Source organism: Erithacus rubecula (assembly GCF_903797595.1).
Source record: "Erithacus rubecula genome assembly, chromosome: 3".
Taxonomy (NCBI): Eukaryota; Metazoa; Chordata; class Aves; order Passeriformes; family Muscicapidae; genus Erithacus; species Erithacus rubecula.
The window spans coordinates 86,966,518-87,038,606 of NC_136689.1; the positions used below are offsets into that span (position 1 = coordinate 86,966,518).

Sequence of the window (72,089 nt, forward strand, 5' to 3'; positions counted from 1 at the left end):
TTTAACTGGAAGAACCAAGCCTTATTTCTCAGCTCTTTCTCTTCTCAGAGACCATTGATGCTGAGTAAGAACACCTGATAAAATGCCCTGGAGAAGCATTACAACTCAACTGGCACTTACATAGCAGATAAGTCTCAGTGATATCAGAGTAATCTTTCCAGAAGGATGAACAGCTCTTGAACAATCTCTCCAGGGAACAGCATTAGACACAACAGACTTTCTCCATCACCAGACATGATGTGCAGTTCATATGCAACATACCTTGTGTAATGATACACAGGAGATAATGCACAGATTTTTTTTAATATGCTTTAGTATCAGCAAATAATATAAAATGATAATTTCTAATGGTTAAAAAACATATGATGGAATGTGTTTATAGAATGTAGGCTTCAGATGCTCACCTCATCATCACAGTCAAACAGCTGAAACACTTCAATCTTGTTTAGAGAAGTTCTATATGACTGGAATACCATTTTCTTATTTCCACCTTTTTCATTACTTAGTTTTTAACTGCACCAGAGAGCAATTCCTCCTGCTACATTGCCCAGCACAATGAAATTCTTGGGATTTTTACTCACCTAAATCTAAATGTAAAAATTAAACTTGAAAAGCTTTAAACAAAAATCAGTTTTTCCAGTTCCCAAGTCATGCATACTTGTTCACAGTGTTTACTGACCTTCACTCACTCCACAGGCTTCTAAACTTGGGTATCTGAACTGGCCATCCCTGCTTTCTCAGTAACCAGTGACAGGTTGCCCAGCAGATACAGAGGGGGGTTTGTTCTGTAAGTGTCTGCTTGGAGTAGGATGAATCATTAGATGATTGTGTTAACACAAACTTAGACTAAATGCCAAACTATATAATTTATATATTCACATTGAATTAATCTTTTTTCTGTGCTCTGCTCCTTGCACTATATTACCAAAAGCAAGCAAATACACACAATATACAGAGCAATTTCTTCCTTCCTGAGCATTGCTGGGTTTATGAGCAGCAATTAGTGACAATTCTTTGCTCTATCTGTATGAAAAGAGAAAAATTATACCATCTTTTTACAGGTGAAAAATCTCAGAAAAAAATAGTCTAAATGATCCAATAAGCTCTTTTGAGAGATTTAAATCAAACTTTTTATTTGGTTCCTTTTATTTTGGTGGTGTTTTTGTTCATTTGTTTGGAGGGTTGTTTGGTTTTGGCTTTTTCCTTCAGTGTTCAAAATCATCTAAGGTGAGAACAGACAGGTTTTCTTCTGTTTCCAGAAGTAACAATTCCACACTGACATGAATCTGGATTCAAAGTCCTTCATAGGTACCCATGGAGTGTGAGAAAAATGGGATTTTTGCTCAGCTGGAACTACTCTGCCTCTACCAATGACATTCTCATTCTCTGGCTGCAAGGCTATGCCCATTTTTCTCAGCATCCCCTGCCTTATTTGTTGCAATACATGAGGCACAGATGCTACAAGCTGCAGGCACACAAACCCAGTTCACCCTCAGAGGAGACAGCTCTGGCAGTCAGCAAGGACTGAGCCACACTGTCCTGTCCTGTCTCACCTCTTCTGTGCCTGTCATTAAAGTCTGCAGAATAATAATTTCAGAAAATAGACAAAATTAGGAGCACATGCATGTGTTTAGAGTCCAGAGTTTCAGGCACCTCTATTTTTGACTTTATAGTCTCAATGCTCTTTTCACACTGGTTTTAATTTTTTTTTTTTAATGAAACATCTGCTGTTTTAATCTGTATCAGCATTAATACTGAGGCCACAATTAGGATTTGGCCTTTTGGAATCACAGCATATATACAACCACATATACTCTCCAACCGAGCTAACAGCAGAAGTGCTGATGATGGCAAACTGAATATATTGATTAACCATTAATAAATGGATATGACACACAGTTTAACCAGTGGGTTTTAAGCCTTTTCAATGGTCATAGGAAAGGTGGAGGTTAGCAAATCTGGTTTCCATGAGAGGTTCTGGATATATAATATTCTAAAAATTGCTTTTTTTATTAATTTCTCCCCAGAATCATGTCTCTACTCTTTCTGTCTTCTTAGATGTCTGCCTTCTGCCTGTATATTCTCATCTGTAGCCTCCACTTCTGCTCATACAAAGGTCTCCAGAGTCCCTTCTTGTCTTTCTTTCTCCTCCTCCCTAGCCTTGCACTGCATAGTTGTTGTGGGGGGTGTTTGGAGTGATGCATTTGTCTTCCCAAGTCACTGTTAGGTGTGGTGGAGTTCTGCTTTCCTGGCTGAGCCCCTGCCTGCTGCAGGAAGTGGTGAATTAATTGTCGTGCTTTGCTTGCATGTGCTACTCTTCCTTTCCCTATTAAATCATCTTTATCTTGACCCACAAGTTTTCTGCCTTTTACCTTTCCAGCTCTCTCCCCAGTCCCAGTGGTAGGGGAATGAATGAGGGACTCTGTGGGGTTTAGTTGGTGTCTGCAGCTGAACCACAACAAAGATAACCTATCTCTGACTTCTTTAAAAGATGCCAGAATTCTGTAGCTGCATTTGATTCGATACATCTGAGGCTTTGAACTCTTCTGAAGAAGCATAACACAGATGAAAATGAAAAGCAAATTGATGTGAAAATTAAGAGTTAGTCAACATTTTTGTGTGATACGGTTAACGGTTAGTGAATCCAACAATTAAATATTTAACTGCCAGTCAGTAAATAAATACTACCAACCAGTCTTCAACAGACTATTTGAGTGTTTTAGAGCCCAAGATGTGTTGATTCAAGGCCTGCCAACCTGAGATTAACTGTTTACCTATTAGGAAGCTGGCAATTGATTTTTGAAATTACAATGAAACAGAAATGAGAAAGTAAATAATGCAGACACTGAGGAAATGGTTAGAGAAAACAGTTTCCACATAATACAAGTTGCTAGTGCTCTGACACTCAAGAAAAATATGAGAAGCTACCTGAAAGTCAGTGGACTCTTGCAAGTGTAAAACTGGTAAGAAGCCCCAAACAGGACCATCAGTTGTAGAAATTTCTAGAACAAAGTAAAGAAATTGACTAATTGAGTCTTAAAACATCAGATTAAATTAGGTCTTAATAAGCACAGTTATGCACATCAGAAAAGCATATCTAACTATAAACAGAGAGTTTCTATTTGTTCTTAGGCAATTGCTAGAAACACCTGAAGTCACGATCTCAAAAAATAGATCCTAAAGTTACTGTGCATATTTGTGCATGTGCTGTGCTCAATGAATATCATTAATATTGAGAATAACACTGAGAACAACAGTCATCATGTCATTATGACACTTTGTAAACACCTGTCAAACCCACATGCTGGATGCTGTGTGCAATTTCCAAAAGAGCAAACCAGAAAAACTAGAAAATTGCAAAGATGATCAAAGTATACACTTTTTCCTATCTAGGAAAGAGTACATAGCAGATTTTTCAGCTTGGAAAAGATGTAACTTTGTCTACACAATCACTGAGAGGATGGATAATGTGAATAAAAAGTATTCACCCACTATATCTCATTATGGAAGGACAAGGGGACATTCAGAGAAATTATCAGACAGCAAAAGGAATTTTTTTGTGTAAAATGTACATTTCAGCTGTGGAATTCATTCCTACAGTAAATAAAAAACTAAACGAGCTCAGAAATTATAACTATGGGTAACTTAATACATTTGGCCATCATAAATGGTGGTCTCTAAGCCATATCTGTCTGATTCCCAAAAGATGGACTGTTGGATTTGTTGGGTCCCTTCATTTTCCCCTACAATCCATTTTCATTCCTGATGTCAGAAGCAATCCTGACAATACAGCCCATACAGCCTGTAGAGAGTGGTGTTGCTGGTCCAATGCAGGTGATCCACAGGGAGGACCAGTAAAAGGCAAACAGTGCTGCCCTTCCCTCTGTGCTGCTTTCCCAGAGCCCATCACTGTTTTAGAGGACTCAACCCCTATTTAAACGACTTTATTTTTGCACAATCTCCACTCTTCTATTACAATTCCCTCTTAATGTTATTAAAAACTAAATTTATTTTGATACCAAGGCAATTCACTGTTAAGCCATGAGAATTCTGAGCCTTTTTCCTGTCTATGAATACTCTATACTGCACAGGTTGTCAGATTCTAGGGTATTCTGTAAGTTGTGAAATTGTTAATATGAATGGCCTGTGACAGCTGGACAGAGGAAATAAATCACATGCAAATATATGTTAATGTATTTGTAAATGTATGGTTACATATATATTCATACTATTTACCTGTCTTTAATTACAGACTTGAAAATAGTCATTATTTCCTGAAAAATAATTTAAAAAAAAATATTTACTGTTATAGGACAAAGGAATCAGAACAAAGAAATTAAAGCAAACTCTAGGCCTACAGGGAGAAAAAGCAGGGAAAAGCAAAACAAAACAGAAGGGGAACAAAGATTAACGCAAGCCAAAAGAAAAGAAAAAGAAGTAAGGAAAAAACTAACAGAGTAAGAAAATAAAGCAAATAAATTACAGAGACATTAAAAAGCAGAAAAGCGAGTAAGGAATATTTGTCAGGTTTTTGTTCTACTTTTACAATAATGGAAGCATATTAATTTGAAAGATTAAATGGTTTGGAATTGCTTTTTTTTTTTTTTTTTTATTTAGGTATTATGTTTATGATTTCTTTCTTTGAGCCACATAGAAATTGTGGAAATCAGAATCACAGAACAGTTTGTGTAAAAAGTGACCTTTAAAGGTCATCCAGTCCAATTCCCCTGCAACAAGCAGGGTCATCTTCAACTAAATCAGGTTGCTCAGCATCCCATCCAACCTGAACTTGAATGTTTCAGATGTGGGGCACCTACAAAATAGCAGCTCTCTGGAAAACAGAGAAATTTCCTTTAGCCCAAACACAGAGAGCTTTCCCTCACTTACCCCACCCACCCTCACACATCAACTTCTCTCATTAGGAAGGGAGATTTTCTGTTACATTCAAGTAATGTGCTAGAGCCTACTTCTTCACCATGGTGTGATAAAACAAATAACACTCTGCAGGTTCACTTCCCAAATTAGCTGGGAGCAGAGACAGTCCAGTGAAGGTGCAGCCTGAGACACAGAGCTTGGAACCACTTGTCACTTTATGACAATCCAATTTCTTCATATATTTTTTCCAAATGTAAAATGGAACTGGCTAGATGAGAAGTCTGTGCATGTTGAATACTCAGAGTGTATAGAAATGATGTCTTGAATAGGCTGAGTGAGAAGTATATTCCTTTTGATTGTTGCCTCTTTCTTTTTAATGTTCTCAGAAAACGGCTGTATCTTTCAGAGTCTCTCAAGGATTTTTAGATAAAAAGAGAGGTTTTATCTTTGCATGTCTATAAGCAGTGAAAAACTCCAGAGACTGAAACCTACAGGCAATTCAAATAAACTAAATCCGATCAAGGTAATATCAATGCCAGAATTAGAAGAAAACCCAGAGAGAATATCAATAACAACATTAAAACAGCAGGTTTCAACTGGAATCAATAGGCAGTATAAACAGAAAAAATTAAGTCACAAAGTGATAGTAGATAAAAGCTCCCCACTCATTAAAATTCTGTTTGTCTTTGTGTCTTTTTATCAATGTACCTATATATCTATGCAAGTGTATCAAAGTTTATAATGTAAAAGAATGATGAAATAATCTAATTAATTTCCGGTGTCATTTCACATATTTCTTTCAAGTTAAAACTGCAATATTAATAATGGTTTGCAATTTAATAAAATATCTCTATGTCCTATTAACTTCTATATCTGCTTGTTATAAAGCCCTTTTTTATCAAATAGCTAAACTTCAAAAGATTTCTGCTTTGATCTGAAATGAAAAAATGAGGTTCATTCCATTTGTACAGAATAACCTCACTATATTTTACAGAAAGACAGTTGTCTGTTACTGCCTTTCTGCTTCAAAATACATTGTAAGTTGGGCAAGCAAGAAGAAAAAGTATGGGAGAGAAGACTGAGCTTTATGAAGGCACATTATAATGTGGCTGGGGCTGTGTCAAAATTTATGATGGCTGCAGCAAGTGAGATATCCTTCCTACTTGAAAAACAATAAAAGTTTCAGGAATGAAATGTGTAGGTGTTTAAAGGTGGGTTTAATGCTCTGGGGGTTAGCTTTCATGGTTTATTTTTACTTTCAGAATTGAGATTTTAATAATATGTTAATCGCTTTTGATTTTCCAATAGCTTTTTCTTCCCCACAGGATAAAAAAGGATACTTGATAGATACAGTAAGGGGGAGATATTCTAAATTTAAGCTGTTTATGGAATTTATATCCCAAGTCAGCATTTCAGAAGATGCCAATCCAGATATCTAGAGAGCAAATTAACAATCTTTGCATGACTAAAGCACCGATTGATATTATCAAAATTTTGATCCAAAAAGGAACTCAGGATTGGGTCTAACTTAAACCATGTCTGACACTCACATGATTCCTGGATGACAAAGAAAAAAAGCCATACTTTATATATTGCTCAACCTGGAGCCTTTGTAAAGAAATACCACAGTAAACGTTACGACTTCAATCAGAACACCTTTCTGTCAGAACACCCTTTTTAGTGGGTCCTTTAAACGTCATTGGTGAGTGCATTGGAAGTTCAGGAAAAGGCAATAAGGCTGATCATGGCTATTTTGTAATATGGCAGGCAGTGTGAAAAGGGTTGGTGAGGACTACAGTGAAGGTGTTTCTTGCCACCTTATCATCCCCTAAGGGTCCTCATGCTGGAGCTCACAGGTAGCCTTCACTGACAAAGGGCAGAAGGGATCTGTGATACCCAGCTCAGGTCTGCAGTTGTGTCAGTAAAGGCAATTTATCCTCTAGTACCCATCTGTATCTCCCCCCCCATAGCTTCTATCCCCCTTATCCACAGCCACATGACCTCAGATCACCCTCATATATTTTCAGTATAATTAATCCACACTCTAATAGCCATACTCCCCTCCAGGAACTTCCCTGCAACAGCACTTCCTATTCTTTCACTGCCCTGTGCCTACCCCTGTCTGCACCACCAGCCCAGATGCACATGGAGTTATTTACACCAAGTACTGACTGCCTCTCAAGCCCCTGTCTGCTTCCAAAATACCTACTATAATACCAGATTTTCTAAAGGAAAAGTGGCTCAGTGAAATTTTCCCTGAGGAATGTGTGCAGGATTGGCTGTGAAGGAATTTGGCAATGAGGGAGACATGATGGCTGCTATATAAGAATCTAGAAAGTTTTCATTCCAGTTTTCATAAGCTTTTTATTCTTCATTCTCTGTTCAGTAGCAGCAGTGAACAAGAACATTGACATGGACCAACCCTCCATATCAACCCGTTAGCAATTCTTAGAAATTGCATGTCACAAGGGGGCTGGAATATACAATTGAATTTATGGCTTATTTAAACTTCTGGTTTTGTAGTTAACAGTGGTTTAAAGTTAATTGATATAGATTTATTAATTAACTGTCCAGAGGAAGTTTTATAGATGATGTTGTTGTTTTCCCTGGAAACAGTGCATTGTGTAAAAGACAAAAGATCAGCTACACAAATGTGATGCTGTTGTCAGTTTGTCTACTTGTTTTATCTCATATGAGAATAAGCATTAACTTTCTGAGTCAGATTTTCTCATTAATGTGATTCCCATTGTGAAAATACACAAGCTATCAACACTTCTACAACTCTCTTTGTTCATATCACAAACCTGGTCTTAAGAGTTCCAGCTCCACTTGTGAATGTTCTTACTGAGGCTTACTTGCCTGAAAACAGGAAAGGAGCTGCAAAATGGTCTGAGGTACCTATTTGATTTTGGGTGCTTTCCCCAGAGTGAAGATCCTCAGAACCTCTGCTACCTCCATCCTAACCTAAAGGCTGTATCTAAAGGCTGCACTGTCTAAATATCTATTTGCTTCTTTTGGCAGATCCAGGCTAACAAGTACTTTTGGAAAATGCCCTCTGAATCAAATCCTACACAAAACAAGTTGGAGGGAACTAAGACTTCTTTTACACAAAGAATAGTTTCCTTTGAAGTTTTACAGTCATTTAAGAGGAAAAACACCACCAAAAATACGCAACCTTGGATTTGATATCAGGAAAACTTCATTACGTTGAGAACAGTGAAACTGGGAGCCAGTTACCCAGAAAGACTTTGCAGTCTCCATCTTAGAAAGCTTCAAGACCCAACTGGATAAAGCCCTATGTATTCCTGTTTGATCCCATAGTTGAATTTGCTTTGAACAGTTGGACTAGGGACATCCTGAGGTCTTCCATTGCCTATGTTATCTTGTATTTCTATATATCATATGCATTGCTTCTTAATAATTGCTTGGTTATAGCTCTTACAGGATCCTCAAATATGCTTTGGATCAGGAAGCAGGAATCCAGCAAGGGACAAGTTTGGGGCCTGCTACCCCTTTGAGAATTCATTTGACTCTTAAAATTATCGTTTGAATATTAGCAACAGAAAATTTCTTAGAAATGGTGCAGTAATCTCTGCATGCAGTCCTTCTGCATGGACCACACAAACATGAATTGCCCTACTGATCATTATTGGACACCTTCTAACCACAGTCAGCCATGGTTAAAAAGTTTCTGATTATTTCCCACAATATAAAGCAAATTTTTGAACTTTTCTCTTGGTTCAGATAATATTTAACTCCACATGAAATGCTTACTCAGCTGCTAAATAAACTACTTTTCTGTGTGGGTAAACATAGCAGGATCTGACTCAGAGCAAATTATTTATTTAATACTCTAAGCCCTACTTTCTGTTCACAAATTTTTCCTTGAAAAAAAATGTACAGCAGTTAAGACAGAGCTACTGCCTCTTTTGTGGTGGTGTTTGAGTTCTTGTTGTCTCCCAGTTGGTTAATGATAAATGAACACCCCTGACAGATGGTGCTGCATGCAAGCCTCCTCATCAGTAGGGGCTGGGGCATTTCAAGGAAGGTTTGGCATTCACCTGGTTCCTATTATTATCATATGCAGCTGTTTGTAGTAGAGAGCAGATCTTTGTTTGCTAAAAAACAACCACATGGGAAGAAGACTGACACTTGCCAGGCTCTGCAAATGAAAACTGGGAACCTGGGTCAGAGAGGAGGGTTTTAAGGAGAATGTGCTTCCATTTTCCTCCATAATTTCTTAGTAAAAACACAGGATTCAAGAGCAGCAGGCCCAATTCAGTATCACAAGTTCACTTGAGGACTTCTTAAAAATATAATTCCTTGGTTTGTGAAACAGAGTCTCTATAGCAGCATAATGCTTAATTTTCTTTTGTCAAAGTCCTGATACATTTGAGTGTTTGATAGAAAAGTATAAGACTTGTTGGAAATGTAGTCCTGGCATTATAATAAGTAAATGAAATATAAATAAGTAATTTATTGCAGATCACGTGGTACAGTTCCACCATCCTAAATACAATATTTAAAATTTCATATTAACGTTATCTCTATGCTCATACCTTATTATTTATTAGATAAAAAAAAACAATCACCATCTATGCCATTAATGACAGAGATGCAGTGAAGGCAAATCACACTGGAAAAACAAGCAGAAATTCTCATATTTATCTTTTCATATATATTAATACTTCATTCCTTATTGATGTAATGGAACTAAACAACAAGCTCTCTGCAGAGAAGTTGCTCACCTCCTGACACTTTCATTAGTTCCTATCATATAAAAGGAAAACAAAATATACAGGTTTTTATGTGCCCTTAGTATCAGACAATATTGTCATTATTAAACAGAAGATGTATTAAAAGCCATAACTATGGATCTTGTGAGATTACCTTGTACACCACAGCTCAGCAACACATCCCAGTACAACCAGTTCTGTATAAAGCAATCCTCTGAGTCACAGAAATTGTGTTTCCTTCTCACCTTACTGTAGAGGTGTTAGACTACTATTAGATGGAAACTACTGATGTTTCCACCTTACTCCAGTAATGGCTCTACTGTAGCTGTGAAGCCCTAAAGATACAGAAATGAAATTTTTTGTGGAAGCATCCTAGGTAAATAAATAATGGTTCAAACCTTCATTTACACTTTCTTGCAGTAATAACTTCATGATCATTGTATATATATATAATCAATGTCATGGTCACTGGCACCAGATGACACTGTGTAGCTGTAAACTCATCTTTTTTCTTTGAACAGAATAATTGATCCTAAAACATTATAATTTTTTACTCTTATAGTTGGATATAGAGTTGAAGTCTGGTTTTGGACAGGACCTATTGAATACTTTGGGAACAGTGAAATTTAAATTGTAGTAACAGAGACAACTTTTTTTTTTTCATGCCTGCCTTTTTGGACTCTTCTCAAAGGACAGAAACATGATATATGCAACATGAGAATTTTTTTCTGAGAAAACTTGACCAGAAATATATGGGATCCCATATAAAACTTATATATCCATATATGAAACGTATGCAGATCATTGCTGTTACATGTAACTAGTCATGAGGACATGATGACTAACCAATGGGCATTAAGAGCTGCCTGGTACAGAGAGCTGGAATTCACTGGGAGTATTTTGCATGGCGTGCAATTGCCTGGAGGGACTGTGGAGTCAACCTCAGGCCAAATTATAAGCATTATTAGAGCTTAGTGTTTTTTCTGTAGTCTTGCAGTGCTCTTCTTTTTGTTTGTAAACTACATGAAGAAAATCTTCTTTGGCTTCCCACGATGCCAGATCACTTCATATCAAAATAGATAAATGCTAGCCAGAGCAGTTCATGTTTATACTACAGTTTTCTCTGAGGCAATATCTTTCCTCTAATTACAGCATAAGGACATCCCCACAATCAGAGCCCAGGGTTACAGTATGGTGACCATTCCTGTTAAGCCATCTGAGAGATGACTAATAACTCCAGTGAGATGAAAAGCAAGGCACAATGCTCTGGGAGTTAATCTTAAAAGATTTTTTTTTTTTTCAATCACTATTATTTTTCAGGCAGTTGGTGTTTTGAGTGTTTGATAATAATGAGAAGATCCAAGGGTCAACAACCTCTGCCAAGCACTGACTGACTCACAAGCCAGTTTTGTACTGGTGTCTTTCCACATTTTTCAGAGGAATTCTCAATACATGAATGTATGTCAACAGGGTCATTCTAAAAATCTATAAGAAGGAATAAGGTTGACTATTTATTTCCAGTCACCATAATAACTACAATAAGAAAGTTATTTAAAGTTGACTTAACATAGAATCTAAGGAAACAAATATTAATTTATACAATCAAACAGTTTTATATCTATTACTTGTATTCACTTTTGAGCAAGCTGGAAGCAAAATAAAGCAATTAAACTTCTAGGGACTATCATGATTTAAATGCCCTAGAATTTTAGCACACAATTCCTATTTTCTTGGTAACCATTGTTATAAAAGAAACAATCCATGCTAGAATTTATTGCTGTAATTTATATTAGGCAAGGATTTGTGATCCTTGAAATTCCCTGCTGTCTGATTTACAATATTCTTTTTCACTGTATCGTCCTTAATTTTATGTAATCAACATTTGCAAGGTTTCCTGTTATAGCTGCTGCCTTACCTAACTGAGGTTATTTATCTAGTCAGAATGTTTGCTCTTTGCAGTGTATTTTGTATATGCTAAGAGTCCCAATACTATATAATTACTTGTTTGCTTGCCTGCTCTTTTGATCAAGTCTCTGAGACATTATTGAGCTTTAGCAATCAATAGAATTTCAGGTGTCCAACAACCACTTAGAGATTTGTGAATATTGAGTGTTTGTGTATATATCCCAGATGCAAAGCAGCCAGCATGTTTATCTAATTCTTTATTTGATTTCAAAGACAGCTGTTGAAAACCTTTCATATACACAATTATCTTCTTTCATTTGAGCATGGCAGTAACTATGCAAATATCTCAATTTGTGTGGGTTTAATAACTGAGCCATTCTTTTCCACATGTACTTGTTTACTGCTTGCTCCAGATAGAAATGGGGTAGGTTTTAAAGTGTAGCTCTCCTTGCTCTGGATTTCTGTTTCATTTAAGGTGCTTTTTTATGTTTTGCTATTTTGAATCCACCTCGTTTTTCAAGCATAACATGTATTACGTGATGTGAGGATAAACTGCTTCAATAAATCCCATTATTCTGAAGAACAATAAAAATAACAAGTTGGTGACACTGAAACAGTGATAAATAACATTTCTTATTTCCTTACGCTTTTAGAATCTCATTCTTACACTTCTGAATCAACTCTAGCTCCCAGAGCTGTCAGACTAGGAGAGCACTACCTGTGTTGTTTTTGTCAAAGAAAATTATGTTATTGAACACTGTAATTTGTTAAATTCCAAATCTTATTTAGACAATTAGTTCAACCTGTGTTATCTCTGAACATGCAACTGAAAAAATAAATGAACGGTGCATACAAAACACACCCATGGCTCCCAAAACAAAGAGGACCTTATTCAGGGAGATGTTATTTGAAGATAAGAACAACACTCTGGCATCATGCCTCTCCCCACAATGCTATGAAACCAATCTTCTGTGACAGCTTTGATGGTTGAGGGTCCCTGAGTTCCTGGAGGTAAGTAGGCTGGAGGACAATATTTTTTCTTGCAGGTAGACAGAAAACCCCAACGACAACTTGTGAAATAAATACATTTTAAATGGTCCTCACAATGACTGCAGTCATCATGATTAGAGTCGTGAATCCACAATAAGCCTGATTTTGCCCATTTATACCTTATTAGAAGCTACAAACGAGCACTGAGCAACACAGTCAGCGAGTTCGGCCTAAGGTCAAGACAAACTCTTTAACCCAAGGTTCAAAAGTTCAGTTTTCTTTCACATTACAAGAAAAGGAAAGGAAAGGTGAAAACAAGTGAAAGATCAAGACAAAGAGAACAAGCAATCAATCCTCAGTTCCTTCTGCAAGATATATGTAATGGGCCATATTGAACATAAATATTTAACATTAATATTTTCATTGCCAAATAGACTCTAGCTGAACATGATGGGATAGAAAAAGTCAGGAGAAGATTTATAAGAACTTCTTTTACCTCAAACAAGTTAATGTTGGCTTACAGTAGGTGGCCTACTTCAAGGTGCATTTTCACAAGCCTATGCAGTAGAGAGAAATAGAGAGAGTGAAAACATCATCCTCCTGCTATACATAAAAACACTGCCATCAGCTTCATCAAAATGGGAGGCCATTGTGCTTTCCTCCATCCAGCCTGTTTGATTGCCTCACCATGACCCAGAGCGACCTTCTTTGCATCCTTCTTCTGTCCAATACTTCACCTTCCAGCTGAGATCCACCTGCTGGTGCTGCTCTCTGATTGCTGGTCAGCCACCACTCCTGGGCTGATCAAGGCCCTAAGAGTACTTGTGGGTCTTAGGCACTTGTAGGGCACTTGTAGGTCTTAGGCACATAGCCCTGTGTGGGGGCCCATACACACACAAAACGGGGCCCCATTTCGGTTCAGCCTGGGGCCACTGAGCTGTGCTCTAAGTCTGCCTGTCTCCAGGTCTGTCACAGCCATACCCAGCTATGCTGGACTGGGCTCTGGTCCATGGACTGACTTCCCAGCTTGACCTCAGACCTGCCACCTAGCTACAGGACCTGTCTGGTGGTCACCAGGCTGAGTAAGACCCTGGCTGCTACCACAAGACTGGATTTACATTCCTGAATTTGCCTCATCACCAAATAATGCCTGAACTCTCAACTGGCCCCCTTTCTATCCCTGGTCCCTGGAAATGGTTCAACAGAACACTGGCTGGCAAGCCCCGGCCCTGCTGCTGTGTGTTGCCCACCTGATGAACCAACTATCTGTGACTCAGGGTGGTGGACCCATTCCAAATATGGAATATATGTCTTAAGCATTCCTCAATCCCAAAAGTTCACAGAAGGGTCCTTTGCAGCCCAGTTGGCTACCAGCTTTTCAGGGAAGGGCACCAAGCAGACAGAGGCTGAAGAACTGGATGGTGTTTCTTCCAGAGGCAGCCAGCTCACACAGATGCAGAGGCCCAAGTACTGAGATGTCCTTCAGCTCGTGGACCTAATGAAAACTCAAAGAAAGGAGGGCAGACACATTAAAATTGGAGATGGGAACATAGCGGGTAAAACAAAAGGAAATTCTTCTCTGACATTTTACTCCTGCAGTCCATAAATCAGGTCTGGGACATTTCTGTGATTTTTGTCTTATAATATCACAAAAACATTGTAAAAGTATTTTGCATCCAACTGCACCTGCTTGTACAGTTTAAATTAAAACCAGAAACACTGCAATCCCCACTTCACAATGCCTTTCAGTGTTCAAGAATCTGAATTAAAGGCCTTCATTGTTTAGGAGGATTATTTCATTGCCTTCCCTGGCTTCAAAGAAATAAGAATCTTCACTCACTTTTCTATTGATCCCTGTTGATCAGATTAACTTTGTTTTGGATTCCTACAGAAACAAAAGACAAATAGAAATGTTGTGAACATTTAATGTGTGCAGTTTTGTTCAGTTCATGATTTGACTACCTATTACAAAGATAATTATTGGATAGACAGAGAAAGAATAAAGGAATTACTGTAAATTATGTTCAGTAAATACCAACAGTTTAAGCAATTACAAAATTATGGAATATTTCATAATGGCATGTAATTACAGTTAATTCCACAATTAAAATTATATCTTTTATTTAGCAGCACTTGTTCTTTCATAAATAATAATAATAATTAGGATTAGGAAAGGTCAGAGAATACTTCTGTTTCAACACTACAAAATGCATTTCAAGCCATTCCTGTTCTCCTCATGTACTTTACATTCTATGACTTTGGTCTTTGTTATTTTGTAATCTTAGATGGGCCAAGAGGCTCTCCTGGGACATCACAAGCCAAAAGAGCTGAACTGAGTTAGTCAGGCCATAGACAAAAGGTCTTTAGATAGGAAGCACCTTTACTTGTGTACTCAGAGGAATTATCCTCTAAAGTATAATACATGATAATAACTAGCAGCTCTACTTTGTTACAGTGCTGTCCTGAGCATCTACATGCAAACCTACTTGTACATCTGCTGGAGCAGACCATTAAATCCCCATCTGGGTTGAAAAGTCAGCTATCAGCTGCATGATGACTATTGCTCACTCCTTTCTCCCTCCTCTCCATTCTTTCCTGAAATGGCTTACTGATAAAGATGGCACAGTGCTTGTGAGATGTCTCTAGCTTGCTCTCATGATTTGTTTTCTGTATCAGGCAGCATCCTATTAGCAATCATGACTGTATAAAAGCTGTACTATAACCCCCTAAGAGAGAGATGCATCAGTTTGTTGCACAGTGCATTCTCATAAGAGTTCAAAGCTATGAAATAAATGTATCTGTAGTCGATACAAATGATACATTACAGCCTCATGCATTGTTGCCATGTTTTGTAGTCTGCCCTGGACAGTCCTTTAACCTGGGCAAAGATATTAACTCCACTCTTTTATTGCTATGTGCTCAACTGCTACAAAATCACAAAACAGTTTTTGTTCTATATGTTCTCTGGAGTTCATCTAGTTCTGCCCTCCTCTCAAAATGGGTCCAACTATGTCAGATTCCTCTAGGTCTTGTCCAGTTCAGTTTTGAATATCTTCAAGGATGGTGAGTCCAGAAATTGTCCAGGTTCTTACAGCTTCCTTTCACTTTATTTCCCAATCTCCCACCCCCCACTGCCACCACCCTGCTCTTTTTTCTTTTGGTATCTAAACATAATTTCCCATTATCTTCTGCTTCTCATCCGGCTACTCTAGGAAGAGTGTTTCCATTTAGATTATACTTCATCAAAAAAGTACATTAAGGCAGCTATAGGACCTGCCATTAGCCTGTTGTTCTTGGCTGAGCAACCACTATTCATCCAGCCTTTCCTCATCATGTGTTCTAGGCTTAGATTATCATGGTTGCCCTTTTACATTGACTGCAGCACGTCAATTTGTACTTTGCACTGGGAAACTAATGAAGAGTCCTTCATATGGAGTCTCACAAGTGCTAATTAAAGAAGAAAAAATGAATCATTTCAGTTGGAAAAGATTCTAAACATCATCATGTCCAGCCATTAGCACTGCCAAGTCCACCACTAAACCATATCCCTAAGGATCACATCTAGACATCTTTAAAACACCTCCTGGGACACTAACTCAATAACTTCCCAGGGCAGCCTGTGCCAATGCGCGACACTTTTTACACTCTTTTCAGTGAAGAAATTTCTCCTAATATGCCACCTACACCTTCCCTGGCACAACCTGAGACCTCTTCCTCATCCTATCCCTTGTTGCTTGGGAGAGGGCACTGACACTCACCCCACTACTTCCTTCTTACTGGCTACACTCAGACAATTACTGTGCTTTATGAAATTGGTCTCCTTCACTGCAAGTGCTGATTGCTGCTGGCTCATGTCCCCTCTGCTGTCCACTGGGGCCATCAGGTCCTCTTATATAAAGCTACCTCTTGACAAGTTGAAGCCAAGAATGGATGGGAGGAGGATGGTTTCCCAGACCAGGGCCAGGACTCTACATTGAGAGTGAACCTTGTGAGTGATTCCTGTTGGACCTTCTCCAGCCTACCTACACCCTTCTGAACAGCAGCTTGCCCTCCAGGGAAAGAGCCACTCAATGAGGTATGATCTGAAAAGCTGCTGAGGTGACACTCTGTCCTACCTCCTAGGTTAGTAAGAAACAGTGTGGATTCCCACATGAGCTGCTGAGGGGCCCCACTGGAAACTGTCCTCCAGCAAGACTTTGTTCATTTCTCAGGCTCAAGTCCTGAACTGGAGAGCCATCCTCACCATGTCTTCATCTACCTCTCCTTGCCCTTGGCTGCGTCCTCACATGTCCCACGAATTTGCCAATCTGGCTAAAGTTATCCTTTTGGTAGTGTTAACAGTTTTTATTTTCTTTTTCACATGTATTACCTCATTTCTGTTCCTGCAAAGTAAATCTAAACAGCAATGAAAGAATAAACAAACAAAAAAAAAGTGTTCAAAATTGTATGTCTTAATTAACATTCTTACTATTGGGGAAACTGTGCAAGTGCTACATGCATGGAAGCATGAAGTCCAGTTAAACACACACTAATACTCTTTCCTAACACTGAACAGTCAGAAGACAAGCTGTAAAGTTATTTTATATTGGCTCTAGCTGGAGGTCAGATTGCATCCACAGGCCACCACTTTTTCCATTAAAAGTTCCTATTAACAAACAAGTGTTAGGAATGCAAAAGCAAACAAATCCAGAAATATTTTTAACTCTTGCATATATACATGCTCTTCCAAGTGTAAGTTTTAGTGGAGTGAAAAGGATAACATAATTAGTCACACAATTTTAGTTACACGAGGAGTCACCTGAATTCCTAATTGCTTAAACTTATCATTTTTAAGCAGGATTAGTACATCAGTGGAAAATTAATTTTTTATTTATTAATAATTGCATAGGCTTTAGGGTCTCAGATGGAGTGGGCATTCTATGAACATGCAGGAAGTCAATCCCTTCTCTGAAGTTTTCTTCAACTACAAAGTATAGATAAACATGAAGAATATAAGGATGCTGTTTTAAGTAAAAAAAAAAACTGAAAGAGCAGAATGGTTTTACTGTGGGATCAAACATGGAGCTGACAAGACTGAGCCATGAAAGACGGACAAATACAAGCATGGAACATAGAAACAAAAGAAAAATTGTAGCAATTAATGGGAAAAGATAAGAAACAAGATAAAAATACCTAAAAAAAAAGATGAAAAATAAAGTATACTGAGTTCAGATAGGAAGGCTGGTACCCTAAAGAAAGTAACTAGTAGGATCCAACTTTCATATGTCAGCACATTGACATTATTAGCAGCTTTGTTGCTCCATGAAGACACAGGAGTCCAACAGCCTTCTCAACATGGAGTTTTTCTTCCCCCAAGAAGGCCTTTTCTGCTGTTTCTGTGTCCTACCAAATGAGAATAATTTGGCTGTTCTGTTCTCAGGATTCCAGGGGCTGTTCTTCAGTCACAAAACCTCACAGCAAAAGCAAACAAGTAAAAAAAATACAGTGAAATTGAAATGTCAAAGGTTCTTGACCACAGCTTCTTTTCCATCAATTACTCCAGTTTCTGTTAGAGAAGTCCTTTTTAATGTCTGTAGAGTTTATCCTAGTTTAAAGGAGTGTATAAACTTGCAACAATGTAAAAAATTCACAGCAAATCTCTGTGTAGGTGAAAATCTGTTTTATTAACACTGAAGTTGGCTCAGTTATGGAGCAGCGCTGCATTATGGGGAAACTTCCCAACAGGTCCCAAGATGGACTCATGAAGTGGGGATTAGTCAGAGCACCAATCAATACCCCAAGAGATTATTTTATTTGAAATAAATGAACTGGTATTTATCACTCTGTGAAACAGCAAATAGTTTAGACCAAGTAAATAATGTGAAGTAGAAGGAAATTGCAGAGAGCAGGCTTTGTAAGGATTGCAAGATTATTGTGAGTTACGCTGGCAGCATCTACTACATCAATGCAAGTGCACCAAGACTGCTTCCACGAAGCATTAGAATTATTAAGCTTAGAATACAAATGTTTATGGCAACACTGTTCTGGGTTAGTGCAATTACAGCAGCAATGCCAGCACAGTATGAGCTACTGCAAATGCTTGTTGGCCTGAGACAAGGTGAGAGAGAGATCAAAACCCTCTGTGAACTACTGAATGACCCTGTTGTTGCCTAACTCTGTGACCCTCATGGAAAAGCTGAGGAGATAAATAAAAGGTGAAACATAAAATGGGCATTTCCTTGTCCATTATCTGTCCAGCTCTGAAGGATATGATCTATTACTTTCCTGGCCTTCAAAGCATCTGCTTGCATTAGTGTCTGTCTTAGAGTATCCTGTGATATTAAAAAAGCATCCAGGTGTTAAATATTTGAACTTATAGACATAGGTGAGCACAATGAAAATACTTCAGGTTCCACTATCTACACCCAAGCTAATAGATATTTTACTGCACTGGTAGTCCCTTTAACTTGAGGGTACAGAGTTTACTGAATTTGTAGTTCCTTGCATGTTTTCTCTTTGCATGTAGAAATCAACCCCAAAAGGCTTCCAGCTGCTGAACTGAGGCTCTTAATTTGGGCCTGTTGTGTTTATGAATGCTCATAATTCCTCACTGTTCTTAATAATGTATGTAAGTCTCTGAACATCATGACTTAGTCTTCTAAAATTTATCTTGTCTGTGACCAATGCAAAACATATGAGGAAACAGTAGAATACACATAGTGCATTAAATGTCTTGTAAATTGAAGCAGTATAGTTATACATGAAAAATTAACAGTGGGTGTGATATTATCATTATTATTTGAATGTTCTCAAGCCCAGGCGAAAACCCCCAAAATTGCCACCTTTGAAAGGGAACTACTATGCATAAGTAAAATGAAACATATGGGATGGGGAACAGCAGTTTTGAGGAGAAAAACCTGCAGTGAATCAATAAAACACTTACTGCTAGTTTCTGGAGTACAATGGTGCAGCTCATGATTGCACACCAAATTCTAAACATTGCAATGTTTACCACAAGATTCCAATCCTAATTTATTTTTTGTTTGTTTGTTTTCTGTTTCATACAGTATCTAGACCAATAATTCAGCAGAGGACATGATTAGCTTTGTTGTTAAAAAAGTCATATTATTAGTCCGCTAATCAATAATTGCTTAAGAATTGCATATGAAGGATTTTCTTAGAATAAGATGTTTAATGGATGTATTTTCACTTCATTAGTATTATTTTATTAAACCCACTTTCTTTCTGCTCTCACTGTTATCCTGTTGCAATACTTTCAATGGACCAGTGCTGTTTGATACAGGTCAAGCTCAAACTGTCCTGCCATTCAAATATGATCTGAAGTTTTTAGAAAGAAACAATACAAAAGATATGGGCCCCACAGAATTTAGGATATTAATGTAGAGAAAAGGAGAAAAAAGGGAAAGGTAATTACATTTTAGTAAGCCTAAAGTAAAGTAAAAAAACATAGGTAAGTGTAAAATTGCATAAAAATATACAGTCTTATTTGAGTGCAAATCTGTTCCCAGCAAAAATCTTGCCTGGGTCAACATTGGTCATTAAAACTCTAAGCATCAGTTTACACCTGTGCTTAAAATGCAATCCAAACAATCTTATTGAAAAGTGTTATTGGATAAAACAAAGAGTCATCATTAAAATGCAGCACACATCAATGGATACATAAATCAATTATAATAGCAAAAAGAGTGACTATACTTCTAAGGAAAAAGAAACCAAAGACAGAAAATACACCAACTGCTACTAATGCTGCAGTGTTAGAAGAAAGCTACAGAAGAGATAGAATGACATTGTAAATTACTCTGTTTATAGAATATTAAAAAGAATCTGAAAAGCTTTGGTGAGGAATTTTAATTCAATAAGTTATAGAATAAGATTTATTTAACAGTTTGTCCTACCATAACTACATGATTGAAATTAAACAGCTGTAGTTTATCAGTAAAAGTACAGTGAAAATACACAGATGCTCCAAAGAGGGTAAGAATAAAAGCACACAGACAAATATGATCTGATAACATGTATTTGTTTATTAAAAATAATGGAATAAATATTACATTATGTAGCTGTGCTGTGGCAACTGCACTTGTAACATTAGGAAAAACATAGGTCCTCAAGAATTAAAATGCCAGGACTGCAGATCTATAACTCTCATAATATCTTAAAGTCATTATAAACATTTCAGTGAGGGTGCCAGTTGATTCTAATAATAGTGTGTGCAAATGACACATTGTAAAGGAGACCAACATATTTATGTGACTATAAACAGTGGGATGTTGCTATAATTTTGCTCTAAGATCTGAAAATGACCACAATCTGAGCTTTGACTGTATTAGACATTTTTAATACAACCATGAGGTTCGAGGTTTTCTGAAGTCAATACCCATTCTCACTGTAACAGACCCAAGGCTACTCTTGGGTTCAGGACTCGGCACATTTACCTGAAAGTGCAAAGCAAACATCAAACTCAAGCATTTCTGGCACCCTGAAATTGGAGTTGAGGTGTTGCTGAGCTGGTAAACCCCACTGCTGCCACAGCCAGCAGCTAGTGCAACCCGTACATAAAATGTACTTCACCAGACCCCCAAAACTCAGGGGAAAAATCAGGATCCCTGCCCTTGAACAGAGGAGACAGGGCACGGCAGAGGCTGAGGCTCGTTCTCGGCACTCCTTTCCTGCCTGATGCTCCGCACATCCCCAGACCACAGTGCCTTGACTCCCCCACCAGCCCGAGAGGAGCCTTCTTGAACAGCTGGGGAGGAAGTTTCTCTCCTCGCAAGCTGCGGCTGACTGAGGGTTTGAGCAGGTATGCCGGCAGGCAGCTCTGGAAAACCTGGAAAGCATCCCCGTTTTCAGAGGCCGGCGAAAAGAAGGGCGCAGAGCGGGCTGAGGGGGTGCGCAGGGTCCCTCTCTGCCCTCGCCACCTCCGCCCGGCGAGCAGGGCTGCCTCCCGCCTGGTCACTCGCGGCGGAGGGGACCGAGAGAGAATTCCCTGCCGAGAGACAGGTACGATGTTTTGATCCGTGGGTATTTGTGCAGCTCTGCTCCACGGGCTGATGGTTGGTGCGGTCCTTCGCTGCAGGGCTGCACGGGTGGGAGCCTCAGTGCCACCCATTAGGGACTGCCAACCTCGGCTCTTGTCTCGAAATGGTGCCTCAACATTGCTCGAGCTAAGTTTTAAGCTTGCACCTACTTTTACCCTCCCTGCTCTCACGGTGTTTGAGCATACACACGCTCCCTTTCCCTCTTGCTGGCGTTTCTCAAGCAGAAATGCTTGGGTAGGTTCTGACTTACCAAAGGAGGGTAAGGGACAAACACCTCTTGCATGTTTGGCATGCCCAGGCCACCTTCCCCACCTCCAGAGATATCTTTTATCCTCCGTTCTCTAATCTAGCGGAGATGCGGCTTCCTGCCTGGTGTCAGAGCATCACTGCTGGGCAGCAAGGGAAGGAGAGGTCGGCCCGACCCCTTGCTGCTCCTCGCACTCAGGTTCAGGCCCTGCTGATGCCTCGTGTTCGGGGAAGGGGGAAGGACCGAAAGTTCTCGGTCCAAGCGACGCGTAGCGCCCAGTGACACTTTCGAGTGGACCCACTGTCAAACCGTAGAAATGATTCCCAGCGCAGAAGTGAAAAACCAAAAATTTTTGACCTAGTTTCTCTGCATGAGGTAGCTCAAATACATTAAGGACAGCTTCTCATTACTGAATAAGTAAGAATTTTTTTTTTTGGTTCTTTTTTTTTTTTTTTTTTTTTTTTTTTTCCTGAGTCGGCTAATGCCCGATTTGTGGTGCTTTCAGACAGGTCTTGCGACAAGTGTTGCAGTTCATCACTGTATGCACTGTGTTTTGGAAACAAACAACGCAAGTAGTTGGAAAACTTGGGAACCGAGGAGAAAGGTCACAGGGTGGCCAGATTTTGTTGCCACGGCTGAAGAAGCATAAATAATCAAAGCACTATGATTACTTGCACTGACCATAAGACTAGGGAGAAATGGAGACAGAGGGGGAAAAATGGATGACGACTGTTTTGTAGCTCTGACATCTTCCTGTTCCTGGCCAGGACCTCTTCCCTACGCGGCTCTGAGGGGAAGGGGCAGTAGCCTTGGGAGCAGCTCCGATCCCGGCGGCTGCCCGGGGATGCGCAGGGCGCGGAGCGTCGCGCAGCCCCTCCACCGACTGCAGCCGGGCGGCCTCGCCGCCCCTCGCCGAAAAACGCCGGCTTCTCGCCTGGAAATTCACCCTGCAATGACATCCGTGTGCTGCCTGTCCCGCGGCCGCCCGGCCCCCGCCGCCTGCGGGAGCCGCGTTAATTACTCCAGTGGCGGCGGCGGGATGCGGCAGGATCCGCGCCGGGAGCCGAAGGGAGCCCTGGTCTTAGCTCGGCGTGCCCACCGACGGCTGGCGGAAGCAAAGAGTTAAAATATAAAACCATAAAATATTGTGGGGCTGCTGTGGTTTTTTTCTTCTTCTTTTTTTTTTTTTTTTTTTTTTTTTAATATTAATGTTCTTATAACGGAAGTTCTTATCAGTGGGTTGCACTGTACTTGGCAAACAAGCCTTTTTACCTTTTAAACAAATAATTCATTAGGTAATTAAATTCAAGTGAGATTACTCTAATTAAATATACACTGCTGTTGAATCATAATTTCTATGTGGCCTAGTTAAAGATGAACGATCTCTTATTCCTGCCAAAAAAAAAAAAAAAAAAAAAAAAAAAAAGCTTTAAAAAAATTCCCTGGTGACTGGAATAATAGATTTATACACTACCGTACAGAGGTCATTTCAAGAAAGAAGAGACACCAAACACAACATAAAGGGACTTTTCATGTCTGGAGATACTAGAATTTCAGGTTTTATTGCTGCAAGTTCTATTAAAAGACTTTGTGGAACCTAGGAGGAAATCAAAATTATCTTTCAAAAGGTGATAAGTTATATAAATATGTGCACAAACAGAAATGTGTCTCTGAAGGTATTAGTTCTGCATAATTTCCGATGAGTAGCTACTAGGCCTCAAAGGAAATAGTGCATCTTGAAATGCTCCGAAGGCTTACATTGGCCAAAATAAGGCAGGACTTTAGCAAAATTAGAAGCAACTTTGTAGCCAACGATGTGCTATGTGTCCTGGTTCCTTTTAATAGCATTAGGCGTTCAAGCCATAAAGACTAATCTGGAGAGTAGAAGTTCCTGCTCTCTGCTTTGATCTCCTTCCTCTTGGCTGTTTAAAGCTGACAGTTTGGCTGAATGGCATTCACTGCTTTCATTTGTAAGACATGAGTTTCCTAGTGTTCCAGAGCTAGCAGCTACACCTGTACTGTAGGAATTTACATTGCATTGCTCCAGGATGGCATTGATTTGGGACGGGTGAAATACAAACACAAACTAATTAAAAACTGCATAATGCAGCCCTACAGGAACAAGACAGAAAAAAACCCCAAATAAATACAACTGCAGCTGGCATGGCAATTGTGCCTCTGCCCCCAAGCAACAGTCTGGTGACATAAAATTATAAACCTTAAAAAACTCACATAATTGCTGTTGATCATTTTGGAGACAAAATGGAAATTATTTTGTTAATTAAGTTCAGACCCATAAAATATTCATAGATAGGTAGATAGACGGACAGAAAGAGAAACAGAAAGAGAGAGAGGCAGGTGATACATTCCATAGATTTTAATCCTTGTTCATATAGGCCTGTGTGCACAGCTCTAGTAATTCATTTGCAAAGGTGCAAAGGAGGAGAACATCTATGAATTCACGCTGCTATCACAAATAAATGGAAGTTCACCTGAGGTGAACTGATAAAGGATTAATAAAAAGCCACCACCAGAATATTGGGGGCCAGCGGGGAATCAATTTCTCTTAGTTTACTATTTTAAAAAGTTGTATTTTTCATTTTGAAAGTGCATGTGCTCTCTCTCTCTGAATGCAACAATCTTTATAAACACCTTACAGCAGCTGCCTTCAGTACAGTCAGTCAAATGCTCCAGCTGCTCAGGCTTGGTTTCCTTCCTGTACTGCCCATACACACTGAAGATGTGTACATATTCACACTTAGGGAATAGATCAGGTATCCCTGATTCCAAATTTGTGTTTATTCAGACAAACCAAACCATTCATTTGCACAGTCAGAGGTCTAAGGGCTTCTGTTACTGTGAATTAAATTAGCAAAAATAGAGTGAGGTTTTTTTTTAAATTTCCTTCCTTCCTTCCTTCCTTCCTTCCTTCCTTCCTTCCTTCCTTCCTTCCTTCCTTCCTTCCTTCCTTCCTTCCTTCCTTCCTTCCTTCCTTCCTTCCTTCCTTCCTTCCTTCCTTCCTTCCTTCCTCCTTCCTTCCTCCTTCCTGCCTTCCTCCTTCCTTCCTTCCTTCCTTCCTTCCTTCCTTCCTTCCTTCTTCCTTCCTTCCTCCTTCCTTCCTTCCTTCCTTCCTCCTTCCTTCCTTCCTTTCCTTCCTGCTTGCCTTCCTTCCTTCCTTCCTCTTCCTTCCTTCCTTCCTTCCTTCCTTCCTTCCTTCCTTCCTTTCCTTCCTTCCTCCTTCTCCTTCCTTCCTTCCTTCCTTCCTATCCTTCCTTCCTTCCTTCCTTCCTTCCTTCCTTCCTTCCTTCCTTCCTCCCCTTCTTCCTTCCTTCCTTCCTTCCTTCCTTCTTCCTTCCTTCCTTCCTTCCTTCCTTCCTTCCTTCCTCCTTCCTTCCTTCCTTCCTTCTCTTCCTTCCTTCCTTCCTTCCTTCCTTCCTTCCCTTCCTTCCTTCCTTCCTTCCCTTCCTTCCTTCCTTCCTTCCTTCCTTCCTTCCTTCCTTCCTTCCTTCTTCCTTCCTTCCTTCCTTCCTTCCTTCCTTCCTCTTCCTTCCTTCCTCCTTCCTCCTTCCTTCCTTCCTTCCTTCCTTCCTTCCTTCCTTCCTCCTTCCTTCCTTCCTTCCTTCCTTCCTTCCTTCCTTCCTTCCTTCCTTCCTTCCTTCCTTCCTTCCTTCCTTCCTTCCTTCCTCAATTCCATCCTTCCTTGCCTTCTTCCTCCTGTCCTTTCCACTTCCTTCCTCCTTTTCCTTCCCTCCTTCCCTCCTCCTTGTCCCTCCGCCTCCTCCTCCTTCCTGCCTGCCCTTCCTTCCCTCCTTCCCATCCTGTCCCTCCTTCCCTCCTTCCCTCCTTCCCTCCCTCCCTCCCTCCCTCCCTCCTTCCCTCCCTCCCTCCCTCCCTCCTTCCCTCCTTCCCTCCTTCCTTCCCTTCCTTCCCTTCCTTCCTTCCCTTCCTCTTCCTTCCCTTCCTGGATCCTCTTCCTTCCTTCCTTCCTTCCTTCCTTCCTTCCTTCCTTCCTTCCTGCCCCAATTACCGTCTTTTTAACAGAAATGTTCCTCTGGTTGGGTGTGAAGGGGAGGAGAGGGGAGTCTGGCGCTCCAGAGCTTCATCACCTCTCCGCCTATAATTGTTTGTCACACGCCCTGTTGTCACAAAGTGGGGTTGTTTCCCAGACCCTGCTGGAAAAAAAAGGTACAAAGTAATAATGAGTGTTTAACAAGGCTCATAAATCAGGCTGATGAGAAGCGCTCAGGACGGTCACACGGCGGCGACAGGGCCTGGCAGCGGGCGACCAGCGAGAGAAGATCCCTGCCACGGTCCTGCCGAGCCACCCCCGCGCTGCCGGCACCCCCAAAAAAGTAAAAGCCCTCAAATAAAACAGGGTCCCATGCTAAATCAGACGCAATACACTTAATGAAAACTCAGTCAACTGATCCAAACAGTCGGCAGTCGGTGCATAATTAGAGTCTAGGAGAGCTATATTAAATTAATGGATTCTATCCTGCACAGATGTATCATTAAAATATATATAATTGATACTTAACGTGGTAGAGTTATTTTAAACTTATACATTAATAAAAACACTGCTAGGAAAAAAAAAAATACAGTGAAACTACCTGCTGAGAACAGTCAGAAAATTAGCACCATACGAATAATCTATTTTTTTTTCTTTTGCACACCTCCTTCCCCCCTCCCCTCGCACATTCTTTCCACAGGAATGAAAATTGAAACAGACTATTAACTGAAGAGATCATCTTAAATTTCTTCGTCTATTACCGGTGAGAGCTGAAAATGAAAAGAGGATTTGCAAAATAAATCGTTACCAGGATGTTTCAGAGCAGTTACAGAATTAAATGAAAACTTTTCTCCCCAAGCCACAAACAAGGCGCTTTAGAGCCTAAACCTTCCTTTCTTTTGGTAGATCTGATTATCAACGCCGCATAAATCCCGAGTTTTACCAACGAGGCCATATGCTCGTGTATCTGCCCGCAGAGACGGCGCCCAAACGCGTATATCACTGTGGAAATTACACGGGTGAACCGTAGACTAGTAAGTATCTGAACTCCACTCTCAGATTGTGCTCTGCTTAGTATCCTATTCTCCCCATAGTTAGGTGTCTCCTTTCAACATCCCTGTCATCTCCATTTGAAGATATTTTCAGCGGTTTATCACTGCCATCTCCAGCCCTGCGCATTTGCAGCAGGTTATCACAATTGCCAGTCCCCCCTGGCTGATGGGTTGCGCTGATTACCATCACTGCCCTCAGATATTTGGTGCGGATTCCCAGCACTGCAATATCCACTCTTAGGACATCTGGAGCAGATCAAAATCACTGACTTCATTTTTCAGTAGAGTCAGTGTAAAAGCTTCACACAGCCTCTTCGCAAACGTACCCTGCAGTCATTTCCCGCAGAATCAACCTTCAGTTAAAATTCGGCCAAGCAGCGACCCCTATGTCTGGATTTGCATTTCTTATCGGACCCCTATCTAAACTGATTTGTTAATAATAAAGAGAAAATCTCTTGGCACTGGATGCATCGCCTTAAGAAACTGGAAGGATCACACTGTCTTAGCAAACTCCTTCTCAAGAAAGGCTCCTTAAGAAGTTTATCTGCCCAATGATCTTTGAATTAGATGAGCGTGGCCATTTAGGTCGATTTACTTTAAACAGTATACAATTTATTTTAAGCGATTACCTTAGGTATAATCACATTATGCTCAGCGCTGTTAGGTATTTCTTTCTCCCCTGATTTCTGATGTGCATCCGCTCTCCGACGGGAAGGTGACTGCTTTTCACTCTGAGCCCCAATCCTTTTTTGCTACGTGACTGTTTATCGTCTTTTAAAACGCTGTTCGACTAATGAGTTGGCACTGCACTCCTTTTTGTTAGGTCTTGCATAAAGTTATGGAGGCGTTCAAGCAACTACAATACAGTTCTCAGGGGGAAAAGGGCGGGGGGGGGGGGAAGTAAAAGGAATAGGGTTTTTTCGAATTATGATTTAATTTTTTAAATCGGTATTTTATTCCACCTATTAACAATTTGAAGCTTATTTAGGAGTAGGAGGAGTTAATCACACCAACCTTTTGGATTGTTTAGGTCGTGTGTTTCGGGAAAGATTTTTCCTAGTGCTTCGGGCAGCTGCTGCTGATGTTTGTAATTTTCCGTACAGTATCGTTCTTTTCGCACTTTTGTTATTAAGCTCCTGCTATAGGTCTTGTATGGGAGGAAATAAACCCAGAATCTCCCAGACCTTCACTAAACTGATTTTCAAGCTAAGTAGCTTAGTGTAGCAGCTCTGGTCCCAGCTTACTTACACAAGAGGGAAAAAATTAAAAAGGGCTTTGAAAGGTTGCCTACTAAAGTGACTTAATAAACCGTCAGGGAAAAAAATGGGCAATGTCCTGTGCAAGAGCAGGAATCGCGTGGGGATTGGCATTTTCTGATCAGAATTGTGCATAATTAATGGCGTTTGCAGGACCCTGTTCATCCTTGCGCAAGGAACTTTGCAGATGAGGAACAAAGCTTTCCTACCAGTCTTTTAACTTTTCCCCCTCATAGGTGTTTTTTTCCTTCCTATTTTCCTTTCCTTCCAATTTACGTTTGTTGTTTTGTTTTGTTTTTCTTTTCTTGTCTTCCTCCTTTTTTTTTTTATTTATTTTTTTTTTTCCTTTCCGAAATCACAGTTACAGGTAACCTGCACTATGCATTTCTTTGCTCTATTTTTACTCAAGGTGAGGAGTGGCAAAGTTCGCCCCGAAAAGATTCTGGGCTGATAGAAAAGCAAATGAGAGTTTTTTCCTTTTTCTTTCCCTTTTTTTTTTTTTTTTCTCCCCTGAACCGATCCGAGAAGGATGAGAGCGGGTGGGGGAGGGGATGACTCACATTTCTTAAGCCTCCAAGTGGAAACCTTTTCTGGATACACATTCCACACAGATCTAAAGAGCTAAGAAGATTTCGGCAGCGTCGGTGCCTTATCCCACCTTTATTTACCTGAAGCCCTTGTAATGTGACACTTCCATTCGCAAAATAAGGCTGCAAATTTCAAGTCCCACTCCGCTCTGTTACGGCGCTGCATTTTTTGTCTGAGGGTCGCTCTCCTGCATTGAGGGTGAGATTTTGGAGCAGTGCGGGGGAGGTACCGTTCTCCCTGTTAGACATAGGAAGGGAAAAGTTCGCTATTTCCAGCTGATGGGGAAGGAAGTTTAATCAGCACCGTGAGACGGAGCGGCTCCCTGGAGCACGGGGAGGAAAGGGCTGGCCGGGGCTGGAGACACCCCGCGGGGGGCGTTGGCAGGAGGGGAGGCATATCCCGGCGGGATCCGGGCTGCCGGGATCAGCCCGGCGCTGCCGCTGCGAGAGGGGCGCGGAGCCCCGCGGCGGGCTCGGGAAAAGGAGGGAGACACCCGTCGTCCCCTCACTCCTTCTCCTTCCCTTCCCCCTCTCCCCTGCCAAGCACTCGCATCCCGAAAAGCCGCGGGCCTTTGCGCCTGCGGCCGCTCCGCGCCGCGCCGTCCCTTAAGGAAGAGCTCGGCCGCCCTTCCAGCACAAAGACGGAGCTGCTGGGCTGCGGGGCCGGCGGCGGCGAGGGCTGGGCTGGGCCGGGGCTGGCCGCTCCGCGGGGCCGCTCCGCCGGGCCGGCCGAAGGGACGGCAGCGCCCGGGCCGGCCCTGCGGACCCTCCCCGCAGCCCAGGAGCGGCATCGTGGGGCACAGCGGCCCCCGGCAGTCCCACCGGGGCTCGGAAGGTCGGGGCGAGAAACGCCCAGACCCTCGGCCCGCCGCCCCCGCGCTCCTCGTTTCCCACAGCGGGGGAGCTGGGAGGGCCCCGGCAGCCGTAGGAAAGGGAAAGTTTGCGGCGTCGCCCCGGCGGTGCGATGCTCTCTCGGTCCCAACGCGGTTCGGGCGAGCCCAGCCACGTCGGGTTACTGGACAACACCGCAGGCAGGGCACAGCGGGGACAGCCCACCTCCCTTAAGGCGGCTGGGTCCCCCGCAGAGGAGTCCTTTGTCTCCCGCTGCACCTTCCACCCTCTCCAAGGGGAGAAGGAGAAGAGAGGAAAAGAATCCCTTCCTCTAATCATTGTTGTTAATGATCATAATGGCAAGAGCTCATTTTGGTCCTTTAGTGTGTGTGTCCCCTGTGTCTTGCCCCCCCTCCCACCCCGTCCCTCTCCTTCTGTTTCCTCCCCGATGTGTTTCCTTCGGTCCCCATTGAAACGGGAGGATGGAAGTTTTGACAATCTACAAGACACTCGGTTTCTCCCTGACCCCCACCCGCGCTCGGGGGAGAGGGCTGGGGGTCCTCCGTGGCCCCCGGCATACACGTCGAGGTTGTTGATTTACGGGATTATTTATTTCCAGTATTCTGAGAAATGTCGCAATGCCTATGATAATTGTCCCTGGGTGTCAATCCGTCGGCAGGGCATGAAGAGGAGAAAGGGCGGCGGGGAGGCTCGCATCGCTGCGGGGTCTTTTTTTGGTTTTTTTCCTCCTTTTTTTTTTTTTTTTTTTTTTTTTTTTAAACTAAAGATTCTGCTGGGAAGTACTGCTAGGAGCCTTTTGACTTTCAGCAAAGTTGCGCATATGTGTATGAGTGGCATTTGTGGGTTGTTGTAGAGAGATCGCGTTTATTTATTTATTTACTTATCTGCCTTTTTTTTTTTTTTTTTTTTTTTTTTTTTTTTTTTTTTGTAGTGGTAAATTGTTGCAAGTCGTCTGGCTGCAAAGACCCCTTTTCCTTTCACGGCCACTCTCGTTTGTTCGTGAGTCCAACGACGACAAGGGGGACTCAATGTTAAAGGTGGAAAAAAAAACCAGCAACACAGTTGTTTTTGTTAAAAGGGGACACACTAAGGCTGCGAAACAGCAAAACCCCAATGTTGGACAGCTGTAAAATCGTGTAGACAGGTTGTCATACAGCAGTGGGGGCTTTTCTGAAAGGAGCCCATTGCTAAACATTAAATACACTCGGAGCGGAGCAGAGCAGCTGCGCGGACACACGCACACACACACGCACCGCTCGGAGCGGCCCGGGCTGGGCTGCGCACCACGTGCTGCGCCGAGGGGGGCGCGGGGCGGGCGGGGGGCGCGGGGCGGCGCTTCCAGCTCAAGTGGGTGCCAATCAAAACATCAACTTCAAATTGTATCTGAAAGATCAGCCTAGGACCTAAGGGCAGACACATCAGTTGGAGCTCAATTGTTGATCAGATCACATCTAAGGGATTTAGGAGCACAGAAGAGCCGAGATTTGAGGAAAGACACCCCACTGAATCCTGCCACACTCCTCCTCCTCCATATCTAGGGTGCAATATATATCTGACAGAAAGAAATAAGAACGAAAAAAGAAAATTATCGGCTCGATTTCTTTTCCCTCGCCCTGCCTGACTCCACTAAAGAGGGGGAAGGAAAGAGACAGAGAAAGAGATCCAGAGAAGCCCGGGTTTGTTCTGCTCCCCTCCCCGGCTCTTCAGCAGGCTCCCTCCTCCCCCTTTTTTTTTTTTTTTTTTTTTTTTGGTATAATTCCCCCCCCCCCCTTCCCCCCTCCTTTTTTTTTTTTTTTTTTTTATATCTCTGCTGCTTCTGCTGCCGCCGCCAGTGCTGCTGCCGCCGCCTCTGTGCCCGCGCCCCGGAGATGTCCTTCCCCCAGCTGGGCTACCCGCAGTATCTCAGCGCCAGCCAGGCGGTGTACGGGAGCGACCGGCCCGGGGTGCTGGCCGCCGCCGCCGCAGCCGCCGCCGCCGCCGCTGCCGCCTCGGGCCGGCCCGCGGGCGCCGAGCTGGGCAGCGGCTCGGCCGCTGTCACCTCGGTGCTGGGCATGTACGCCAGCCCCTACAGCGCCCCCAACTACAGCGCCTTCCTGCCCTACACCGCCGACCTCGGCCTCTTCTCCCAAATGGTGAGTGAGCCCCGCGCTGCCCGCCCGGGCCGGCCGAGCGCGGCCGGGGGATCCGCGGGATCCGGGGGATCCTCGGGAGCCGGGGGCGGGCGGAGGCTGCGAGCCCCGCGCGGGGGGCGGCGGAGCGGCTGCGGGGGCGGCTCACGCCCGCCGTGGAGGGGGAAGCGTGGCTGTCGACGGGTCTGAGGGGGAGAGAGGCGCTGGGGGTCGCGGGTTCCGTCTGCACGCGAAGCTCCCCATCCTCCTCGTCGTTCCAGCCGGGCAAAACTCCACCGAGTTTTTCTTGGCGATGGAACCGCCAAGCAGGGCTCCTGCCTCCGTATTGTCGGCTTTCCCTAGCAACTCGGCTATTTTTTGTTTTCTTTTCTTTCTTTGTTGTTATTGGTGTTGTTGACGGGTGATATTGTCGGTCCTGCTGCTTCACTGGGCATTCCAGCGCGCTCCTCCTTCCGCTTGATACTTTTCTTTGCCGCTGAGCGATAAACAGGTTCCGTCCGAAAGGCCAAAGTGTCGGTACCTGGGGTTCCCGTTAATTTCAAGGCATTTTCCTTAAGCCTTGAAAATGTCCCGTTCTGCTCCTTGAACTTTTCGTACTCTGATTATGGCGGGTATCATAGATGGGATTTGCATGAAGCGAAAGAGGGCATCTACATCCCATTATAGTCATCGGGGCAGAAACGCATATCGGCGCTAATTCTCAGATAAATTGTCGCCATCCAGACTGTCCTCGGCATTATTTTCACATTTTCTTAAGAATGTAATAGTTAGAAAGCGAAACACTTTTTTTTTTTTTTTTTTTTTTTTTTTTTTTTTAACTAAATATTTTTATATCCGGTGCCGTTGAAACGTTTTCGTTGCTGGTTCACCAAAATTCTCGGCGGCGCTACGCGTAGGTTCCACTTCATTTTCTAAATATCCCTCTTTTCTCTCCCCGACACATAAAAGTGTGAATATTTCTAACTGAGTTCATGCAATAGATAACTTGTTGGGGTTTTAAATGCATATATGTAGGCAAATAGGAAAATACGCTGCTGAACAAGGGTCAGCGTCTGAAAACAGATAATTTCGTACTGCAAACATTTTCTATAGTCACAAGCGTGCATTTCCTACTTTTTTTTTTTTTTTTTTAACCTTGATTTTGGAAATGCAGTGAAAGTTGAGACAGAAGCAATGAGTGATTCACAAGTGGCTTCTTCAAAACAATTCCCAACAGAGTTTAAACAAAAAATATCATTTCAGCAACAATAACAAAAGACAGCAGAATAAAGGGAGTGCAGAAAGCCTACTCTGTAACACATTACAAAAATTACATCTGGCTACCCTTTGTGTATAAGTGTTGTCTCTGAAATTAAAATGCATGATCCTTCTTAACTGTTTGACAAAGTTAAATTAGTTTATTCGCAAACATTATTGAGAAGGTCCATTTCTAAGGCTGACAAAATTTTGACATAGTAATATGAAAAATGTATTTCTGGACTAGGCAAAACAAAAAAAAAATCCAACAAAACAAAATAACAACAGAAAAAGTTCGAGATCGTAATGGAAGTAATATAGAAAGAAAACTGTTTGAAATGTTAGCTATTTTGGAACAGTTCCCGTTTCTGCTCGCAAAGTATCCTGGTATTTTATTACAGTGATTAACCATGATGGTGATATTTTGAAATAAATTCTAAATTTCTTAACACTTGTAAATCAAGAACTAAAATATAGGTTAATATCTGGACAATTTGAGGTAATAATGAGGCCTAATGAGGTTGCTAGAAAGATAAAATGTTATTTACCAAAACACCTGATGGGATAATTTGACTTGCTGTGTTTTACTACTGATGATAAAAAGAATATTGATTGCAAATAAATCACCGTCTCTAAACGCTTGTAAACAACTTGTGTTTGCTCTGGTCAGATCAAAGTAAAACTTATGAGATAAAGTGTCTACATATCCATATTCTACGATTCGTGGATCAGTTTTCCTTCCAGAGTTTAAAGGCTCTTGTAACAGTCAGAAGTTAATATTTTACTCCAGAATCCCGGTGTTTGATTTGGGGAGCGGGGATGGTGATGTTGGCCTGTGCGTGGAAAATCTTTCACATTATAAGTCTTTTCAGACTGAAGCTGTGCATTCATGTCCTCAGTCTCGTCTCACTAGGAGCAAAAATAAAGAATGCTCTGCATGCATTTCTAACGTCCTCCTGGATACTTTGCAGATAAATGCGGCGCTGTGCGCGGGCATTAGTTTGGAACTGCGATGTAGTACCTGTTCTATGTGCCTGATAATTTCAAGGGCACAGTAAATTTTCTCGCCGAGGCAAAGGCGAAGTTGCTGCATTTCCATCGCTTGGTTTGGTTTGGGGAGAAAGTATTCATGATGTCTGGCAGAGCCCCGCTTAGAACCTCTCTTTCCTTTTCCTTCAAGAAGGGAGAATCATTCGGGAACACCTCTCTGTATGACCTAAATGTGAAGAGCCTGCTGCGTGCAGGGCCGAATTTGGCTGTGAAGACCCTTTTGCACAGTTGAAAGGCGTACTCCGGCTCCCGGAGTAGCCTATTCAGGTCTGTTAGAGACGCTAACGAGATAATTGATGTGCTTTTTCCTCTCCGCTTGTCTGAATGTGTTGCAGGGCTCCCAGTACGAGCTGAAAGATAATCCGGGTGTCCACCCTGCTACCTTTGCTGCTCACACTGCTCCCGGCTATTATCCTTACGGACAGTTCCAATACGGGGACCCGGGGCGGCCCAAAAATGCCACTCGGGAGAGCACCAGCACCCTCAAGGCCTGGCTCAACGAGCACCGCAAGAACCCCTACCCCACCAAGGGCGAGAAGATCATGCTGGCCATCATCACCAAGATGACCCTCACCCAGGTCTCCACCTGGTTCGCCAACGCCCGCCGGCGGCTCAAGAAGGAGAACAAGGTGACCTGGGGCTCCAGGAGTAAGGACCAAGAAGATGCAAACCTCTTCGGGAGTGACAATGAGGGGGACCCCGAGAAGAATGAAGATGATGAGGAAATTGATCTGGAGAGCATAGATATAGATAAAATCGATGAGAATGATGGGGAGCAGAGCAACGAGGAAGAGGAGGAGAAACCCGAGCTCCTAAGACAAAGCAGTGAGGAGGAGCACTTGGAAAAGGAGAAGGATTTGGCACTGTCAGGGTCTGAAGGGCTGAAACCCAAAGACGCGCTGGCCATGGTGAAGGAGGTCTCCGACAATAGCACGAGAATCATCAGTCCTGGGGGACCGAACAATTTACAGATGCCGTCTCACAGCAAACCCAAGATTTGGTCTTTGGCAGAGACGGCAACCAGTCCTGATGGTGCCCTGAAATCTTCTCCTCCTCCGCCCCCTCCCCCCCAGGTTAACCACACTTCTCCTCAGATTCAGCACCCTGCTTTTCTCCCTAGCCATGGACTCTACACATGCCAGATTGGCAAATTTCACAACTGGACAAATGGGGCTTTCCTCACTCAGAGTTCGCTTCTAAATGTGAGGTCCTTTTTGGGAGTAAATCACCACCATGCTGCTCACCACAACCACCACCTCCAGGCCCAGCAACCGTCTTCTGTTTTAACAGCAACCCTGGGAGCTCTAAGCAGCGAAAAACCTTCAGAGAGGACCAGTCCCAAACACATAGGTAATTAATGCATCAGGCTTCCACCTCTCCCTCCACCCCCAACACAAGCACGTGAACTTCTCCTTGAGGAATGGTGTCACACTGGTGTAACTGATTGCTTTTAATGGAGCTACAGTTTACTCTAGCGTTGATTTCCGGCCCCCCACCCAGCGTGTTGGTCACATACATTAAACACATTTTATGTGGCCTATTGCATTCTCACCCTATACGCTCATCAGGTAAGATGAAAATTCAGGAACAGCGCAGTGAAACATATAGGTTTGAGCTTTCCTTCCCTCTCTCATGACCCTCATCTCCCAATAATTTCAAAGACAGTAACAAGTCTGTCAAGAAAAGCTTGCAGACTACTTAAATACTGAAAGCAGGGTGTAGCACTGTACACACATACATGTACCTGTACACGTAACAGAAGTGTGAGAGGGAAGTGCAAGTGTCCAGATTCTTACAGTTGTCATTCTAAAATGGTTCTTTTTTTTTTTTTTTTTTTTTTTTTTTGTCTCCTTCTAGAAAGAGAAAATGTACCAAGAACTGACTCCCCGCCCCAGCCGCTAAAATCACCCTTCCAGCCTGTCCGTGACAAGTGAGTTTGTTTGTTTGTTTTCACTGCAGGAATGTTACTTATGTGAAACAGTGTTTGAATAATAAAGACTAATTATAACACCTAATCATCACCATAATAATACATACAGACAATGAGGACAACACAGGAATTGCTCTAATCTTTTCAAACTTAAATTGCAATTGTACATAGCCAGACTGCAACTCTTCTAAAAGTTAACAGATCTCAAAGATCTTGTGTTAGTTATACCAGAGACAATGATTTTTGTGAGATTATCTATTACTAAGATGCTATAGCAATAGACAGGCAATTAAAAAAATTATTTTTTTTCCTGAAAGATTGTTACGTCTTTTTTTTTTCTTCCTCCCTTCCTCCCCTGCAGCTCTTTGGCTCAGCAAGAGGGAACACCGAGAATTTTAACAGCTCTCCCTTCTGCTTGATTAAATAATTTGGTGAAAAAAATATTACAGAGACTGGTATTAAGGACAGAGAGAGTGAAAAAAAAGGAAACGGTATAAACGACTCTCATCAATCTCTTTTTGCAATAAGGTGGTGCAAATCCATAAAAGCATTACACAAATCTGTAGATGGATCCCCTTCCTCATTGTACCATTTCAGATCGTGTTATTCTAACCATTCTTGGATTATTTGTTTGGTAAATGTTTCCCATGTGTTTGTGGTTTTCTTTTTTTCTGTATATAGAGTGATTTCAGATTGTAAATAACACGTCAGCAAAACTTGTCTAAATCATATATTTTTGTCTAATAAACTAAATGAAATTATGAGCTCTCAGGTATGTATTCTGTTGCTACAGCTCTTATACATATATTACAAATCTATTCAAACATTTATAATTTGTTTTTAAATTGTCTCCTTTCAAGTCTCCTTCTTTGGGTAACTGAAACTTAAAGTAGCAAATCCAAGGTATTTTGCTGAAAACAAGCTGCAAGCTTCCATTTTCATACAAGCAAATTTACAAAGTTGAGTGAAGCTGGCTCTTGCCTTAGTAGAATTAAAGTTATTTTTTAAATTGTGGCGATTTAGATGTGTTCCGTAGTACCCATTTTCCAGACATAAATGGACCTGACTTCCACTTAGGCTACAAAATAGTTTCTTAAAACTGAAAGGGACAAGTTTTCTCACAATTCCCTAGTTCAATAACTTTGCTGTCCAAACTGATTGCTAAATTGGATCAAGAGCTTTAGTGCTTTGGTATATATTCCTGCCCAAGAAGAAGAAGAGAAAAAAAAATCATAATTTAAGAAAAAGAATTATTTGTAGCAATATGCGCTTTGAATAAACACAGAGGAAATATGACGGTTAAAGATATTTTCCTGTGAGATTAAATGCATCTTAGTAGAGGAAAAAAAAAAAAAAAAAAAAAAAAAAAAGCAGCTCTTTCACATCTTAGAAATCGTAGAAGAAAGTTTTGCGATTCCGATTCTCTGGTTGAAAACAGACAGAGAGACAGGATCTATCATTTTATAAAGGCATTAATCTTCCAAAGACGGTCCGTTAAAATGTGTAATATTTTGAGTGCTTATTTCTTTTTTTTCTCCTAAATGAGAACACTAAATGAGCATTGAGGTGCTAATAAGATACCAGATGGTTGTTGATGGTGGAAAATGGAAAGAAGCAGCTGGGAAAGTCATTAAGAAATAATGCGGTGACGCCCTATCCAAACTAAACCAACCTCAAACCAGGACTTGTCGGAAACAAGATGAGATTTTCAAATAAAATATTAATAAAATTCTTGTCAGAGATCAGAATATTGATCTTGATTTAGCTGCAAAATCATCTCAATCAAAGAGCAGCCTCGGTAACCTATGGCTTAGAGATCTGTTGGCAAAGCGGTGGAGGCAGAGGGCTCCCATATTTTGCGTTTTTCTGATGGAGCAGAGAAACAGGTCAGGCAAAATAGGTTTGGTGTGGAATATATGAAGGAGAGTCTCTGAAAATAGGTTCATTTTGACATCCTACACCTCCTAATTAGTTTGTATTTTGGCTTATAGTTGTTTCCGTGTATTTTTTTTTCTTTTCTCAAATCAGTCTCGCGTCTGTAATTGTTGGTAACTGTTCCAACAAAAGAGAACGTTGAACTTTTTACCAATCTAGTCTAATTTAGCCTTCAGGGAGAGGGAAGACGTATTTAAACATAAAAATAATAATAATAAAAAAGAAATAAAAAAGACTTTCAAGCCTGTAGAGCTTAACGGTGCGTCAGGTCAGTGCCGGTGTAAACCTAATGCATTTGCTGCCTCTTTCATAACATCTGAGATGAAAATCGCCTCAGTCCCTCACGGGCTGCCTCGATTCCCAAATTCCTCTCGGGACATGCGGCGGTCCTCGAGCAGCCCGGCCGTCCGGGGGACAGATCGTTTGGCTGTCACGGACCGGCTCCGCTCCCCCAAGGTGCAGACGGCATCCATCCGGCGCGCCGGGATGCTCTGCCAGGCGGGGCGAGCGCGGCGCTGCCGGACTGTCCTGGGGGAGCGGAGCGGGACTCCTGTGCGGCACAGGAACCGCAGCAGGGGCTGGAGCTGCGGGGAGCGCAGCAGAGTGAGCGTGTGCGCGTCCCGCCTGGGAGCCGGCACCCCGCTCCCCCAGCGCCGTCGGGCCGAGCGGAGCCCGGCGGTTCCGAGCGGAACCGAGCGGAGCCCAGCGGAGCCCGGCGGTTCCGAGCAGAGCCCAGCGGAACCGAGCGGTTCGGAGCGCAGCCGCGGGCCGCGCTTTGGGCGGGCTCGCAGCGCCCTCTGTGGGCGGCGGGCGGCGCCGGCCCCGCGCCCGGCCCGCGGCCCCGCTCGGCTGGGGCGGAGAGCCGCAGGCTGCCCGCCCTTCATACGGACAGAAAGCATCCTCCGGAGCGCGCTTACAACTCTGATATCCTCCGGAGAGTGATAATTCTCACTAGTTATCTAGTTGGCAGTTCTCCTCCTTTGCAAGCCTCGGCATTTGTAGAGCTGACTCTGTTGCACAACTCGATTTTTTTTTTTTTTTTTCTCATCTGAATTTCCCACCTCTTCCCCCCCCGGTAACGCTAACATTTGTGACACTTCCCTCCCCAACCAGCTGAGGGTGTTACCGGGAGCGGGGACGATGAATGAAGCCCCGCCGGGTCATCACCGTTCCGTCTTTCCCACCGCGCCCGGAGCGTTTGCGGGGTGGGATGAAGCACCCGGCTCCTGTTCCCCCTGCGGCTGGCGAAGGCGGGGGCGGCCCGGGAGCTTCGTGCCGGCTGCGGAGGAGCGCGCCCAGAGCTGCGGGCTGCCTGCTCGGACTTTTGGAGCGCGCCACTCCCAAAGTTTTTGGACAGGAGGGCAAGTGGTTTCCCTTTAAAAAAGGGAAAATCGAAAAATCCTGAAGCCAGCTGAGAAAAGCCGTGCTGTTTAAGTCAGAAAAGCTCCGGCGTGGCTGCGTGCCTCAGTGCCCAGCACTCCCCGAAAGTCGCTGCCTCAGCCTATTCTGCACCTGGGGGAGCAGGGAGATTCGCCTTTCCCTCCCCGGCAAGCCACAGTGAGGTGGCCCTTCCTCCCGCAGGAAGTTTTAGAGAGGGAGGACGGGTGGTCACTGCGCTGCCCCGGAGCCCTCGGGGGCTGCCCGGGCGCGGTGCGGGGCCCGGGCCGGGCTGGATTCCCCCGCACCGCCCCCAGCGCTCCCCGCCGCCGGCAGCCCCCGCGCCGGCTCCGGGAGGGAGCGGGAGCTTCATCATCCCGAGGTTTCGCTTGTCACGTGAACCGTGCCAGGAATGATCGTTTACGTCACCCTGGAAGGAAAATAATTTGTAGTTTTTCTGTCATATTTTCATTAAGATCCACCCCAGCAGATGTATACCAGAAAATACTAGAGTGCAGGGAGAATAATAAAGAAGCTTAAGCTAAACGATTTGTCGTAATTGGGAATGCTTCGAGCTGATAAGAGTAAATTGGAAAATACTAGCTTCCTACTTTTTTTTTTTTTTTTTTTTTTTTTTAATGATGACGGTACCCGAACCTGATAAATAAAGTCAATAAGAAAATTTGCATTGAATCGAACAGGAACTACAAGGAGTAATACTTCTTTCAGCACGACAACCGAGTGCCAAGATACATTTTCGTGCTACTTAAAAGGCTGCCAGGAAATACTTTTTATACGTTTGCATAATCCGCCATCCTTCCCCAGTAAAAAATGTCTTGTTTTTGTTATTATTTACTTAGCATTAAGAGAAGAATGGCAGAAATCTGTGAAGAAAGAACACGGAAAAGTTGATATAATCTCGAGTTCAGCAAACTCAGAAATTCGCAGTTGCCAGAACAGATTAAAAGCAAACGGCAGCTTTACGGGGATTTGGCTTTGTCACAGAGACGTAGTTATGAAACACACTGATTGGTATGCATGCCTCATTTTTTATTCTTTTTCTGTTTTATTCTGAAAAAAAAAAGTCTATTTTTATCTAGGTTAAAAAAAAAAAAAAAAAAAAAAAAAGCGCAGAGAAAGGGAAGAAAGGGAAGAAGAAAATTAGTAGGGTGTGTGTACTCAAACTGGCTCGTTCCTATGATTGTTATCGTTCCCGGCTCCTGTCACCCCTTCTTTCTGCTTTGGTTGAGTTTTTGCTGCACTGTCTCTGAATCTGGAGCGGCCCCGAAGAGCCCGGCGGAGCTGGGGGCTGCGGGCGCGGTGCGGGCTGGGGCTGCCCCCGCCCGCCGGCACCCGCGGGGCTCCTTCGATCTCCCGCTAACTTTCATGGTATGACCATGTTTTCCCCAGCCTTTTTTTTTCTTTAACTTTTTTTTTTTTTTTTTTTTTTTTTTTTTTTTTTTTTTTTTTTTTTTTTTTTCCATGGGCACCGATCAATTATTCACAAGCACATTTATCTCCCCTGCAATATGGAGAATTCATATTCATATCTCTGTTTTAGTGGCCTGACACAGATTAATGTAATACGCGCCGCGGCTCCGAGCGCCAGCCCCGCTCTATGAATCATGCACTATAAAGTTTCAATCGTCCTTGTAGATGAGACTATTACAAAGAGCGCGCAGCGGCGGGGGCGGGGAGGCGGGGGCCGGCAGCAGCGGTGGCTCCGTGCCTCGGCCGGCCATCGGCCACTGTTAAACAGGCTCGTATTGAAACCACCCCGCTGGCCACCGCGGCACCCGGCAGCAGCTCTGCCCGGCGGGGCTCCCGCTGACGCGGGTCTCCGTCGGCCGGCCGGCCCCGGGAAGGGGCTGCGGGGCCCTGCCTCGTCCCCATCTCCACCAGCCCACCAGGCAGGGGCGGGAAGAGCCGCCTGGCCCCGGAGGAGAGGCGGCGCCGGTGCCCGCCCTCAAGGATGGGCACCCCGGGGCGGGAATGGGGGCAGGCTGCCCGGGGTGCACCCTGAGCTGAGCGCTGTGGCTGGGGAGAGAAGGGGATAAAGGGAGTCTCCATCATCACCTGGGTACTACCAATGCTGCTGCGATAGGTTTATTTGTGTTTGTTTGTTTTGTTTTTATATTTTTTAAATCCCCCAATGTCCTTAAAAGATGTAAAGAATAGCCAGGGCTGACAGAGGCACACAAGCAGCACAGGGAAAGTGCTAGTGAGTTGCCCTGTGAAAGAGAGCATCAAACATGGGCTTCAGCACACACCCTCCATCCCCAGATCGCTGCCTCATTCCTGGGGTGAGGCTGCCCTGCCACCTCTGGCACCCAAGCCCTGCATGCAGGTCTGCAGGTGGGTAGAGGGCAGCCACCCACGGGCCCCAAAATGCAGCTGCCAGCCACGGATCAGGGAACCACGGCTGGAAAAGCTGTGGCAGGTCCTCTCTGGCCTGTGGGGCAGTGCCATGCATGACCACAGGTCCTCCTCTGCCAGGAAGGGCCATGGTGATGGCCGAGCCCACCACTGGCTCTGTGGGGGCTGTGGTGAGGAGAGACGTGGGGCCCAATTCCAGGCTTCAAGTCGCTGGGTTTCAGCAGTAAAACTTACCTGGGCCCAACAAATCAAGTAAAATGCTGGAACATGTAATAAACATGGCCAGCGTGGCGTGTTTTCCAGTGAAAAGTTACAGGAATGGCTCCTGGCGAGGTTGGTGTTCCCCATTGTGCGGTGCCCCCATGCAGTGCCATTCATAGCTTGCCCATAAAACCAGCCATGTGGACAGGAATCGCTGGGTACCAGGAGACTGAAAACCCCATAGAAATAGGTATTCAAAATTTAAGACTTCGAAAATATGAGCTCTTAAAACTAAACAATGTACTTCTGTAAGGAATTAATTTACTTGAGCCCCGTCACCACTATTAATATTAGTTTTGGCTTCTTTTTTTGCATGTGTGAAGAGAATACGTGCATGGGTGTTTTAGAAAAAAAGTGAAAAACATGCATCTTTTATCTGTTTTTGCTTACTTTAAATAGCATTATAGACATCCTTCATGTCTGATAGCCAAACTTATTTTCTAACACGTTCCTTGGGAGTTAAGCTGATGCAGAAATGCAAGCACGAGGGGCACACCAAATCCTGGTACTGCTTCTCCTGAGAGAACAGAAAGCGCCGGCGTAAATTCTGTGCAGAATTAAAGGCGAGTTTAAAAAGTAACATTTATTTTTATTCCAGATTTATGGCTGACCCGTAGATAATTAAAGGTTTTATTTTGAGCTGTTGGCCCCACACAATACATTGTCCTTTGTTGCTGCACAAGGAGCGCTTTCCCTGTGCTGCCTACGGTTCCAAAACAATGAAGCAATCCATTTATTTTGTTGGTCAATTGTAGCACAAAGTGAGGTGGTCAGTGTGGAAAGTTTATCACTGTCTTGTCCCTTTGGAGGAGGCAGAGCATTCACACACCCTCTGCCCCAGTACACAAATGTCAGTCTTTTTGCAGGCTGCTGTTTTCCTTTTGAAGATGCCGATGGTGTCTCTGATCCACTAATCCATTTATCCAGTTTCATGAGTGCATTGGCTGAATACACTCACAATAGCCTTGCCCAGCTGGAAACAAGAAGTCAGTGAGTGCAGCCGGCACACCCACCAGTGCCTGACACCACTCTCAGATGAGGCTTGAGTGCTTGTCTCAAAAAAACTCCAACCCAAAACAACCCCCTCAGAGCCCCCAACATGCCGCGATGTGCCCATCACCGTGATCCTCCCCTCCCTGAGAACAGAAGTATTTTTAGAACCATCTATAGCTTGCTACATGGCTGTATTATTTTCATGGTATTTGGCCGTGTCAATGAGGGCTGGAGTAAGCTTGAGGGGAAAAAATGCCTCTGGGACTCTGCAAACAAGTGCACATTAAAGAAACTGGTCAGTTGCTGCCAAGGGGGAGGAGGCAGAGGAGAGGCAGTGGGCAATGGGCTTCCATTTGTGTTTGGTGTCATGCCGTTGCTTGCCAGCTTTTTATTGCATTTTAAATGTATGTTTAATTACCAGTGTTATTGGTAATAACAGAATGTTTGAAAATATTAAATACATTTGTGAGCTTGTGTGAAAAAGAAGTTAAAAGGTGTTCGGTGCACAGAATGTTAAAGAGATCTCACAATGAAGTGATTAACATTTTTATGAATAAAATTAATCACGCATTAACTCTGCAGCTCAATACATCTGAATGCCAAATGTTGCACAGCAGCCCTTTCCCCTAAACCCAAGAATTTTGGATGAAGTATTGACCCACATCAAACACTCCTCTATTAGTAATGGAGGTATAGTTATAAGAAGATATTTTAATAATGTACATTTACATTTGAGGCAAACAAATAAAAGGGAGAAAATAAATTCGGGGTGCTTTGTTAGGATTTGTGACGACTGTAGGCACATAAATCCACCAGGAAGCAGTTTGTGGGGGCAACTGCTTGCAGAAAAAAGAAGTTTATGTGGCACTCACGGAGGCAAACAGCAAAGTCATCATAGCAAACAAATTCCAGTAGATTGCACTCAGCTCTCCTTGGCTCTTTTTAGCACGTTCATTGTTCTTGGCAAAGCTTATTAGGTTTTAAGGTGGGAGCCTACCATTATTAAAATCTCCACAGTGTCAGATAATAAAATGTGATCTCTCTCTCTTCCGCCGTGTGTGTGTATATGTGCGCGCGCGCGTGCGTGTGTGTGTTTTCTAATCTCTTGCCACTGTGGTTTTGGGATTATTCCAGCAGCCTGTACAAAGGGAAGCAAAGGCATCTGAAGTGTCACTCTACAGCTGTGGCAAAGTAACAGAATTTCCATTTTGTTGATGCTCCCAGCACATGTGTGCAGCAGAAGGTGATATCAAAGGAGCCGTTCTTCCTCAGTTCTGCACATTATTTTTCACTGCTGTGGCGAATCTCTCTGAGCTCCGTGAACCAATAAAACAACGGTCCCTGTTTGAGTTGATATATTAATATTTACTGAGGATTTGCAAGGTCGGGGCTAAATGTCAGCAGATTGCTGGGGCAGTACTGTGGGGAATAATTAAACAAATCTCACAGCAGTTCAGCCTCCTAACATCTTTATTAATCTTTTTTTTTTTTTTTTCTCTCCTGAAACAGTACACTGAAATATTGCTTTTTCAACCTTACTGAACAATTGGGAGAAGTTTAATAATAAAATCCTGGATTGAAAGTATTTGTTTTTGACAGTTTCTTGGCCCACTCTCCTGCAGATGTTAGTTAGTTGTGAAGGCTATGATGTGTGAATTATCACCAAGCTGCTGGGGTTCTCACCTGCCTCTCCATCAAATTCATCTTGACCAGTCTGCCAAGCACAATGATATTGCTGCTATAAATGGAGACCCAAATTGGCTTCATTAAGTAGTGGGTCCACTTCTCTAAGGGAAAAAACTGGAGAACCCCAATTCAGTATGCATATCTCCCTTAACGTGATTATAGCATGCACTCTAGTACAACTTAAACAATTCTCTTTAATAAGCTTCATAATTAGTGTTGGGATGCCTCATTACAAGTCATTGCCTGTAGCAGTCCTAGGCCAAACAGCCCTTCTCAATCTGATTTTTTTTTTTTTTTTTTTATCGGCAGCAGGAGCTGTCTAGAGCTTTTTGTTTGTATAGTGGGGAATTGCATTAAGACCCCAGTGTAAAAATACCACAAGGAAATTAATTGCTTCTGTGCAGATTCACCACAGATGTGTCCTGTTATGGGGAATGGTATATTTCTGACATTGCTATACTGCAGTGTGCTGGGGAAAAACGTCTGGAAAAGCTACAAAAGCAAACATATTAGCATCCATATAGATTCCTTATGTTGTAACTGAAAACAAGGAGATTTTTAAAGTGTGTCAAGGCCTTCAAGCCTTTTTTTTTTTTAATTGGTTTTTTTTTTTCCCAATTTTTCTTTTTTTTTAATACTCAAAACCCACTAATAAAATACACATGGCCACATATTCCATTTGGTACTGGCTGATAAATGTGCTACTTAAAATAACACACAGGAGGAGTGCGGTGACTCAACGCAATAAGAAGGCTGACATACAAAGCCGCCCTCAAGGTCAGTGGTTTGTTATCTATCAGTGTTGGTCAGGTTGTGAATCACAACTGCAAGTTTCAGCAAGTTAAGGGGAGGAGGAGCATTCAGAGTGCTTGCCCTGTGGAAAAGAAAAGCTGAGCTGGTGGTTTGTTAGCTGCCTCTGAACATCACCCTACAGCTTCTGGGTAATGCCCATTCCCTTGTCACTAAAGCAAAGCCAGAGAGTGCCTTGATCCAGATATAGGAGTGCTTTGATTTACTTGTTATAATTCAGGTGGAAGGGTTTAGGGTTAGCAAGTCCACCTCTGCAGAGCCTTGTTGCACTGCCCTCTCATTATTTATATTGATTTCTTTCATCTCAGTCCTTGTATACTTAGGTTTTGACTTTGGGCTGATCCCTCTTATACAATTCTAATTTTTCTTGTGACATCACTATTGATAATTGAATAGTAACAATTCGCCTCACAACAGTTACAGGAATGAAGACCCATTTAGAATAGCATAATGTGTGAGCTGTGGTATTAGAAAGAGCTGTTTGCAATATTCACATGTGGCTGTGAAGGGGACTCCTCCATCTATTCACTTTGGATGCTGCAAAATTGGAAAAACAAAGAAAACAATAATTTTACACAAATTCAGGATTTTGACTATCTGATAATTATACAGCAGCAGAAAGAATAAAAATAATTATTGTAGTTATGTTTCTCGTTTATAATTAATTTGAAAAAAATCATGGGCAAGTGGAATTTCTGTATCCAGGACCATTGAATTTACATACAGGCTCTGATGAGCTTGATTTCAAGAAAATCCTTACATTAATTAGAAGCAATGGTGGAACCTTATAAAGTAATTTAAACAGTTCAGATTGATGTTAGCTTTACCATACTGCACATCATGGGATATTTTATCAGACATTTCTTTTACCAGAGCAAAGGACAAGATAAACTGCAAAGATGTCAAAGACTTGCTTTTAATTTTTTTTTTTTTTTAATACTCATACATCAGCCTTTAGTTCTACTATGATAGTAATGTTTTGCTCAAATATATGCATTGTATTTCTTTTTTCAGTCTATCAAAGAGCAAACGGCTCAGACTCACAATCCCAGGGGAAGTGATTATTGTTTTTCTGTGCTTTGCAATAGCACTACCTGGAATCCTTTTAAAAATGGCTCTGTATAGCATTGGAGAAAGCCACTGCCCTGGAACAGGTGAAACTGTACTAGGTGAGATCTGCAGAGAATGTAATGAAGAAACACCACCTCTATGAAACCAGCAGAGGATGGAGATGCAGAGGTAAAGAGCTTTCCCCAGGTTATGCTTTGTTTATGGCAGAAATGGGAACCTGAGCCTCTGAATTAGGATTTTCCCTTGACAGAGACTCAGGTGTAACGGGATGTTTCAAAGATTCAGAGTGACAGCAGGTGAGTGGTAGAGCCAGAATTGGTGTAGTTAAACTGCATCCACATATTCATAATGTATTCACCACAGTGTCATCAGCTCCTGTGATGTCACTGGAAGCATTCTGGCTGTCATGTCTGGATTTACACACTGAAATCCATACTTAGTTATGTAGTGAAAACAATCTGGTGTTTACAGACTATGCTTATTCTTACCAGAATCATCAGAGCAGCTTGCCCTAGGAAGTGTTACAATTGTAAGAAATGCCTTAAGATCAAGGGCTTTTTGATTGTTTGTTTGTTTTTGAACTCATAAGCATATTTTAAAATTACTCAATATATTTCAGTGGTTAAGAAATCATTGAGGGACCTAATCTTGATCTCTTCAGCTTTACATGTCTTGTACAGTTTTTATGTCTTGTATACGTAGAAAAACAATGGCGAAATCCTTGGGAAAATTTATAAACAAGTCGTTTTATGAACAAATTTCTAAAAACATCAGGCAAATCCCTGAAGTTTTTTTTACAAAAGGATAAATAATTTACAACTTAACATGAAAAACTATATATAAAATAAGCAAATTATTTTTTAAAAAGGAAATTCAGTTTTGAAACCTTGACAAAAATTGTTTTGCAAAATGAGATTATGATAAACATATCCATATATGTAGCTCTCCTACAGACAGAGAGGAAAAGGTAAAGTTTCTTCACCTGACACAGGTTTAGGTTGTTTGAGGGAGCAAGAGATTTATGAGGATGGATACATCAAAAATATCTCACTGCTGCTCTGAATTTCAGCAACTCAGAATGCGTTTGAGAATATGAATTATCAAATACTGATAAATGTAACAGAGCATAAAGTTTTTAGTAGAAGGAGTTTTTAAGAATGTATGAAAACAAAATAGTGTGCCATTTGTCATTCATACAATGAAGAGAGCAGTGGTGGTGATGGTGCCTCTGGTAAAATTAAAATACATAGTAGTGTGCTAAATTAAGAGATTATCATCTTCTGAGGGGAATGGGATATGGAGGTGTACAACATGTGTGTCTCCTGTGGGTTACTTTCCAGAACCTTAAGAAGATTTTGATGCTTTAATTCAGCATCTCCCTTTGGAGAAGAATAATTTGAAGAACATATTAATTCCTTCTCAAGTAACGTTTTCTCTGTTGTGATCTAACTTTACAAGAAGTGAAAACAATTGAGCAGAGGAGGAAGTAGAAACCAAATAATGTCACCAACTACTTTTTGAAAAATTTATATATCTTTCTATTATTGCATATGTTTGCATGTGTATGTTAGAATTATTCCCCAAGGCCTAGCTCATGAGGCCCACTCTGTGTATCCAAGTGAATACATGTGGACAAGAGGTAAGAGGAGATGATTTATTGTGAGCACAGGAAATTTGTATACTGCTGGTAAACTGTGGCAAATCCATCAGGAAGGTAATGACATCTCTTCTTGCACTTAAGTTTGTGTGGGTACTATCTGGGTATGAGGATCCTCTCAAAAGGAGCTTGTAAAATGTTTGCTGTTTGGAATGCTCTGACACATGGCTTTCTTAGGCAAGACAAGCCCTACAGATTGCCTAGGTCCTCCCTTACCAGTTTATGCAAGTTATTTGGAGGATCAGAGAAGCATAGCAGAAGTGCTGTACTCCCCAACTACAATTGTCCCTCTTGGTTGCTTTTCCATCACAAGGGTTGTGTGCATGTTCTCGGTCTCATTAGGATGTTGGGTTTGCCTTTTTTCTCCCTCCCTCCCTCCAAGAATAATTGAGCTTATGGTACTTGAGTCTATCAACATTTGTTTGATTGCCTCTTTTAAGCTCTGAGAGATTAATTCAAGTTTGTAATATCTCTGTGGAAAGCACTCTTTGGTAGTACTCAATATCCATGACCACAGTGCAGGCCTTTTGGGTCTTGAGTACAATCACCTAGGTGAAAGGGTTTTCACATGCATCTCTTTTGAGTGGCTCTTACCTTTGGAGCCATAATCTGTGCAGTTTCTCCTGACAACAAGCACTTATGGCTCTCAGCTCATTGACTGTGGATGTGGCTTCAGTCAGTTGTTCCTGGAATGGAACAGGCGTGGCTGAAGGCCATTTCTGTAAATGTTCATCGTCCACCTTCATCACCTACTCCCAGGGCCTTTTCCTGGCTTTGAGACTTTTATCTTTTTTCTCTCTTTTCTTGTTCTCCCTTTCTGTATATTTGTCCTCCCTTTTCTGATATTCTCCTGTGTCTCCTCTTTGTTCTCTTAGCAGCTAGGAGTCTCCCTTGGTTCCTGTAAGAGCCAGCTGCTATCTGTTTGCTGGCAGTTCTCTAGACCAGACTCCATGTCTTTCTGGCGCTACTCTCCCTTCCTTCTTCAACCTGAAAACATTCTTCTCCTCTATTACTTGAAAAAAAAAATAAAATTGAACCTCCTATAAAGCTACAAGGAAAAAAATAATTCCATCCTGAATACCAGCCTCTATCATTCAACATCAGAAAACATACCCCTGAACTTACTACCTGGCATATATGGATGTAATTTTCCTGAACTTTTGGAAGAAGGTGAGCAATGGGGTACTTCTCCCAAGACATCACCATAAACATCACAGTCCATCATCCTGGACAGTCTTCTGCTATTCTTGATCCAAGAATACTACTGTTTTGTCTGACAGAAGCCGTTCTTTACATTAGTTTCAAAGCATGGCAAAAAAATGCTGAGGTTGCATCTCCTAGTCAGAAGTAGCACATTATCTCATATCCCTGATCCCAGGGAGAATATCTTCTGCACTTGGCAGTCATGCTTTTCAAACCTTTCATTGGAATGAGAGTGGAGACTCCCAGGTCTTCTGTAAGAGACCATTAGTCCATACCTGAATGTGCAGGGGCTCCCATCTCCTGGGATCCAAGCATATGCATGCTGATCTCAAAAGAAAGACAAAGAAAACAGCAGTAGAACTAAGGGCAATCCCAAAGGACCTTAAGTCCAGAGAACAAACACATGTTTGAAAGAACAAAAATATTTAATTGTTGTCAAATGTATAAACCTGATGTGCAATTCTAACCAGATCTGGCTTTGGGCTGTTTGCCCAGTTATTCATAAGAAAGTGTCCAGAATGGATAAGATTGTGCGATTCTCCTGGGACAGTGCTTTTGATCTGGTTATTTTTTGTTGTGTTTGATAATACACAGTTCTCTGCCAGAGGGAATTCTGGGCTTACATCCATGTTCATCCTCATGTTCAGACAGCACTGATAGAACTAGTTATGTATGTATGTTGTGTGTAAATCGAGTCCCTCTGAGCCATGGTGAAATTGTGTGAAGTCTGGTCTAAAAGTGATCTACTTCACTCTGCCTCCTTTTCTGCAGAATGAATGCTGTCCTGTTATTTTCTACTGTAAATCTCCCTTGGGCATTTGATCATCTTCTTTCCTAGAAATGTTGAGTAATTTCCTTGGAAAGTTCTGAAGTGAAGCTTGTGGATTAGGGAATCAGCAAAAGACAATTTTTTCTCCTCATCAGCAGTAGGGAGAATAGTTTGCCTGTGTCTGAAACATGTTTTTCAAATGACTGTAGGTGCGGCAGAACTATATCCTACACAGTGTGAGAGTAACCAATGGCTTGTGTGGAGTACTCACACATATGTGATGGAAGAATAATTTGTAGATGCATATTGGAGAGGGTTGCCAGCCTGGAAGCGTGGTGCTGGGAAGTGAGTACCTTTGGGGTAATTCTCAGTGATTTCCAAAAAATCTAAAGTTTGCCTTGCTAGGTTGGCAGATCCTTCAAAGCAAATGGGAGGAAGAGGTCACTCATAGGCTTATACACATGGCAGATATTTTGCTGTCTTTCTCTCTGAAAGTATCCTTTAGGGGTACATTCCTAAAGTATCCTTTAAAATATACTTTAGGGGCATCCTTTTCTCCTCCATATTTTGAGTTGCTAGTTTGGAGATCTATCTTCCCATTTTCTATTCCCAGAATAGAAGAAGGTACACAGCAGTCTTGTGATGGACCTCCTTATACGCATCCTCCTTCCAGTCAGAGTTTCTGCCTTTGGCTTGTCAGGCTTCACAAATTTTCTTCTTCCACCTGTCAATGTTTTCCTCTCTGCATTAAGTTAACTTGGTCCAAATTGTCAGTGTAAAATTAGAGTTGCTACATCTGACTTTCCCAGACTATGCTCTAATAAACTAATTCTCTCCAGATTCTCTCCTGATTTGATGATTTCTCAGCTTGGGTGTCATACATACAAATGAGAGGCATATGTGTGCCATGTTTTTTTGAGGACAGGCATTCTGAGTGCAGAAAGTTGGAACAGGGTTATGGCATGAAGATCTCATGATCTGATTCTACAAAGTCTTGTGAGAGTGGATAGACGTGTTTCAGGAGAGATGCTACAGAACACTGATATTGAGGCTGTATGGGGGGTATATCCTGAGGTATTGGATATTTGCATTGTTCTGTCCCACCCGTTTCCCTGTTCACACAACAACATGCCTACTGTACACCAGAGAACAGTTGAAAAGTGCATGGAAGTAGTAGGGGAATTTGGTCAGGAAATTTGACTTCGGAGCTGCCAAGAGAATGACATTTGAATAGGGCAGTGCAGACATGGGTTTCCAGGTTTACATGTTTCCATGTACTAAGAATAATTAATATTTTGGCTAAAAATGAAAACATAGAACTTCAGAGACTATCCGTGCAAGTTTTGGAAAGTTATGTGTTCAAGACCATTTCGCCTCATGAGAGATACCATTTAACAGATTCCATAATCTCAAGTGTCATTCATTCAGGAACAAATAGAGTTCATGGAAATAGCAAACTCTATTTTGGTTCACAGAATTCCATAAGTACACCCAGATTTATTGCAGCACCTGAAAGACATTCAGGGGTAATCTAATGTGCAAGAATTAATGTTTTATCCATTTTGTTTGCTGTGCCATCTTTATGCACTCAAATAACGTGCAAAATACAGGAAGCATCACTGACTGCCAGGTGTCTTTATAGGAGTTCAAATAAAAAAGTTGATCTCAGTTTGTTCTCAGGAGCATACCTTGTTGTTCTAATTTGCTTTATAGTAACAATCTTAGGTAACTGTTATTTTTTAAAACGGAAAGGTGAGAATTTTTAGGTGACTAATGAGGATGTGTATGGGATAAATAGGACATTTTCCCTACAGCTGAGGGTTGATATGTATTTTCCCTCTCTAGAAATCATGATTTGAATTGGTTTTGGACAACAGCTATCACCAGTCACATCCATATATTTAAGGCTACAGGCGCAGCTTGTAAGAACTGCTTAATTATGTGATATATTAATGTTCTATTGATTATGTTATTGCCTGTAAATCCTGTTGCTTAATAAAGCTGCAGTCATTTTGCAATAAATTTGTGTTTGCAGTCAATTAATGGCTTTCTGGGGGCAATGGACAAAGTAATAGGTGTGTGTATTGGTGTTGTGTGGAAAGCATGGTACTGTGGCTTCCAGTATAAAACTAGGAAATACAAATGCATGGATTGAGTAAAAGAGAGGGAAAAAAAATGAGCTTCTGTTCAGTACAATGATTCACAGTTTTCTTTTAGGTTCAACAGAAAAAGCAGCATTGTGCAAAGCATCTGCACATGAATACAGGGCAGGATAATATTTGATTTAAAAATACAAGTAAACGATAACTGCCAATATTGAGACCATGTGAAGGCAAAGGAACAAAGCATACTTTCATTGCTAATCATGTTAACATCAAAGTTTGAAGAGTACATTCGCCTATTCAGAGGAAATGCCATCACACTTCTGACGATCACATCTGCCACTAATATCATCCGGCATGTGGTCAGGTCTCTGTTCTGACTTTTATCTCTCTACCAAAATTTCATGTCTTGATTTTAACATCTGATGCTAAATTCAGGTCACTACAAAATAAGTACAACTTTTGGTTTTTTTCCACTTTCATGATATTTTCAAAAGGTACATCTAAAAATAAGTATATATATGAACTATATGTCAATTAAAATTTTTTTTACAAAGCATTTCCAGCACCTAGGAGATTTTGAGGAAGAAGGAAGAGGAGAAGGGGAAAGGTGAGGTTGTTGTTTGTTTAGTTTTGCTTAATTTGCCTTAGAAAAGTTTGTTAGACTTGTAAGAAGTATACAGAGGTCTGATTTATCTCTAAAATGCTCTTATTCCTGAAAACATTGAAGTTTCCACTCTGTATAACTGGAGAAAGACCCTCACACTTCATACACGTTTAATCCATAGGATCTCAAGCTCTACTTCTCAAGTTTGTGAAAGCCTGAATTTTTACTTTCCCTGAAGTTTTATGCTCACAACATATATCTGGCTAAATATATGCTTATGGCAACATCACATAAATGTTTATGGCATATTTGATAAATATTACTTTTTACCTATGTTCCTGATGTTAAAGTTTTCTTGCTTTTGTTGATGGAATAAATACAATCCTCTTCCTCTTACCTTCAGGATGCTTAAATAAAGAGAAAATGCTTCTACATATATATTTCAGTATCCCTTTAAAGACATTTTGAATTCTGAAATCTGTTACAAATGGAGCTGCACAGCAGCTACTTAATTTAGGAGGAAGTGTGTTCTCTCGTTTTAAAATTGTGGTGGGACTATTCAGAGATTTCTGAGCACGTAAAACAAAGATGTTTGTAGATTTTTCTTTGCTTGCCAATATTGAACTCGTTTTTAGACTGGAAAGCAATAAATTCTCATTCCAAAGCTGAAGCAACTAAGTGCTGCTAATGAAGTGGAAGAGTAAGGAATACTGTATTTCTATATACAGTAAAGAAATCCTTCCAGATACCCCAGAGTGATATCAAGCATATGGCTCATTTCATCCTGCAACAGGTTCCTTAGGTGGAATCTAACAACCCTGTGATGCTTTTCAAAGCAGGGAAGGAAGTAATCTAGCATATGAGTCAACATCTCAAGAGTGAGAATGGATGAAAATCAGCAAATGCTCTGCATAATTTAGTTTTAATAATGACACACGTTTTGGCAGGTTTACCTCACAGTCGCTGTAGAATCAGCTGAAAAAATTATAAACAGCTGGGAGCAAAAACTCAGGTAGTAAAAAGATGCATCATAACATTTAGGTCCTTGATGATTCTTGAATTAAATTTTGTCTTCTTGTCAGTTGTTTTACCATGTGTTTTTTGAGCAATTTCTTACGTTCACCCCCCAGTTCTATGCATTTGCACAAACACTCACAAAAAATCCTGAGGCTCACAGAAGATTAAAGCTTCTAGTAAAGGCTATTTTTTAGTCCCTCAGATAAAATTTGTTATGAAAAATGGACCAAGATAATTTTTTCAGGATTTTTTTTTTAATTTTTAAAATAATTTCTTCTCAAGTATATAAAATACAAAATGTACAAAGATTTATCAGTTATTTTTTTCATCTGCATTACATAACAGTGCACAGCTCACACACACATACAGACACCTTTTTTATATAACAAAAACCAGTGAATATAAAAATTTAATCTAAGCAACACTAGTTTCTATCTGCAACACATTCAGTGGTGTTACACACCTGACGTGTAACTAATTTCATGTAGACAGTAAATACCTTTTTTTTTCTAGTAACACAGAAAAGCTACTTCTTGATATGAGCTTATCCAGGATGGTTTTAGTAAAAAAGTACATTTTAATTTTGTCAAAAAACAAGATGCAGTGCTATTGACAACCACCTGACTGCACTAACTAAAAGGTCAGATAATAGAATGACAGTTTCTTTAGCCAAATCCCTGTATTTAACATCTATGACTGTAAGTAAAACTACTATAATAACTTTGATATTATAGTTCTGTTATTGCTAGTATGACAAATTTATCATCAAAGTTTCATTGTGGGTTAATGTGAAAGTGGTTTTTCAATCTTTTGCTTCTTAGCAGGGATGGAAATGACAATGTTACACTCCTCTACATAATTTAAAACACAATTCTGTGCATCTTTACTGAAGTTCAGCTCTAGGTACATAACAGGTTTTAAGTGGTTAAGTAAACAGCATGGCATATTAATCTAAATTTTTTTTCATTTGTTGCATTTTATTAGGATTAACTTCTATTATTACCTTTAACTGAATGTGAAACAGACTATTCAGTTTTCATGAAAGAGCTATTCAACATTCCTTTAAGGAAGTAATACCACTGATCTAAATTACTTCAGATACCAGACCACATTTTTGAGAATATTGATTTTAATAATACTATTAGTTAAATAGAGTATACCATAAGATTTGAAAAATGTCTTACAGTTTTGGTCCTGTGTAATGTTAAAGGTTTTATAAATTGCTTCTCAAGAAAGGACAGAAGTCATGAGTGATCACTATTTGTCTTATCAAGAAAAAGCATGTAAAGTAGACAGTAAAAAAAAATTAAATGGTGATAAAAATTGAAAGTAGAATTATTGAAAATATGATTGTAAAATAAATTTTACTTTAATGTTATATTTTCACCCTTGCACAGAGATCTTGGAATACACATGGACCAAGTGCTCTTACTGAATAATTCTAAATGTTAATAAGAAACTTACCTTTACTGACATTTTCTGTTTTCTCTTTGCAACTCATCAAGTGTGAGAGAATAATAAATAAGAAATGTGTGTGCAGGCTTTCCCACTGAACCGGGATGGAAGTTTCCTTGGCTTATGGAGGGGTTTTCAGGCATTCCTGGAGAAGCTCCTTAATGGGTGGCTTTGATGGAAGACTTTAAGTGCTGGAGTCAGGAATTAGAGGTGTGTATCTCTCAACAGCCCCTTGTCACCAGCCACCTGACAGACCATACTGGGTAACCCGTTGTGCCTTTAAAGCAATCCACCCACAGGAATAATCCCTCCAGTTGCTGTGTGTCATATCTGTGATCACTGAGGTGCCTTGGAGCACTCAGGGGTGTAAGGAACAAAAGAAGATTTGTTGCCAGCTCTGATTTGAGCATGAAGGACTTTACATCGACCTTCTGATGAAAAAGGATTTCCCCAGAGCCCAGTACAGCTTGGGAAAGATTGTCAAAAGACAGCCCCCTTAACGAAATCTTTCCACAAAGACTTGATGAGAAGAGCCCAGACCAACCACACCCTTGGGAATCTGCAGCAGACAATCCACTCCTTGCTGGAAAAGTGATTCCAGCACCTTTGCTTGCCAAGGCTTGACAAGCTGAAGGGAGAAAACATGTAGGAGGAAGGATATGGAGAAGCAGGGCAAGAGATGAATGTGTGGGCACAGAAAAAATGAATGCAAGAGGTGACAAAAAGATTTTGCTCTCAGGTCACCAGGGGCCAGAACCATTGGAGATTGAGATGACATTGAAGAGGAGACCGTGAGGGACCAGCAGAAGATGCAGCTGCTGCCTGTGTGCATGGCTCTGGATGAGATTCCCCCCAGAAAGAAGCAACAAACTTCCTGCAGAAGGGATGAATTAATTGTTTCCTTTCTTCTGCAGACCTAAGGAGCAACTGTAGTCCACAGCCTTGCCCAGCCTGGGCAGTGAAAGGTGGCTTAGACACTTGCCAGTGATTAGCTGGTTTGGAAGGTAGTGGGCTATCCTGAAGGTGGGACACAGGCATCAGCCTTGCCAGCCTGGACATCATCTCTCGGTGGCAAAAATGTCATTCATGTAATACCTTCTTTTCAACCTGCAGTGCTTCTGCTCTCCTCTGTAGAGCAAAGAAGTGGATCTCTTTTACACCAGGTCTTCAAGAATCTGTGTGGAGAGGACCTGACTTTCTTTTCAATATTGCAAAATTACTTTGGCTTCAGCAGACATAGGTCTCCAGCCCCCTCAGTACTGGTCCTCATCTCCTTCATGTGACACAGAACCAGGAGAGTTTCTGACCACAATATAGTGATACCAAATGACTGAAAACTGCTGCAATAGGGGTCAGGTGTTTCCCCAGACTGCCCAGAGGCTGATTCAAGAGAGCAGGCTGATTCAGGCCTCCAGTGAAAGCAGTGTGGGATGTAAAAACTTAAGCCCTGGGAGCACAGGCAAAGGCTGAAGGGTGCTTTGAAAGTGGGCTGTACACCATGGAAAGCTGCAGAGAGTGCAGATGACAAGGAACAGCCAGGCCATAGCACTCTGGGGCTCTCCTTTGTTGCTGCCATGAGACAGCAGGTGGCTTATTTCCAGCCTGAAGGCTCGTGTTTCCAGTGGGTCTGAGAAGTGGTTACTGTCATTTTGGAGAAGATGAGAGCTCAGAGTACCTGTCTTGGCTAGGCCAAACATGGACACTTTTGCAGGCAGGAAGATGGGAAAAAGAGAAAACTGGGGAGAAGTCAGCCTAGCCCCACAATAACACAGGCCCTGTGTACATCCTCTGGCCAACTCTTCACTGCAACCAAAACATTTGTGAAGAAAAATGAGATAATTTCACAACAAGGAGTGTTGGTGAGCTGACATGGGGAGATCCAGACCACAGGAATTCTCAGTCCATCTCTGCTCAGCTCTGAGAAGGAGAGAAAGCTGGAGTGCTGTGTCCCTTTTGTGCTCCCCAGGTAGTGTCAGTCAGGCAGTGAGCTGCCAGAGAGCTCATCAGAGCTCACCAGGCTGAGCAGGGACTGGGGTGCAGAATGCCTGCAGGGAGGGTCAGATCTTTGTTCACAGAGCCAGGGAAAGGGAGATCTTTCTGCTGCCTCCATCTATCCTGGAGGATGACAAAAGCCAGATCCAGGCTTTAGCCACTTCTGCACAGAGACAGAATGGAAGGTACAAATTTTAGACCTTATGAAGAATCTTTTCTCCACAATGGTTTTCAAACGTGCAGGAATTTCTTGAGTTTTCTGTGGAGATATCCAAAACTGTGCCAGACACATCCCAGAGCAGCCCAATTTCACCTGGCCTTGCAGGATCAGATCACCTGCAGAGGTTCTTTCTACTCAATTATCACAGGACTCTATGAAATACATTGGAACTGCTGTCACAGTGCCAGAATTGGATACATACAAGCAGGAGTGGATGGTAGTGGCTAAATTATCCTTACCAGCTTGTGAGCAGTGGATGACTCTACCTAGTGTTTATGTAATCACTGCTATGGTCAAGAGTACTGTGCAAATTGTCTACTTTTTTAAAATTTATTTTAAGTGGTAGTATATTGATTGTTTTTACCTCCTTAGGAAGCACTGTTATAAAAATCTTTATAATCCCACAAGTCCTTTAGTAAAAGGATAAAAATCAAATTTCACAGCTGTGCTAACATTAGGCCCAGACCATTTTCAGTACATATTAAATAAAAAATGCTAAAATAACATTAAAAGCCTAATTTAAGCTGACAAAGGAAAAGAAATCAGAATTTGGATGAAGAAAAGATGAAAAGGAAAGTAACCTCTCTCTAGACATATACAAACCAACTTTCTAAAGTTTTTTAATAAGATTTATATTTCTTTTGGAAAATGTCAAATGTCCCTGGGACTATTAGGGAACAAATAACATGGGATCTTTTCCAAAATAATCTATTGTAATTCAGGATTTTCATAAACGTTAAAATATTAAATACAATTACTAATTTTTAACGTATCATATTAAGGATATTGGGTTTTTTATGTTCCAATTAAATCCTTTGGATTTGTTATATTGGGAATATTGCATAATAAAAAATTAGAATAATATGTGCAGCTAAATGCACTTCTACAAAACACTTAAAGGGTATTCAGAGCAACTTCTCAAATGCTAGCAGATCACACTCTTTGTTTATTTTGGGGAGAGAAGTAGATCAGGAAGTTCAGCTAGTTCAAGTGTATTTTTAGAGAAAGACAAACTTTCAGAACTTCTTATGTCAATATATCGATGGGAATTACAGGGGCATCCCATGACTAACTTGCAGAAAAATTAGAACAAGAATAAATAATTGTAAAAATTGCATAGTTTTTATAGATGGCTCTGTGTATGATTTCTACCTTCTAATCAGCTCTGAATGAAACTAAACTTGCAGCAACAATGTTCTTTGTTTTGTGTTAGGCGGATTTTCTGCAGATTTAGTGGAAGAGGTGGTGCAACTATTTCTTGTCTTATTTGTGCTCTACAGATATACATGCATTGTGGGATGGTTCAAAATTCCTTTTGAAGCTTACTTTTGTATTGAAAAGCATTTACAGTGCTGGTGCACACCATACATGATTGCATGCACTGCACCTTTGGAACAGGGTGTGCTGAGGAGTAGATGAAGCTTGGTCTGAGGTCACCAGGTACTGACATCTGTTGAGTGGTCACTGGTGTGCTGCACTGCTGGATTTGCTCATGGATCTGGAAGAGGAAGCCAGAGTCTGAAGTGTCAGCTTCTGTTGTCACAGGGTGAGTGACCCTTCAAAATGTATGATAAATCAAGCCCTTGTAATTATTTGTCAATGCAGCATTGTCTCAGAATTCTCCAGCTGGCCTCGGATATCCTACCTTTTCTGCATCTTTTAGTCTTGTGGATATTGATTTTCCTGCAAGAAAACACCTATTTTTATTTTCAAACAAGGTCAGACAATTTTTAAGCAAGCAAAAAAAAGTAACTGTTATCTTTATCTTAAAAAATATTTATATTTCTTTCTGCAATATATTAGTGGTATACCTACATTTAACATGGAAACAATCCATACTGGAAAAAAAGCATACTGAAGATAAAAGCTAAAAAATACTCCAACATTCTATTTTAAGTGGTTCAGTCACAGTCAATCCAAGCAAATTCAGTGAATTTTTCTTATTATTCCATATAGGCCATAGGATATGAAAAAACTGGTTGTAAAAGGTAGAAGAAAGGTAAAATAAAAAAAAAATATGAATCAGGAAAAAAAGCCAATCCCTCTCCTACGCATCTGCTACTTGCCCTTGAAGGCTGATATTCTACTTGAAAATTGCTTTGCCACCTCAAAGAGGTGACCTGATACCAGCCCCTCTATAATGATTCTCACGGTGTTATCACAAGTTTTCTATCTGTGCCCATCAACAAGCAGCATGCCAGTCCCAGCTCTCACAGCTGCAAGGACAAGGATCTGTTTAGAACATCAAAAGAGGCTTTGGCTGCAACTCCAGTGTCCTCAACTAGTTTGTGCACTGTGTTTTTCTTTGGCCATATCATGGTCATTGTAATATGAGATACTGGTTTATGTCAGACAATCCAGAACCATTTGGAGGTAGTCTGGAAAGCCCTTGCTTCTGAATTTGATGCTGAAGAGAGCAACTTAGAGATTTTTATTTAACTAAAAATCAAACCTAGAAAAGCAATAAAAAAAAAAAAAAAAAAGCCCCAAGCACCCAAACAACAGGTGATGTGTATAATAATTAATATATATGCAATTTTACTCAGAGTGGAAAATAAATTAACTACTTAAAGATTTTTTTAGTAGACATATTCAGTAAAAAGACAGAATGTGTTACTTTTCTTCTACAGTAAAGTGTCTGAAAATCAAAGAATTTACACTGAAATGACATGAGAGCTATGACAATTTTTTTTTGTTTGTTTGTTTTTATCCTCTTTCCCAATACCCCTTGAGAAAATTTAACAAGACCCAGCAACCAAAAAAGGTAAATCTGCATAACAAAGTCTTGGATATTTTTAAATTGTCTATAAAAGCATACCTTGTGTGGTCTGGTACGTAGTTCAGGATGTAGTTCTCAAAAATGTCAAGCATGCACATGACTTATATGCACACATCACTTTTCAGTTTTGACAATTTTAGAGTAATCACCCAAAGGCCAGAAGTGCAAAGTACATTCATACCCAGTAGAAAATGTATTTGCAGTAAATTTAGCTTATGAATGTTATGAACCTGTTGAAGCTAAGATCTTATAGCTAAAGTGCTCATCCTGTCTTGGCAACAATCCAGTTCTGTTTTATAGAAAACATACATATTTATTTAATAAGCTTCCTTCTCTACATTAGTACATTGCTACATTAAATCATTGTTTTTTCATGCACAGATGTTGCCACTCTTTGTCTTATACCAAAGATGATCTTAACACACACAGCATAACATTGGCTTTGATAAAAATCTCTCTGGCAAAGGGTACCACTTGGTCATCCTACAAGAAGAATAACGTTTCTACAGCTTTCTATGTTTTTTTTTTCCCCAGGGGATTTGAGTTCATCTTTCTTCCTTTCTGTTCTCCATACTGTCTTAAGCTTGTCTATAGCCACTGTATGCTTCACATGGTTTTTGGACATCATGATTCTGTAGAGAAAAACACAAAATTAGGAATAAGCACCTATAAAATTGTAGTCTAGGAATTCTTGCTGTAACCATTGCCTATCTCATCATTATACAAAACTTTAGCAGCAAGTCAGCAGATTTATGTTTTAGATAAAAGTCACCTAATTGCATTCCTTGGTTTGAGAAAAATAAACTTACAAAAAACTCATCTGTCTTGACTACAAAGTGAGTTTACAAAAGAACTTTAGTACAGAAAAATACTGGACAGGGTTCTGAATAGTTTTCTTCTTGCAATATTTATATAAACTACTTTTAAAAGCTCAGGGACTGTTTTCCCTCTTCATACGTTTATAGCATAAATATCGCCAATGGAGGTAGGAATGATATGCATGTTTGAACAATAAACCCTTTAAAGACTATGACTGAAACATGCAGAACTAGGAAAAGAGTCCCTTAAAGAAGAAATGCACCAATAATTAATGCAGCAATCTGGAGTGCTTTATGAGCATATTGCTAGTTCACATTTTTAGCATATCAATGGAGACAGAGCTGTAGTAACAAACTTTTGATGATCTCACAGTGAGCCATATCATGCAATGTTAGCAATATCAGTTTAAAATTTAAATATATGTGGACATGTCCTAAAGAAAAAGAAAAAGAAAAAGAAAAAGAAAATAAATAACGCCTCTTGAGTAGTCTTCGGATGACGGTAATGTCTATAAAAACAAAGAATTAAATTAAAACTTTTGCACTCACAAATGTTTTGTAGAGGGACCTGTATGTTTGTCTAAATCAAGCTATTGTTCTAACAGAGATACACATGGCTTGATTGCTTTTTATTTCCTGGCAGGTTCCGTTGTCTGTATCTATAAAAGGCAGAACACTGGAATTTAATAATAAGATGAACAAATGCATTTAGTTCAGCTGAATATTCCATCCCTAGTGATAAATACTTTTTATAGGTTAGACATTTCTATTAAGGCTTACTGAAAGCAAAGGAATTTGCTTTTGGAAAATTCTGAATTAAAAAGTAAGAAGGTAAGCCAATTTCTTGAGACAGAATATTCTGCAGTAACATCAGTGTAGCAATGACACTGTAGTTTATTAGCTAAATGTTGCTGCCTTTGGATAAAAGAAGTAGAAAAATTTCTACAGTCAAAATCCACACTATAAATTACTGCTAAATCCTGAACACTGATAAAATAAGCAAATTTCCTATGTTTAGTCTGTACTAAGCATGATGGACTCCTCTAGAACTAACAGGGTTAAAGCTTTCAAGTTGTTTGTACGAGGCAATCAGAGGCCAAACCTGAGAGGAAACAAGCTGGAATGCAGAGTGGTGCTAGTGACAGTTGTATGGCATGATCAGCAATGGTAGGATGAGGCTTACAGCATAGTCTAAATTAAATACAATTCCACCAGGAAAACCTTCATAGTGTTATCCAGTACACTGACCCCAGAAAATTCATAGACTGTCTTATAGCACCTTTGGTCTAGATCACATATAAATTTTACTCTTTCAGTTATGCTCTTAGCTATTGAACTCCAGATCTTTCAGTCACGTGTCAAAATAAATACTGTCTGACAGCTGAAGAATACCTTTATCATTCCCCGTTGCTCACTGACTTCATAGAAGCATACCTTTAGTCTTCACAAGAAAAAAGGAGGCTGTGATCTCAATATTTCAACACTTTTATTTACCTTATCTGTAATATAATTAATAGATGACTGCATAAAGATCAAGGTGGCTATCAAAGAAAATGAGACAGCTTCATATGAAACTTGCTCTTTTGAATCAGTCTAGGACTCTATCAAAGCATGTGTGATAATTTCATGTAAATCCCGGTGTTCTGAATCTGTATCTTTTAACCTGTACATACCATTTTTAACACACTACATTTCAAAGACATTCAAAGCTGATCTAATTTGTATTACAGAATTACATTATAATCTGCAAGCAGCACATCATACTGATTTCTTAAAATTAATGTGGAAGCTCATTATAAAGACATCTACAGAGGGCTCATGTAGTCTTTCTCAAAAATACTGTGATTTAAACCAACCACATTTTCTATATAAAGTACACCTTTTTCTAGCCAGTCAGATCTTTCTCTGAAGTCTGGATTTTGAAATTTTGTATTTTGAGCACAAACCCAAGAGCAAAATATTCAGCGTCATCCAGAATTGCCATTTGTAAACTACCCTGAATGTTTGATGCTGAAATACACAAAAATATTTTCAATTTTTGATTTATAAGATGGTAAATAAAGGAGATTGTTCATCATGGTGGAAATAAATGCAAGTGATGGATTGAAGCAAGAAGCAGTAATACCAAGTAGGACTGCATATTTCCTTGTTTATGTAAGACCTAAATTGACTTTTAAAAGTTAACTTAACATTATAAATTCAATAAACAGACTTTAAAAAAGAGTCCTGTAATTCTTGTCATGACAAAACAACAGACATTTGTTTACCAGAGAACCATTCTAGATGGGCTTCAGCCAGGATTTGCCCTTTTACCATGTTCCAGGACAAACCACATTTTGGAAAAAACACAGCAAAAGCAGTGCAGATTTGCAGGCCAATCTCTTCAGACAAATTGCAAACTGACCACTCTCTAAGTCTGTTTTTAAATTAATACTGAATCATTACACTTGAGAACTCTTCCATGCCAAAACTGCTTTACTCACTAACCTCCTGTCTGCCCAAATAAGCAAATTACATCTGACTATTTTTATTCTCTTTTCCAGATCAGCAGGAACTAGCCACATTATCCAAAATAATAATACCTAACAAAAATGAAATATGAAATATACACCAGGCAAATAGCTGACCTTCATCAAGGTTCATCAAATGATGAAAAAAAAAGTAAGAAAAAAAGGGAAAAAAAGGAAAGAGGTCTTCTCTGGAAAGACCTTGGCCCTTAAAACTGGTTTGATGTGCTGAATACTGCAACTGAAGAAGCTGAATTTGAGCTATCAGTTTTTAATTCATGACAATGCCTAAAACTGCAGTCAGATAACCTGAGCACAGAAAACTTCAAGACAGATGGATCATACTTCATGCTCATGTAACTTTCTAATGGAGTTGTATCAAAACAGGTGTTTATATCCTTGGTCTAGCTGACAGCATTGCTATATGTTCTTCCAATGACATGTCTTTATAAAGGGACAAAGAGAACTGATCCTATTCCTACTTGCCGAATTTCTTCCATGTAGATTGCTGGGAGTCATAAACCCCTAAAAAGAACCAAAATTTACAAGCCTGTATAACTTGTATTAGCTACAGTTGGAGGAAGCCTTGAAAGCCTAAAATCATACCAAGCAGACCTTTTGGTTAGAACATACAGGAGAAAGGACTAGAACAAATGTTTTCCAGTTAACTCCACAGATATAGTTGTGTGCTCTGAGAAGAGAAAGAGGATCTTCAGAGTGCCTAACTCCTGATAAGCATAACCCAGTTTGATACAGCTTTACACCATTGTTTCAGAGCATTCAGCTGTACAGCAAGGCACAGCTGTGAGGTTCAGAGCCAATGACTGCCTAGTAGCTGTCAGAGAATCCAGGAAAATCAATGTCTGAATAGAGGAAAGCCCACAGAAAGAAGATGAACAGGAAACCCTAAACAAAGTTGACACACTGTGTATTTTAAGATCATCTTTCTGCTTCATCCATTTGCAAGTGGAAGGTGTTAGACTACTGTTGCTTTTTTTTTTTTTTTTCTTTTTCTTTTTTCTGTGAAAGTGAGTATCTTGGGTTCCTGCTATCAAGCACCTAGGTGTTTTTGATTAATTTGAAACAGAGGCTAGATTTAGAGCAAGGGATTAAATGTGGACTATTTATTTTCAAGGCAACAGGAAGGACTGTACAAAGCACAGAGACATAATAACACTTTCCCTGAATCTTATACAGGCAGTCACAGCTGAAATTTTAGGGTTTTTTTTATCAGTTCCAATAAAATTGGCACAAAGTTCTCAGAGATCATGACCACATAACTTAGGAGAACATAACACCCATTACCTTTATTCGAAAGAATATGCATGCCTTGGAAAAACCTTGGCACCTTAATTCTAGAGAAAGCATTAGCTGTATAGAACTGTACAGAACAAACTGTATAGAGCAAATAAACATAAAAACTTCCTATTCCACCAAGAGACACTACCAATAATACCTTCTGTCTACACTAAAACATGATCCTCCTGGTATATACATTAATTTTGTCTTGAAAGAGCGATAACTTAATATAGTATAGAAACAAATCTGTTACAGTGAAAACATTTTGCACCCCTTGCCAAAAACTATTTAATAATTTGAGTGAATCATTTACAAAAGCAGAAAACTGAGGACTGATTTCACTATCTGGATGCCATGAAATTTGCTGGCCTTTCTTAAGGACTCTTTAAAAAATAGCCCTGAAACAACAATTCCCGTTTCACCTCTTCCCCAGAGAAAAAGAGTCCAAACAGAGAAATGATCCCTGCTAAAAACTAGTACTGACCTGAAGCAACCAGCAATGTTTCAACTTTGAGTGCATGCCTTATTTTTCAGGAAATAACTTAAATCCAGTACAGATTACAGCTATGAAATAAAAAGCAGATCCACATCTGGCTGTCACATCTGTGCAAAGTAAAGCTTACTTTGTTTAGGCTGTCTGATTTATGGATGTATCTAAATCATCTCAGGACCATTTCACTCCTCATTTGCATAAAGCAAGCAATAATATTGTATAATTTTTAATTGCTATAATGTGCAAACAGATTTTGCCACTTTACTGTAGTATCTTTGAAGAATATCTAAGCCAAAGGGAAAAATTGTACAAATATGTTTCCCAGATTTAAAACAAAACACAAATATTATAAATAAATAAAATGTACATTTAAATCTACAAAGACTGCAAACTATAAAGTTAGATTTTCTGTAATATAGTACAAAATATGTGCATCCTAAAATTTTTAGAGATATTAAAAATTATTAAGTCAAATGAGGGAAAACTGCTGCCTCATTTTTATTACAACAAGCTTTGGTCAGATTTTCAGCCTTGTAAATTAATTACATGGATTAATGGGTTCATTGTAAGGTAATGAACCTATTAAATTGCAGTTCTTCAAATTAAGCTACCAATCAAATGCAATGAAAATGTAAAAATATTTTCTGGTTTTGCAGTGTTGAATGTGGAAATAAAAAATAAAATATAATTTGAAATTCCACTTGAAATATTTTTTTTAATTGCTAAGCTTTTCTTCAGATTCTATTTTTTTGATACTGCCTATTTTCATATTCTATCAAATACATAACATTCATGATAACTGCTTTTCATATTTTTATGTACAAGTTATTAGTAATAATTTTAAATGTGACAAGGAGAAGCTTCTATGACTCTGACACATTACTGAATTTGACTTGAGCTCTGCATAAATCCAGATATACCTCACTATGGGGTCTTTTTTTTATTTTACTGGTATTATGGAATTAGTTGCATAGATGTTACTAGGGAAAACTAAATTTTTAGATCATAAACTGTTACACATTTGGTTAAATTTGCACGCATAGCCTGCTTCAAAAAATCATGAAAACACACTGCCAAACTTTACAGAAATATTTCAGTCCATTCTCATTCAACAAAGAAGGTGAAAACAAGCACAGTGGATTAGGTTCATTAATTGATCATATAGAACAGAGTATGTATATGTATAAAGCCAAATAGCTGGACCCAGAATAAATATATTGATAATTTAACCCTTTTATAAGAAAAGAAGATCTGAAAGAAAGTGTAAAGACCAAAAGAGTCACAAACAAAGCAAGGCAAAAAGAAAATAGCCTTTTAGAATTCTGCAGAAATTTATTTTGCTTATTAGAAAGGGGTTAGAGAAAAACAGGAGAAAAAACAACGTGAAGTTCAGACATTGATAGATGCAATAAATGCAGCTCCAACACACTGTTGAAAGAACAAAATTGTAAGTAAAATACAAAAAAATATGAATTTGCTGATTGGTATTAGCCTAAGATAATCACTGTCTGTAATGGGAAAATGCTGAGAATTATTTTAAAACAAACTTTATAGTTTGGAGGTTAGATCAACACTGACTTTAGAGATCATAAATTGTTATTTCTTTGAAGACACAGTATAACATCATAATTATTCAAACAGACAATATTCACAGTGAAAAAATCCCTTTGGGATTAATACAATGGCATTTATAACAGAAACCTCATATTTAGCAATAGTTACTTTTAATTGTTTTTAAAGACATTTTTTCATATATTATGAGACAAAAGTCATGTACAAAATCTGGTTTTGTGATGTATTCTCTAGAAAAGGGCACACAATGTTTGCATATTTGTTTCATTCACACTGCAAATACCAGGAGCCTCATTTCTCTAATGCTGTGGTATTGCTTTCATTCCCTCCATGCTCCTGCAAATCTGTGTTGATAGAATATATTTTAAACACATAGCAAAGCTGCTGCAATAATTTGAAAGTATGTGGACAGTTTTGAAAGACATCAAGATAGAACAATTAAGTTTAAGAGATTCAGAACCAATAAAGTAATTTCATGCAAAAGGTTCTTCATGTCAATTGTTGTTTTCTTTAGCTCACATTAAAGATGTGAAATGTTTGACAATAGTCATGAATGACATTTGGACTGGATTAAAACGGTTTTGGCTTACAAAATCAGATTCAGTCTGGAAAGACAAGATACAGGTTATGTAATTCAGAAAAGACAGTTTCTAATGTGATATACTTGTTGTACTTAGTTCTGTTCTCAAGTACTGGTAACTGCAAATTAGTAGAATATTTTTTCAACTACAAAGAAATTTTACATAAAGAAACATTTAAAATAATAATACCCCCAAACCTCAAAACACTCAATCGCCAACCTATTTAAAATAGCCCTCAAACAGTTCAGCTTTTAAAATGTTTATTGTGGAAAACTGTAAGCACTGAAAATCAGGGTGACAAAAAGCAATTTTCCTTGAAGTTTCAAATATAATATATCTATACTGAAAACATATTTACATTTTTTCAGAGATCTCGAAGACAAAAAAAAAACAAGCCAGAAAGAATAAATTGTGTCCACCTTTGAACTCTGAGTCCTCTGGTGAAAGAACTATTAATTCTACTGTTCTAATATAATATTTAACACAGTGGGGCTTTGGTTTTGGTTAGTTCCTGGCAACAATACAGTAAACAAGATTAAATTGAAATAACAAGAGCAATTCAGAAGTTTTGGTTCATTCTGTTTTGGAAGAGATGAGAAGGTTCCTGTTCAGAAGATCAGTGATTACAGTGTAATTCCAGTAGAGCACTTAAGCACCATTTAATCTGGGGGACTTTGTGGAAACCTTAATGATACACAGACCTGGTATTCATTTTTTGCAGAGTGGTGAATTTTATCCTCTCAGTAAATTCTTCTACCTTGAGTTGGTTTTGTCTTTCCCTTTTGCCCTTCCCTCAGCAGTCAGGCAGGTAGATATACAAGGAAAATGAGGTAATCCAGTCCATGCCCATGATCTCATGTTGGTGTTGAAAATGTCTGCCCCACCTGCTTTATAAACCAAGATTTTTAAAATCTCTCTTTTTTGTTCCCTACCCACACTCAGTGTGGAGAACAACTTATTTCCTCTTTCGTATCACAGGTGCACATCAGATACGTGCACATCAGATTCTGTGTATCTTCTCCAAACTAGACTACCCTTATGTTTCAGATTTTCTTTGTAAGTACCCTCTCTCAGACCTGTTCCTGTTCTTCCTTGCATTCTCCTTATGAACCTGATGTGCTCAATGCCCCTCATTGGAAGCAAGAGCCCATGCTGGCTGAAGCCTTGCATATTCTGGGATAGGACACCTAATTATCTCTCACAAAGTGCTGCTTGCCTATTGGAAATTGACAGTTTCTAATGTGTGATTCATTAGCAAAAGTACAATTGCCCAAAATATTTCAGCACACTCTGTTTTTTGGTGTGTTGTCTTAAAAGTGTTTGCATTTTATTGACATGAAAACATTGGATTTCCATGCACAAAGGCTCCTCATCTTGTGTAAGAAAATGAGACATGTTTGGCTACTATGTTGGCTTTTGTTTGTGTCCATATTATCTTCCTCCTTTCTACAAATTTTGTAATTAATTTGCATCAGTGAAGTTAAGCTGACTGCTTGCAATTCCTATTTTCCCTCTGCACTTTAAAAAGTGGATGTTATTTTTGCTATATTAGTCTTCTGGAGTTTCACTTATTGTCACAAATTTTCCAGAAGGACTTCTAATGCCCCTGACATTAGTGAAACTATTTTTTTACGTGCCTTGGAGTGGGAATAATCGTGCAGCTGACTTACAAGTGTATAAATATTTTTAGCAATCTCAGGCTTGTTTTTATCCTTCTATAGCTTGACTCATTCTTTTGTCATGAGCATTTACTGTATTGCCTGTTTGACTGAACTTGACCTTTTAGTGAAGACTCGAGCAAAAAAGACACTAGATTTACTTTCAGTTTCTTGATATCATGTGTTGATAGCTTCCTGGTCCCTTGGGAGGTATCCAGCCCTTTTGCTGGTATTCTTCCCATTCACATCTCTTGCCAGCAGTGATTGCTTTGAGCTTTGGCTCTTCTATTCCTTTCCTCATGCTCCAACTATTCTTTTAAGATCCTTCATAAATTACCTGATTTCTACATCTCCATTCTCCACTCTTAAATTTTAAGTGATTGAAAAACTCATTATGACCAATTTCAGTTTCTATCTTTCATCTGCCACTGTAATTTACACTCGTGCCCTTTATATAATTTTTAAAATAATAGCTAAATTTTCAGAGCCCAGTTTTTTACCTCGTTTGGTTTATTTTCCACAAAAGTATACTTACAAAGCTCTGAGTTTATTGGAGTCTGCTTTTCACACATTTTTTCGTCTTAATATTCTGTTTTCACTCTCTTTCTTCTTCACTAATGAACGTTGTCATATTGTTGGCAGTCCATCAGAGTTGCCTTTCATCCTCCGATTTTCACCCAGTTGTCTCCTGTTTGTTAGAAAAGAATCTAGAAAGTCATCCTTCCCTGCTTCTTGTTCTTTTCACTGTTTGTACTCCAAAAATCTCTGAGAAATTTAGCTCTTGCTTTCTTTCTCAGCAGTTCTCTGAGTAAAGGCTTCTATCACTCTCAAATTTTTGTGTGATTCTGCTAATTTCAAAAAATAAACAAAGTGGCTCTCTTAGTTAATTTTCTTAGGGGGTTAAGAATGAAAACACCTAGTAAACAAAGACTTGGAATCACATTTTTCCATCTTATGAGAGGCCTGTGTTTCCTTTACAGCCAAAAGTGCTTGTCAGAAATGGCATTTGACAGCTTCTATCACTCTCTCTCCCCTCCACACATTGATTTTCACCTTGTACAGTACTTTAGCTTCAATTAGGCACAAGGTGTTATGCCTGAGACCACTTAGATACCCATCAGAAAGGCTAGAACCAGCCAGGGCAGCTGTAGAGACCAAGGACAGAAAAACTGATTTGGCAGTCAGACACACTGAAAAAGTTTTTGTGGTAGCTGCAGGCTAAAAACATGAACTATAAGCAATGTAATTATGAAGTAGATGAAAACAAACTCCATGGTTACCCAGCTCCCTCATTATGATCAGATCACTTGGCACATCACTGCAGAGAACTTTGCTTTGGAAAAACATTACATTTTTCATGAGCAGTTCAATAAAAGAAACTATTTTATGGGTCCAGGAGATGGTTGAGGGGTTCAGAAGGAAATAATTTGCTTTTATTTTGCTTTAGAAATTAATTCCAATTTTTATAGCAATTTACAACAAATTCCTGCACATTAAATACAAAGCACTAAAGCAAAAGTTACAAACAGTATGTATTAGTATTTTTGGAATGAAAATTAAAAAGTGCTGCCACTTCTGCAGTCCAAGTCATTATGTTTTATGGCTCAGGTTAACATTGTGCTATAAAATAGAGTAAATAACTGTTAAAAGCAGTCATTTGCTCAGAATTATTATGAGTTTCATTTTGGGAATGATTCAGCCCACCATTATTTTTTTTCCTGCATAAATGGCAAATTTTTGAATTTTACTGCTGAGCTCTTAACTCCGTCCTGTCATACTGAGTGCAGATACCATGTTAAAAAGTCAACTTTAAATAAGCCAACAACTACTGTGTTTGATGTCACTACTTCATTTGTAGAAAACTGCATGTGGTAAGATACATTCCTATTTTTAAACTATCACTTCATATGGAAAAGATATGTTTTTTCAGAAATAATTCTTAGCAAAAGAGGCTGACAGGGTCTTTTTTTCTAACCAATGAATGTTATGGAGCAGGAGTCTCAGCATGAGATAATAGCTCTGACTTCTTGCTAAAATCTCTTTTAAGTTCAGTATTTCACATCTTCTCTTAGTAATCAAGTGCAAAAATAACAGCAGTTTACGAGTAATATTAAGGTTGTGGAATGTTTTGAATATATATAACCAATGTATTAAACAAAGAAATTAAATATTAGGACCATAGGTATCCCATGCTAGTCCTGGGATCTGTGGGTTTCTTCTTTTGATCCAGTACCATGCTGTAAGATAGTGAAAACTTGCTTGTGCTGTGTCTCTGTTCTCCTTAAATATGTACTGATTTGATTTTCATTTACAATTATATTACCCTATGTTAGGGTATTTCATTATCCCTCCAGGTCCTTTAACACTTCATTAAGAATTTTAAGCTATCCAGCATCATTGTACTGTATTTTTCTGGCTGCAGGTTCAAAGAGGTTAAACATATATTTTTCTATGTATTTCATCATTCCAATGAGTCTGCATGACCCTTTCATAATTGCTGGAGGACAGATTTAGGGGTTGGCTCAGATTATGTTGCTAGCTGCATTTACAGTTTATTCACTTCTCTTTCTGAAGTTACTTCTATTACTCACACTTCTTGACTGCTGTTGCTCTTTGCAAATCTGTCTTAAGCCACCAGTCACAGCCTTCTACCACTTTACTCAAATCAAGATGTCATTTCTTTAGGCCTTAATATAAGTTCTAGAGCAACAAATGTTGTATTTTCCTGTCATGTCATTGATGTTGTATATAAATAAATTTAAAGAAATGGTGGTTTTCACAGCAGTGTTGAACAGATGTCCCATTTTTTAAGCACTCCACTTGAACCTCCCTGGTTGCTTAAACTTAGAAAAGTGATGTCAAACACTTCCCCACAGATTTTCCTTTCCCTTCCTGCTTTAGAACAGTACATAAATTTCTTAACTCAAGTCTACGTATAAATATGAGATCTTTTTGGGTT

The 72,089-nt window shown here is 40.4% G+C and overlaps 1 protein-coding gene across 1 annotated transcript; it reads left to right on the forward strand.

Annotated features, from left to right (window-relative positions):
- Positions 1–31,334: 31,334 nt before the first annotated feature.
- On the forward strand, positions 31,335–36,656 carry IRX1 (iroquois homeobox 1). The gene is made up of 4 exons (XM_079299600.1): positions 31,335–31,679; positions 34,298–35,312; positions 35,820–35,892; positions 36,254–36,656. Exons 1-4 carry the CDS (start codon positions 31,416–31,418, stop codon positions 36,309–36,311), a joined length of 1,410 nt encoding a protein of 469 aa, XP_079155726.1. The 5' UTR covers positions 31,335–31,415; the 3' UTR covers positions 36,312–36,656.
- Positions 36,657–72,089: the final 35,433 nt, after the last annotated feature.

Bases quoted from the DNA above. Each gene is read 5' to 3' on its own strand.
- IRX1 (XM_079299600.1), top strand. From the start codon at position 31,416: ATGTCCTTCCCCCAGCTGGGCTACCCGCAGTATCTCAGCGCCAGCCAG. The intron at 35,313-35,819 runs GTAATTAATGCA...GTCTCCTTCTAG, and splicing joins GACCAGTCCCAAACACATAG to AAAGAGAAAATGTACCAAGA. The intron at 35,893-36,253 runs GTGAGTTTGTTT...CCTCCCCTGCAG, and splicing joins TTCCAGCCTGTCCGTGACAA to CTCTTTGGCTCAGCAAGAGG.